The sequence below is a fragment of the Mytilus galloprovincialis genome, chromosome 3 (assembly GCF_965363235.1).
Source record: "Mytilus galloprovincialis chromosome 3, xbMytGall1.hap1.1, whole genome shotgun sequence".
NCBI lineage: Eukaryota > Metazoa > Mollusca > Bivalvia > Mytilida > Mytilidae > Mytilus > Mytilus galloprovincialis.
In genome coordinates, this window is record NC_134840.1 from 4,217,187 (window position 1) to 4,286,572 (window position 69,386).

General features: G+C 32.4%; 3 protein-coding genes and 1 long non-coding RNA gene across 5 annotated transcripts; all 4 read left to right on the plus strand.

Moving 5' to 3' along the window:
- The first annotated feature begins 4,261 nt into the window (after nt 1-4,261).
- On the plus strand, nt 4,262-12,179 carry LOC143066976 (uncharacterized). The gene is made up of 7 exons (XM_076239867.1): nt 4,262-5,247; nt 5,721-5,792; nt 6,942-7,116; nt 8,226-8,246; nt 9,026-9,111; nt 10,875-10,933; nt 11,497-12,179. The coding sequence occupies exons 1-7, from the start codon at nt 4,405-4,407 to the stop codon at nt 12,095-12,097; spliced, it is 1,857 nt and encodes a 618-aa protein (XP_076095982.1). The 5' UTR covers nt 4,262-4,404; the 3' UTR covers nt 12,098-12,179.
- A 4,256-nt stretch (nt 12,180-16,435) lies between these two features.
- LOC143066977 (uncharacterized) lies at nt 16,436-18,104 on the plus strand. The gene is made up of 2 exons (XR_012975821.1): nt 16,436-16,574; nt 17,792-18,104. It is a non-coding gene; the product is annotated as an uncharacterized LOC143066977 (long non-coding RNA).
- A 7,375-nt stretch (nt 18,105-25,479) lies between these two features.
- Nucleotides 25,480-51,241, plus strand: LOC143066978 (uncharacterized). 2 transcript variants are annotated; one of them, XM_076239870.1, is made up of 16 exons: nt 25,480-25,568; nt 28,524-28,840; nt 30,095-30,363; nt 31,193-32,314; nt 32,977-33,070; nt 35,040-35,203; nt 37,840-38,197; nt 38,869-39,179; nt 39,956-39,997; nt 40,308-40,381; nt 40,742-40,916; nt 43,009-43,238; nt 44,627-44,743; nt 44,956-45,101; nt 47,596-47,739; nt 48,613-51,241. In XM_076239870.1, the coding sequence occupies exons 2-16, from the start codon at nt 28,531-28,533 to the stop codon at nt 48,666-48,668; spliced, it is 3,612 nt and encodes a 1,203-aa protein (XP_076095985.1). In that variant the 5' UTR covers nt 25,480-25,568; nt 28,524-28,530; the 3' UTR covers nt 48,669-51,241. The 2 variants fall into 2 exon arrangements, with proteins under 2 accessions (XP_076095985.1, XP_076095984.1); XM_076239869.1 differs by having other exon boundaries at nt 25,519-25,629.
- Nucleotides 51,242-58,228: 6,987 nt separating this feature from the next.
- On the plus strand, nt 58,229-59,553 carry LOC143066295 (glucose-dependent insulinotropic receptor-like). The gene has a single exon (XM_076239281.1). The coding sequence runs from the start codon at nt 58,282-58,284 to the stop codon at nt 59,410-59,412; it is 1,131 nt and encodes a 376-aa protein (XP_076095396.1). The 5' UTR covers nt 58,229-58,281; the 3' UTR covers nt 59,413-59,553.
- The last annotated feature ends 9,833 nt before the right edge of the window (nt 59,554-69,386 follow it).

Here is a 69,386-nt window from a genome sequence, read left to right on the forward strand (position 1 = left end):
AAAATTTTAGAGGATTGCAACGCAATTTCATATTACAGTCCTAAGTATGAAATCGTTTAAATTATAATGGCATTTTGTTATTCTAAACTGTTTCCAAAAATTGATCGCCCTGAAGATCATAAAAAATCATTTTATTAAAACAAAATATGTCAATAAAGGTTTTGATTTTGTAAATATTGCCGGTATTTTTAACGACCGTTCTGTTCAAGACCAAATTCTTGGATATTTTGATAATACTGAACTCACTCTTGTTTGTTATATTTACAAGAAATCTACCCAGAAATATGTGTTTAATTATAGCCAATTGTGTAAAGATGTAAATATCATTGAAAATACACCTATGTCATGTAATTGCAGTAATTCCGAATACACTTATGGCCCCATTTCCCATGTCATAACAGGAGACCTTAACATCGTTCGCGTTAAAATCATTCCTCAGTGAAGGACCTAAATATCGTCCCCCGTCAACTATTAATTGGAATGAGTGTCGTAATATCATCCACGACTCACTCCGTACCTTCTGTTTGAAATGGGTAAAACGGGAAAAAGCTGACAAAAAATCTTTGGACTCCTTTTTTAATTCCGTTATGCAGACAGTTGATATTCGTATACAACATTTTAAAGAATATTTTACTGTTAACAACAACCATAAAAACCCTATTTTGCGTTTCAAACATCAAACAAAAAAACTAAAAGAACTAGCAAAGGAATTTGTTTTTGTCCCGGCTGATAAAGCTGCTTATAATATCATTATTGTTTGACATAAATTTTATATTGGGGTTCTGCAAAAGGAAATCACGAATTCACCAACATTCCAACTGACTTCATTTTCAGAAAAAGACATCTGTAACAAACACAAACTTTTAGCTACTTCTTTACAAGCAGAACCAAATACAATGAAAGTCCCAACTATGTACAGGCTTGCCATTGTTCCACTACTAAATTGTCTATTTTACTTACTAGTATACTTGGTACAATAAAAAAAACTCGATAATAAATTGTTCAAATAAGGCCTTTGGAAATAGTGGAATTAATTACTTTTGTAGTGTCAAAAACACGTTGGAAGTACTTGATAAATTGCATGCATATATTGGTTATTTTGAATCTGCTCAAAGTTTTGATTTTTCTACCCTATATTCAACTTTGTCTCATATTCTTATTAAGAAAAAAATCACATCCTTAATTAACTGGGCATTTAAAAAGTCAGAATGCGAGTACATATGTTCAAACTCTTTTAGGTCATTTTTTAGTAGCAATAAACAAATGAACTATTTGGAGATTCCGTATATCGTCAAGTTATTGGAATTCCAATGGGGACTAACTGTGCACCACTTATTGCGGACCTGTTTTTGTATTTTTATGAGTTACAATTTATGACTAAAATTAGCAAAGACCCATCGAAACAACATTTGATACAAAAATTTAACAATACGTTTAGATATTTGGATGATATATTGGCTCTCAATAATGACGACTTCAGTATGTATACTAAAGAAATTTATCCTGTTGAACTTACTTGAAATAAAGCTTATACTAACAATGACCACTGCCCTTTCCTCGATCTTGATATCTATATAAAGGCAACAGTAGTATACCGCTGTTCAAAACTCATAAATCTATGGACAAAAAACAAAATCGGGGTAACAAACTAAAACTGAGGGAAATGCATTAAATACTAGAGGCGAACAACGACACAACATAAAAATGTAACACACACAGCAACGGACTAAATCATTATACAAAATCCGATGAGAATAACCAATATAACATCAAAACCAAATACATGAATTTGGGATAGAAAAGTACCGTGACACGTCTTATGGTAATGTGAATTCACACTCAAAAATAGGAGAAAACAAACGACACAACGGAAACACAACGTAAAAATGTTACACACACAGAAACAAACTATGATATAACAATGGCCATTTTCCTGACTTGGTACAGGACATTTTTAAAGAAAACATGGTGGGTTGAACCTGGTTTTGTGGCATGCAAATAAATAGCAGAACGTATTATATCATAAACGGGAAGTTTAATACAAAAATTTATGATAAAAGAGATGATTTTTCATTTCTTATCGTTAATTATCCATTTTTAGATGGTGACGTTCCCTTGTCACCATCTTATGGTGTTTATATATCTCAACTTGTACGATTCGCTCGTGTATGTAACAACGTATTAGATTTTAGCGAGAAAATTTATGTATTACTGAAAAATTATTACACCAGGGTTTTCGATATCACAAACTAGTCAAAACATCTACTAAATTTAATAATCGGTATAAGGAAATAATTCGTAAATATAGCTCAACATGCAGACATCTTATACGTTCGGGTATTTCACATCCAATCTTTTATGGTAATATTCTTTGCAAAGCACAAAAATGTCAGTTTTCACCTCAAAAGCTTACAAACCCTTAAACAGACTTATTAAGAAGGGATATAGTTACGATACAGTTGTCAGGTCATTAACGATTGGATATTTTGGCTTTAATGTTGATTCACTTATAGGGTCTTTGCATCGGAACTAAACACATTTATTTAAAAAAAAAACAGTTGTTGGCATGACACGGGTTATGTTATTCTCATATATTTTATGATAGTATGATACTAAACCTCTAACGGGAGGGATTGTGCCTGATATTTATATGATGAAGACATAATCTTTCAATCAGTTTAATTGAAGTCTGGAGCTGGCATGTCAGTGAACTGCTAGTAGTCTGTTGTTATTTATGTATTATTGTCATTTTATTTATTTTCTTTTGTTACATCTTCTGACATCGGACTCGGACTTCTCTTGAACTGAATTTTAATGTGCGTATTGTTTTGCGTTTACTTTTCTACATTGGCTAGAGGTATAGGGGAGGGTTGAGATCTCATAAACATGTTTAACCCCGCCGCAATTTTGCGCCTGTCCCAAGTCAGGAGTCTCTGGCCTTTGTTTGTCTTGTATGATTTTTAATTTTAGTTTCTTGTGTATATTTCGGAGTTTAGTATGACGTCCATTATCACTGTACTAGTATACATATTTTTAAGGGGCAAGCTGAAGAACACCTACGGGTGCGGGAGTTTCTCGCTACATTGAAGACCCATCGGTGGCCTTCGGCTGTTGGCAGCTCTTTGGTCGGGCTGTAGTCGCTTTGTCACATTCCCCATATCCTTTCTCAATTTTATTTCCTATATCTTTTTACCGGTATGGTTTTAGATATAGCAGCAACATAAGACTAAATTATAGGAAGAATGTTGACGGTGCATTATAGACTTCGTCGGTGATTCAAAGCAAAAAGAACATCTGCATTTATTATAAGCAATTAAGTTTATTTTAGATGAGTTTTAGGAAATAATCTTAAGTAGGTTTGAGTCAATAATTCAGATTCGTGACAATGATTTGAAACAAATCTGAAATGCAGAACACATAAGGGCCTATAGGAATTTCAACAAGCAAATAGAACTGTAAGAAAAAATGAAAATAAAGGACACATATACTATATTTTGAAAAAATGTGCCTTTTTCTATAATAAAGGAATGGTTGAAAAATAATTTTGATATTGAGGAAGTACAAAAAAGTAAACTGTTGTTTTTCTCATTATTTATAGATAAGATCCTAATTTCCTGTATTTGTCTTATTATTTAGTTTCATACTCAATAGGCTGCATCAACAGTTCACGATACAGTAGTTCTTATCTACTAAACTCAATAGGCTGAGTCAACAGTTCACGATACAGTAGTTCTTATCTACTAAACTCAATAGGCTGCATCAACAGTTCACGATACAATAGTTCTTATCTACTAAACTTAGTCAAAATGAAAGCTCCACAATATGAATTTAAATGCACACCATTAGAAATATCGGACAATATTGTTTTCAAATACTTATATTGACGATAAATGACGACAATGACCTGGGTTTTGTAAACTTTAAATGGTAGTTTGAAAATGTTCATAATAATAGGATTATTGATCTGTGATCAGTGATCAGTTTTCAAAATATTATTGATTTTAGTAGGTATAATACGAGGTATTCTGGAGGAAACTTATAACATTTGTTAGTTAAATTTTAATTAGAAAGGTAATTACACAAAACCGTGTAAACAAATAAGTACCCCAAACAAAATAGGATCGATTGTATTACAAAAATCTAATGCATAACAAACATTGTAAGGTTAAAATAAAGACATCCAGAATATTTAGATGTATCAGATTACTGAAGTTAATAAAATAGAATTTATATATTTATATAGCATTGGACATGGCTTGTTTTTAAACGGATAAAACAATAGACCGTATTATATGTATATGTTTACACGGTTTATAATTTTGATCAAGAGATACCCAGTTATTATTTGTAAGGTCAAAACATTTTAATGGCTTTACATGTAATCGTTTAAAACTGGATTATAAAATGTATGGAAAAAGTAGTAAAAATTTACCTTTGGGTGCTTCAGGATTTTATGATTATCCGAAAGAAAATTCAATACCTTATAATAATGACAGGCTTGATGATGCAGTTAGTTTGGATTATTCCCAAGCCCTTAGTGGATTTCAAAGATCAGATTTTGTAGCAAGTGGTGACTACGCTAGCAGAATTGAACGAACCTCTGATAGGCGACGTGATATCGACTGTCGTGAAACAAGCGGTGACTATGCTACAAGAATCAGAAGTTTTACTCAAAACCTTACAAGTACACCAGATCTTCCCGTTCGCAGAAATAGTGGAGCATATGCTCAACGGATTGGAAATTCATCTCGTAATGAAAAGGAAATATCTCATAAGGATCAGAGATTTCATGGGATGGACAAACTTGGACGAACTATGCACATTGAAATATCTCCTAAGGATCAGAGATTTCATAACACAGGGATGGACAAACTTGGACGAACTATGCACGGTGAGCGTGTCTATGAAAACCAACTCTTTAAAGATAAATATGGAAATTACTATCCACCACCTATTTCGGAAGACGATGTCGGACTGCAAGGTCTAGAAAGTCCGCGATCAATACTGGAAACAGCAAGATCATTTCCGGTAGGATTTGAAGCATCAGATATGTCAAGAAGTGGTCCATTTATTTCTCCGCCTGGTGAATCAACAGATCAAGGATCTTTTGAAAGACATAAAAAATCATCCCAAAGACAACAAATGAGGAGGAACTCTACTCCAGATGAACATTTGGAAAGTGAAACCCCCGCATGGGCAAATCGTCTTCTTACGAAGGAATCTTCCTTATTGTCAAAATTCAGAAATGTAAGGAAAAAAATTCTTTCAGTTAATCTTTATTTGTAATCATTTAAAAACGTCTATTCTTATAAACTTTATTACTACTTAATATTTCTTTACGTGTATCTTTCACTTGTGTAAAGAGCTGTGTTTGTTTTGATACCTTTGTATTTTAACTTGACATTATCAGTAGGTAATGGGTATACAGGATATGTGTTAATTAGACAGCAACCTCTAGACAAAGATTATCAAAACACACATAGAGCAAGTTAAGTCATTTGGTTTACTTTTAGAATATTATTCACTAAACAGTTATTGAATGTTATAGATGTTGAGATAAAGTTTGTTTTGCTGTGTTAAAACAATGCTCATACAAGATACAAGATAAAACATATACATATGTTACAATCGTTAAATTATTTTGCATTAATACAGTGTTTAATTGTTTAACTATATGCTTTGAACCGATTGAGTAAATAGATAAAATTGTTTGATTTCAGATGAAATCAGCAATAAATAAATGGACTCTCAGACGTATTTCTAAACCAAAAACATCGTTCATTAAAGGACAGGTGTGTATCTTTTATGTAGTTTGATTGCTCAGTATAAACACTCGTGCAAGTTAATGATTAATAAAGAGTCTGAGGATTTTTTTCCGGATTGATCATTTATGTTCATCTGTTGCTATGAATGGTCATGTTCTGATCTTGCGAAAATGTGCACTTTTTATACATTTTCAACCTTTTATACATTTCCATCCTGTCTTTTGCAAAGCTATCTATTTTAAGTTCTTTCCACGGCCGAGTTATTTATTTCTAATTTTACTGCACATTATGGATGTGCAATCTACGTAAATGTTGACAGCATTTGATTCCCAAAAAGGTTTAAATCACTGCATTCTTGAATATATGCATATATAATATGAGTGATAATATGACATACGTTTGTCAATACGTTCAAACTGGTATTTGTTGGGCGTTTGATACCTCGGTGTCCTGCTGATGATTAATTGCAGTTTCATTGACAATAAACGGTAACGTCTTATCTTTGGGAGTTTTCACTGTTTTCATAACGTTATGCTGTAATCATTTCATCAAAATAATATTCCTGGTATGATTGTGTTGCATAATATCTGTTGAATATATCAGAAACAATATTTCACAGCTGTAGTGTCAAGGCTATCCGTATTATGTAAAACGGTTGATCTGTATGGAATGGCATTAAATATAGAAAGAAGAAAATAGCTTTAAAGATTATGTAATCTGATGTATATTTATGGAAAAACCGTTTCACAAATGATATCGGATATGTTCCTTACGTTGTAACTACAATCCCCTTCTCTTTCATGAATGTGGCCTACCGAATTAGACTTATTTACCGGATTTGTTATCACATAAGCAACACATGTGGAGCAGGATCTGCTTACCCTTCCGGAGCACCTGAAATCACCCGTAGTGTTTGGTGGGGTTCGTGTTGTTTATTTTTTTAGTTTTCTAAGTTGTGTCATCTGTACTATTATTTGTCTGTTTGTCTTTTTCATTTTTAGCCATGACGTTGTCAGTTTGTTTTCGATTTATGTTTAGTATCTTTCGTCCCTCTTTTTTAGTTATCATTGCTTTTTATAGTATGCATCTTTTGGGAAACATTATATCTTTTTTATATACAATATACGTGTTACAGTTTTTTAATGTAATTTCTTTCTTTCTTTTTTCTTGCTACAGGGCCCAAAAGTATTAAATCTATTTGAAAGCATTGATGTGTTGAGCTCTTCAAGTACCCAAGATCTACTTCCTCAAAACCAGAGTAAAGAAAAAACAAATAACATCGCTTCATGTTTTTGTGGATTATTTTTAATGATAATATTTGTGTTTCCTGTTATTCCTGTGATTGTGATATGTAAGTAATTCGCCCTGTTTATGTGGCCATCGTTATCTCTTTTTTTGTTTGTTTTATTAATACCAACTATTTGTAAATAGTATATCAAAAAGTTGCTACCTGCATATGACTTTTTAGAATATAATTAAATATGATAAAAGTAATTAGTAGTATCTTCGTCACTCTACTTTCTTGTGCAATTTGTTTCATACAATTACTAATTACTATGCTATAATATATCCATGAATAATTCATAAGTGACATGCAACACAAACCAATAAAAAAGGCTGAGTTAACCACAAAACAGAAGAAGAGCAGGTTCGCCAACATAATAAGAATTTCTGCTATCCAGAATCAGTAAATCATCCAAAAAGAAGAATCACAAAATTAATATCGAACTCAGAAACATCAAACGAATGGACAACAACTGTCATATTCCTGACTTGGTACAGGCATTTTCTTCTATAATCAATGACGGATTTAACCTCGTTTACTAGCTAGCTAAACCTCTCACTTGTATGACAGTTGTAATAAATTCCATAATAATACAACGATGTGTGAACAAAATAAACAGACATAATAGGCAAGCATGTTAAAGTAGGAGGGTTCAACAGCCAACATTGTGTTTTAATCGTAATCACAAACAACAAACAAGAAGGTAACAAAGAACACAAAAAAGGCATATAGACAAAGCAAAAATGAAAGACGAGAATGCAAAAATCTACCATAAAACAATTTCACATGACGGGATGTGTAAGACCAGAGCAACGTCTTTGGAAATTGATACAGAATATTTATCAGAAATATAGAGGGAAAATGATACTCAGTAGTTTACAGATCCAAAGATAGTCGAGTGTCTCAGTATGTCATGACATTAATTGGTTCTATTGAGAGACAGTTATTGAAGATAGACTTCGGCAAATAGGGCCTATTTGTTTTCTTTTCGCTTTTCCCTTCGATCTTTGTAAAACCTTTTCAATATGAAGCAAGTTAGTGTTGTATATTATCCTCCTTTACCATAAGTATAGGAATATATTAAAATAAAACCATTTCATAATATCCACTCCTTCATAATTTAGTTTATCCTTTTCAATATCGTCTGAATTAACCATTTTTTTTATACTTTTCAGTCACAGATCCTTCCGATTTCGGTAAGTATTTCAGAATTGCAACTTACCAGACAAATAAAACACAACGTCGTAATCACTTGAATATTCCGATGGTTTGTGTCATCTAACTATCCATTAGTTATTATAATTAAAAAATATAATAACAAAAATACCGTAAATATTTTTTTCTTTGTTGTCATTGTAAAATCTTTAGACATATGAAGTTCATTTTCGAGTTCATAAATTTTCTTTACTTTTCCACAACTGTTTCTATTTCATATAATTCAGACAAAAAGATAAATATATCTGTATTTTATTTATCAAAAATCCTTGAATCTAAGACTTCAAAGTCAGAAATATTCAAGTTCTACATTTTCAATCAAGAGAGGACAGCATAAATAAATTGACAAATAATTCCCTTGAAATGCACACCAATTTGAATATCAAAATTGACAAAACACAGTTTTTGAAAGTAAACGAGATATACCGGTTTGTAATCTTATGGATAGAAGACCAAAGCACTCGGTACCCGATAACCGGAATCATGTGTTAGATATTTTGAATTCTACGTGATTAACAAATATTTTACGTAGATCTAAAACATATGAAGCAAAGACTACAACAAACAATCTTATAATTTAACGATACTGATTCATCATTGATAACATTCACATATAATAGTTACCAGGATTATAATTTAGTAAGTCACATAACTTACTTTTTATTATTATCTTTTTAATGTCATATAAAGCAGTCTTTTCTTTGTTACATATTTGTTTGTTTTAATAGTACAGCTAATGATTTTTTCTAATAAATTTTAGCTCAAATTGAAATAACTATAAAATTCAGTGGATATTTGGATGCTAATTTCGATATTAGAATCATGGAACAGGATATATGTCGTCAGGTATGTGAATTATATTTGACATTGTTATTGCTTTAAAGTTGGAAGTTAATTCACTTCACAACGATTCAAAAACAAGATATATTTAATGTTTCCAAAGGTTGGAATTGTTGCGGTGCTGGTCCCATTCCGAAAGTAATTTAATTCTGTAGTATTTTTATTTAAGGAATGACTGTAATATTTTTTCTGTCTATGAAGAAATAACATAAAAAAATTGGTGCACACTGAATAACGCGCGTAGCGGGTTATTTAACAGTGTGCACCACATTTTTGATGTTATTTCGAATAGACAGAAAAAATATAAGTCATTTTTTATAATTTAATTCTAAATTCCTTTTTAAACCGTAGAAAACCATGAAAAAACGTTGATGACGTCACGGTCACATGACTAAATTATGTCTATGGGCTCATAACAAAATAACGTCAGCCAATCAGAAGACGCGTTACATCCAAAATTAAATTATAATATAAATTATTAGAGTATAACAACTATGCCATGGAACATATTTACCTGAGGTTTATATCAATGGACTAGTAAATCTAGGCTGCAAATGTCAGACTATAAATATTTACCTCAGGTTTATATCAATGGACTAGTAAATCTGGGCTACAAATGTCAGACTATAAATATTTACCCGAGGTTTATATCAATGGACTAGTAAATCTGGGCTACAAATGTCAGACTATAAATATTTACCTGAGGTTTGTAGTTTATATCAATGGACTAGTAAACCTGGGCTACAAATGTCAGACTATAATACTCATTATGGACTCAAATGTTATTCAAACTACATTGCATTTAGCAAGAGTTTTACTTATGCAAATTTAAATAATAACATTAACGATACCAATTTTTTTTGTACCAGATGCGCATTACGACAACCAATGTCAAAAATTTCGAGTCCAGATTATTTGCATATGTTCCCGATCCTAATTTGTGATATAACACTTCAAGGGCTTCAAAATATGTCTAAGACTTTTCTTATATCAAACCTGAACTACATACATACAATATTTAGAGGAAAGGTAAAATGGAAAAGTACAAAAATAGGATACAGAAGTCTGAAGATCTCAAATAACATGTAAATATGATAGTAAAAATACTGCAAATAACTCCGATGCAAATTCAAAAAGGGGAAGTCCGTAAAAAGCGTCAAAAGTCAAACGCTAAAAATCGACGAGCCACACCCCATATTAAAAAAAGACAAAGACAAACAAAGGACTAACAAAAAACAACAACACAGTGTTAAGAACAATACATTATAAAATGACAAAAACTTCGACCAATGCAAAAACCTCCTTCCGATATAAATACTATTAATGAAATATTCCATCTATAAAGTTGACAAAATACATGTGATTTTTTTCTCTGCAAAAAGTTGTTCACTTAGTACAATTATTATACGCACATTATATGTACGTATAAATAGTACATCTTCTATTTATGAAAATGTAGATAGAATCTTAAAGTTATGGTCAATTAGCAATGATTATCAATTTCGTTCAACACAAGAAACGCTTTTTCATTCGACACAACATGGTTCATTCCATTTTCTTTCAATTTAATGGGTTGAAAATAGTTATCCCATACTTGAACTTTAATATTAAATAGCAAATGTCATATACATGTACCATCAATTCAATATTTTTTTATAGAACATATACTGGAAGGAGGGGGTAAATGTTGTTTTGTACTATGCACTTTACATGAGAAGGAATGTATATAATTGAAAAAGAATACCCATATTTTTTCTTTTATATTCCAGATTGATACAGCTTTTTCGTCATACAGCAGTTTTTATTCCTGTGGCCTTATTAATATCAAGTTAGTACAAAAATAAGTAAATAGCAAATAAAGACAATTAACAAATGTTCAGAACTCAAAAGAAATGTCAAATGTCAAATGTAATTTCATTTTTCAATCCCTTCTTAACTATTTTTTAAACAGTTAAAATTCATTATTTATTATTTCTTTTATCATAGCCGGTAAAGAATATTATTAAATAAAGCTGAATTCATAAAATCAGATCATAATATATTTTTCAATATAAGACGTAAAAATAAAAAGAGGTAAAATTAAGAGCAAATACAATTATCTAAAATGATAAACTTTTTAAAAACTTTGGATATGATATTTCAAATTTCAAAATGTTTAATTATGACACATGTGTCAAACAAAAATATTAATGTTTACAGCCACCATGCATTTTTGAATAATTTTATTTTTTGGGTGGTATTACAATCTAAAAATCTAAAGTTTCTGTGACTTGTGTCGATTGAGACTACTTTTATCCTCATGATTGTCAAGCAAAATCCGATAACACGACACACAAGAATCATGAGTGTGTAAATTGCTGTATGAAATAATAAGATTTTATTTTATTGCAGGAATGGATCTATTACGGCAAATGTTTCCCTTCTTTTTCGTGTCTCAAATATACCAAACGAACATGTCATTGAAGAAAATATTAACAACCATTTGACAACTGTTCGAACAATAAGCACATATGCATACGAAAAAAACTCTACAAAAACAATAAAATATACATTTGTTAAACAGAGGCTTGTGGGTGAAATGCCTTATACAAGAGGTAAAACAACAATAGAACAAACTACTACTCCAATATTATCGACATCTGCGACAAAAACAACTACTACAATACCATCGACAACTGCAAAAGAAACTACTACTACATCACAAGTACAAACAACAGAAGTAGATACAAGTACACCTGTTACAACTAGTTTAACAACGGAAGTAATGACAGCAATAGAGACAACGAGGTCAGATACCACATCTTCAAATGTCCAAAAAACAACCGAACAGCCGACAACCACTGAAGGACTTACAACATTAACGACACCAAGTACTATAACACCACAAGCTACCAATCCTGATAATGTAACTTCAAGTGAACAAACAGCTACATCTACTAATAAACATTCAACAACAAAAATTCCAGAAACTACAAGTAGTACAACTTCCTAGCAGGCTTTAAATAAGAATTTTCAGTGAATGAGTATTGTGTAGAAGAAATGCGTTTCTGGCGTATTAAATTATAATCATGTTACCATTGATAACTATTTAGAAATACCAATAAGCGGGAGGTTTGTCTAGCCATAAAACCGGGTTGTTTTTGTTAAAATGTCATGTACCGAATATGGTTAGGATTATGGCAGTTCTTCAAATAGTCCGTTTCTATGAATGTTTCCGTTTGTTTAAGTTGCAGTCAATTATTTCTGTTATTTCTGTTTTTTTCTCTTATAGTTGATGTGTTTCCCTCGGTTTTAGTTTGTTACCGGATTTGTTTTCGCTTAATCGATTAATGACTATTGATCAGCGTTATACTACTGTTGCCTTTATATTATATATCACAATGAACCTGAGATTATGAACACCGGTATTTCCAAAAAGAAAATGTTTCAGATCTTGATTATTTAATTGGTTTTGATGGACGATTGAAACAAGAATTTATGACAACAGTAATGCATTCAACTTTTAAATTGTCAACTTCCGATTTCTCAGCAGTAACATATCGTCTGCTCTGTGGTATGGCATTTAAATGTCTCAATTGATACAAAAACTGCTTTAACAGAGTTATGAGGAAGAACAATTGAAATCGACACTTATGTGCGTAACAGTCACTATCACGAATTAGTTGTTCGGTACGATGAATAGGTGTCTCAAAACGGCATAGTTTTTGCAGTTTAAGATCTTTTAAGATAAGATTGATCGTTTAATCTTTAATTTTATCGATGGTGAATTTTTGACTGAGTGTTTATTAATATAAGGGAGCAACCATTTAACTTCAAAGGGGTTGTGTTTAGTCAGAAATTAAATTTTCGTCGATAGCGCGATCATTTTTATTTAGTTTTTCGACGTTATCAATCAAATTGGTTTTTTTTTCAAAATTAAACCTATAAGGCTTGGTGAAAATTTCGATTCAGAATATATATATATTTTTAAACATGCCATTCCTCGCGCCCTCCCCTTTGAAGTTAAATTGTCGTTCCCTACGGCAGCTGATGCGCTCCTTTCGAATTTCATGCGAAAATGTTTAGATATCTGCTTGTATTGTCATAGTTCTTTAAGTGCTTATAAAGTTTAACCATTCATAAGTGATTCATAACATTAAAAAACAGATCTTCAAGAAGAGAGGCAAAGTGAATCCCAAATCATGTTACCAATCACTTAAATGGTACACTTTTTTTTCTCGAAAACAAATAGAAATGTTAACACGCAAATAAACTTTTAAATGTTTAATGTAGATTTGCTCAACACTTTTCTAGACTCAAAACGCCTTCAACTTGGCATATACGCACATTAATTGTCGCACTAGACGTTACTGCTAAGAAGCCTTTCTATATTTTTATTAATTTTGGATTTGTTGACTAAATGACTATCATAAAAACCCCGAATTTGGCATAAGAGGTCATCTAAGTACTAAAATCTATGACAAACGATACTTAATTTTGAAATAATCAATTTCCCCCCACCTTAGTAGCAATATACTAACTTCATTTACTTGTGGGATATACATTTCCAACATCATTCGATATTCTAGAGCTTACAGCTACTACTGAGATTGTATTAAACGTCGCAATTGTCTGAGAAAAAAGTTGTTGAACCAGGTTTATGTCAAAAAACTTCTTGTCCCTTTTCTAAAAAATCAGAAGACATAAAGACCTTGTTGATAAATATTTCATATCAACTTCACAAATAGAACACGATTATCTTGGAGCATAGATTCTAGGTACTGACGTTGTTTGTCATCTTTGTGAGTAATATGAACTCCAGGAAAATTAGGGATGATCTCAGGTTTACTGGAAGGGAACGCAGATCGTGATGCATTACTGGCTCCAGTCGTGTCGCTCATGTGGGTACAAATTCGGTTATAAGTTTCATTCGGTAATGATGTCGAATGAAAAGAGAACGGGTATATCGAACATATTCTTTGACTTCTGTTACATAGATACAACCAACTCGTGATGGAGTCCGTAAAAATTTCGAAGGATTTTACTTCTTTCCCTTGTAAGATTATAAAGAGTTATGCTTGCTAGGCATTGTTTACAAAGAATGATAATAACAGAAATATTAACAACTGTAATGATGTCAACAAGAAATGAGAATAAGATTAGATTTAGACATTTTATAGTTATTAAGATTATAACACAATGTTCATTGCTGTATCCCTATTTTTGAGATTTTTATGCCCCACCTACGATAGTAGAGGGGCATTATGTTTTCTGGTCTGTGCCTCCGTTCGTCTGTCCGCTTCAGGTTAAAGTTTTTGGTCAAGGTAGTTTTTGAAGAAGTTGAAGTCCAATCAACTTGAAACTTAGTACACTTGTTCCCCATGATAAGATCTTTCTAATTTTAATGCCAAATTATAGTTTTGACCCCAATTTCATGGTCCACTGAACATAGAAAATGATAGTGCGAAGTTCAGGTTAAAGTTTTTGGTCAAGGTAGTTTTTGATGAAGTTAAAGTTACATCAACTTGAAACTTAGTACACTTGTTCCCCATGATAAGGACGCAACGTTAGATATTGCTACTACCACGAAAAATAGCGTTAAGTACATATTTGACGGGAAAATTTTTATAGACATGCTGAAATAAATATTTCAAATTATACATGGAAATAAAGATTGATTCTTAAATTTTCACATTATGATAGAGAGAGAATAAAAATATAATAGTCATAGGCTTAGGAAGACACAGATTATCCGAAAACGTTTACTTAGCGTTGTCCCATGTAACAAACTCGAAAGATAAAACTCGAAAAATTCGCGAAATGTTCACTCAACTATTCGAAATTTCGCATGAACATTCTATGACGTGATATATTTCAGTATTGGTTAACATGGCTGTCTCCATTTAAAATTTTCATACATATTTTCAAAAGAATATGATGTACGGAAATGTCCCTTTAGAAATTTAATTCGAAAACTTGAAACATTTCAGTTCAAAAATAAAATTTTGACAGATAATTCATTAAATTGTAAGGACAATCGTTTTGTACTTAGTGTTAGCTCCCAAAATTCGAATTGAAAAATAAATTAAGCTACATATTCAATTCAAAACAATAGATTTGCAATGTCTTGCAGAAATGTCCGAGTTAAACTTTCATGCCTTCACAAAACTTTTACGTCCAAAAAAACAGAGATTTGATTTCGTGAAGATTATTTTTCGGCTTTGATAACTATACCAATAAAAAGTACTTTTAATGTTGAAGTTGGTACACCAAATAGCATTAAGATTACAGGGTTATCTATAAAAAATACGGATTAATTAAAATGTTTTGCAAGTTTGTCCGTTATCATAATTTGACGTCGCAACAAGCGTAAAATGCTAGGGACGGCATGAACTGCATTCGCATGTTCCTTCCTCCACTAAATATAAATGTCCTGCTTTCAACAAAACGAAATGATGCACACATTACAAAAATTCACATCTATAAGACGGTCAAAAAGTAAGAAAACTTCAGTATCATAAGTATAAGCTATTGTATGTCACTGCTTGAATAAAATCATACTCGGGTTGAGAATATATGATGCAGCAATATTCCTCCAAAAACACATAATTACTAGCAGTAAAACTGAATATCCCATGTTTATTATAAAATCATATTGGATTATATTCTCACGGCATTTATACTTGTGTGTTATACTTTGCATTTACCCAAAAAGGAAAGCAGGAAGAATTAGATAAAGCGCGTTTCCAATTTAACGTTATTTTTCTGTTACACTGAATGGTAGCAATATCTGACGTTGCGTCATGATCTTTCTAATTTTAATGCCAAATTATAGTTTTGACCCCAATTTCACGGTCCACTGAACATAGAAAATGATAGTGCGAGTGGGGCATTCGTGTACTATGGACACATTCTTGTTACCTTATATGTCTCACAGTTTGTTTCATTCACACATCGATGTCAATATATTGGAATTTGATGCGAATGTCACACAAGTGAGAGGTTTAGTTTGCTTTAAAACCAGGTTTAATCAACCATTTTGTACATAAGAAATTGCCTGTTCCAGGTCAAGAATGTTACAGTTGTTGTCCATTCGTTTGGTGTGTTTGGGCTTTTTATTTTGCCTTTTGACACGGATTTGTATGGTAAAAAGGACTGGAATTGCTACTATAAGAATCTTTGCTTTTGATAAGGGACTTTCCGTTTCGATTTTCCTCGGAGTTTTATTTTTGTGAATTAACTATTTAAATAACAACGCAATTTCTTTGTTAGCAATGAGTTAACAAGTTTACGCTTTATCAACTTTATATCAGTGAATGTGAATAAGGTGATAAATGTTTTCAAATAACATCCGAGTTCATATTTAGTAATATATTTATATTATATAATGTTATCAACAACTGACATTTTTATTTGACTTAATTGAAGTGAAGGCTGTGCAAGGTACACTCGGGATAAAATATATTCAAAACATTTGATCGTAGAAAAAGGTATTTATAAATGCATATTTATTTTAACAGTAAATTGTAAGTTATGTTCAGTATTTTGGTCATGTATTATCCACTGCTGTAGATTCATTACTTCTACTCAGACTTTTCATTTGCAGTCAATTAATCGTCTGTTTAAAGAACAATACATGCACCGAATTCTCTGAAAAAAACTGTACTGAATCTATTGAACAAGACTGGTTAATTTAGTTACTAAAAAATCAAACGCTTTAGGATCAAAGTAATACGAAACAAGAAGACATTCTTATGTATTATACCTCATTGAAGAGAGGGAAAAGGATTGAACAATAGTAACAACAAATTATCATTTTGCTAAACATATTTTCTTTTTCTTTTTATGCCCCACCTACGATAGTAGAGGGGCATTATGTTTTCTGGTCTGTGCGTAGTCGTCCGTCCGTCTGTCTGTCTGTTCGTCCGTTCGTCCGTTCGTTCGTCCGTCTGTCCCGCTTCAGGTTAAAGTTTTTGGTCAAGGTAGTTTTTGATGAAGTTGAAGTCCAATCAACTTGAAACTTAGTATACATGTGCCCTATGATATGATCTTTCTAATTTAAATGCCAAATTATAGTTTTGACCCCAATTTTACGGTTCACTGAACATAGAAAATGATAGTGCAAATTTCAGGTTAAAGTTTTTGGTCAAGGTAGTTTTTGATAAAGTAGAAGTCCAATCAACTTGAAACTTAGTATACATGTTCCCTTTGATAAGATCATTCTAATTTTAATGCCAAATTAGAGAATTTATTCCAATTTCACGGTCCACTAAACATAGAAAATGATAGTGCGAGTGGGGCATCCGTGTACTGTGGACACATTCTTGTTTATTATGTATTAAATATACACGTTTCTTTAATTCGAAATGACTACACTTGCAAGTATATATATATATATATATATATATATATATATATATATATATATATATATATAAAAAGAATCCCGTTACACCAAAAGATAACAAGACATATTTATGGAAGCATAAAATTAAAATTTGCCTATCACTGACACTATGGAAGAAAATTTACAGAAAAATCAAATATTCACTAAAAGTAACGTTAAGCATATAAAACTTATTAAAAAACAAGAAGTCACCAATTCATCGAAGGGAAGGATCTTTATTACCATTGTTCTTTATTTATAGTCCCCAAGGTCAATATAGACATGCAGTTTGAATACCATTCTTTGCTCTTATCTTTCTAGTTTTATAATACAAATGGAAAAAGAGAAGATTTACTGTGTGTCGTGTCGGAAGAAAACAAACACAACGAATTTAGTACCTTACACAGATCCAAAGTCTAAGAAAAGGATGCTCAAAGGCACTTGTACTGTATGCAAGAAAGGAAAATCAATGTTTGTTTGACATTGACACAGTTTACTTTCAGTACACAATTATTTTTATAGGAGATTGTTCAGTATGATTTGTTTTTATTGTACATTATAACTATACATCTTATATACAACTAAATGTCGATATCACTAATAATAAACTAAAAATCTTATTATTACCTTAGAACTCCTGAATATGTTATATTAGCAGACTCGTTTTCTTAAATGTTAAAAGAACAAAAGCATAAAGCATAATAAAAAAAGTTTGGGTATGGAATAAGAATAAGAATAAGAATATTTTATTTCCAATTAAAGGGCCCTATAAAGAGCTTACTTCAGTATGTATGTAGGACATTAGCGTATGGAACCACGTACTTTAGCGTAGACCATCGCACTTTAGCGTGACCATCGTACTTTAGCGTCCCCATCGCACTTTAGAGTCCTACATGTATACTAAAGAAATTTATCCTGTTGAACTTACTTTAAATAAAACTAATACTAACAATGACCACTGCCCTTTCCTCGACCTTGATATATATATATATCATTAACGGAAAGCTAATACTAAAATTTATGATAAAAGAGATGATTTCTCATTTCCTATCGTTAATTATCCATTTTTAGATGGTGACGTTCCCTTGTCACCATCTTACGGTGTTTATATATCTCAACTTGTACGATTCGCTCGTGTATGTAACAATGTTTTAGATTTTAACGAGAGAAATTTATGTATTACTGAAAAATTATTACACCGGGGTTTTCGATATCGCAAACTAGTCAAAACATTTACTAAATTTTATCATCGGTATAAGGACACATTCGTAAATATAGCTCAACATGCAGACTTCTTATACGTTCAGGTATTTCACATCCATTATTTTATGGAAATATTCTTTGTAAACCACAAAAATGTCAGTATTAACCTCAGAAGCTTACAAAACCGTTAAATAGACTTATTTAGATGGGATATAGTTACGATACTGTTGTCAGGTCATTAAAGATTGCATATTTTGGCTTTAATATTGATTCACTTGTAGGGTCTTTGCATCGGAACTAAACACATTTATTATTTATAAACCAGTTGTTGGCATGACAAGGGTTATGTTCTTCTCATATATGTTATGATGGTATGATACTAAACCCCTCACGGGGAGGATTGTGCCTGATATTCATATGATGAAGACATAATTTTTCAATCAGTTTAATTGAAGTCTGGAGCTGACATGTCAGTTAACTGCTAGTAGTCTGATGTTATTTATGTATTATTGTCATTTTGTTATTTTCTTTGGTTACATCTTCTGACATCAGACTCGGACTTCTCTTGAACTGAATTTTAATGTGCGTATTGTTATGCGTTTACTTTTCTGCCTTGGCTAGAGGTATAGGGGCAGGGTTGAGATCTCACAAACATGTTTAACCCCGCCGCATTTTGGCGCCTGTCCCAAGTCAAGAGCCTCTGGCCTTTGTTAGTCTTGTATTATTTTAACTTTTAGTTTCTTGTGTACAATTTGGAGTTTAGTATGGTGTTCATTATCACTGAGCTGGTATATGTGTGTTTAGGGGCCAGCTGAAGGACGCCTCCGGGTGCGAGAATTTCTCGTTGCATTGAAGACCTGTTGGTGACCTTCTGCTGTTGTCTGCTCTATGGTCGGGTTGTTGTCTCTTTGGCACATTCCCCATTTCCATTCTCAATTTTATTTTAAACAACATTGTTTAATACTATTAAAAATCCTATAAAAGGCCAGGACATAATCAGATAATACAATTTACATCTTTAAAATATACCATTTAAAATCATATACCAAAATATGTATATGTGTGGCTAATTTGCATTTATTATTTTTGAACTTCTCCTTATCTCTAGATTTTTAGATAAATACTTTCCTAAACATTTATACACATTTAAATTTTCTTGTGTAAATAGCCATAGAAACTTTGAAAAATTGTCTAAAGATTGAAAATTATTACAATTTAGAGAAATTTCAGTAAAAAACTCATTTCTGTTATCAATAATATAGTAGACATTCAGTTACAAAGTGTATCTCATCTTCAACTTTATTTAAAGTACAGTATAAACATTTTCTCAGTGTCCTATTCACATAAAGTTTGGCATATCTATCAGTCTCAATCCTTAATGGATGAGCGCTTATTCTAATTTTACAGATTGATTGTCTTAATCTAAAATCTTTTAGATCCAAATATTTTTCAAAACAAAATAGAGTTTTAAAGGAAAAATAGGTAGTAAGTTTACCTTGATCTGATTGTAAAACTTTATTTCTATTTTCCTTCCAGAAATGGAGATAGTTTTTATATAGCTTATCTTTGATAAATTTTGTGAAAGAGTAGATACTGGTTTTTAAATTACATGTTTGTATGCCCAGCTTTTTTAAAATACAGTCTATACTTGAAACCATGTATTCACTTTATTATTGTGAAGTTCTTTACTACATAAATATGCATCATATAATAACATGTTCTTAGAATTATCGAGTCGATGATAATGTTTCAACATTGCTAATCTATACTATTAAACGAGAAGACCTCATTTTGGGTGTCGCTTCTCCTCCTTCCACAATAAATTAATCATCATGCCTCTGTGTCCTATAGGTAACATGTATAGTCGCATTTGTCATCCATTCTTATGATCATTCAGTTGGGGTTATTTTGGGATAAAAACGAAAAAGAATGCGTCCGGATATTTTCCCGTCATTGGACAAAACTTTAAGTCAGATTAGACTTCCGGTTTGTGTTTTTCTGTACTCTGAACATAAAAAGACTATGAATAAAGTATATAAATTTGCTTTCTGCTGTCATTTTGAGTTCTAGCATGTATCATCCTTGCTTAACGTGTTTCAGTTTGGGTTAATTTGGGAGGAAAATATGGTACCGAAAATATATATGCATGTTCATAGAGTACAGAAAAACAGAAGGTATAAAAATCGGTATTTGGAAAATAGGGGGAGGGCAAAAAAAGTGCCCAGTCCCTAAGTACCTTTGACTTTTGATATCTCTCCTGAAATTCTCCAGTCAGTATAATTTTTTTTACAATTTGCATACGCTCTATTTCCCCGCGATTTTGCGGGTGTGTTCTATTATAATATAAAAATACATTGGGTATCTCCCTAGTTCAGAAGTCACAGCAAGATTACTGGATTTCTTATTTACACCTAGAACATATTTCATAAATTTGATATGTGATTTTTCAGATGTATCATTTGAAAACAAATTTTCTAAAATATATTGATCATTTTTCTTACATGCAGCTGAGTTTACAGTAAACCTATCCCAGACTTCACATCCATAGGTTAAAATTGGTTTTACAGTATGGTCATATAAATGAAGTAAAGTTGATACACTAGGGTTTGACGATGACATACATTGTTGTAATTTAAAACATGATTTCATAGACTTTTTATACAGTTCATCTTTACATTGAAAAAAATTTCCACTGGGTATAAAAGTGGTGCCCAAATATTTATAATTATCTGTATATAAATCAATAAATGTCAAGAATTGAAAAAAATAAAAATACTGGGCAAAATAATCTACCATATTCACAATTTTTCTTTCATTTGTTTTAAAGAGAACGTTTGTTATCCTGCAATTAAGCTTTCGTTATGTTTAAGTAGGTGTGCATAAACTATTTGATTTTGTGCTTGTTCTGTGCTCATAGGAAATTTAGTTTTGGAAGAAGTTATCAATATTAAAAGAGAAGATGTGGTGTGATTGTCAATGAGACAACTCCACAACAGACCAAAATGACACATAAATAGTAACTATAGGTCACTGTACGGCCTTCAATAGAGAGCAAAGCTCATACCGCATAGTCAGCTTTAAAAGTCTCCGAAATAACAAATGTCAAACAATTCAAATGAGAAAACTAACGCCCTAATGCATGTATGTACACAAAAAAATTATATTCAAGTTGATATTCAAACTTACAATTCGAAGTCAAACTGACAATACCATGGAAAAATACGATATTGCAACCAAAAGACAAACCCTACCGCAAAAGGAAAAAACGGGAGGATTCCAGGTGCTCTGAAAGGGTAAGCAGATCCTGCTTCATATGTTGCACCAGTCGTGTTGCTCACGTAGGTACAAATTTGGTAGTAGGATTGATTCGGAGATGTCAATTTTGAGATAAAGATCGAGGGCTGGATTGTAGTTACGACAATTGGAACATAACCGAAGTCATCTGTAAAACAAATATTACATAAAGGTCCAGTAACTAGTGATGGATTCGGTATCATTTTGGGAGGATATTACTTCAACTTTACTTCTTGGGACCCTTAATTTGTTGCTTCATTGTAGGCAGCAACCCTCTCACAGAGTAGAATTCTTGAATTTATCACACTCTTTAAAATTTGCAGTTTGAGATCTCTTTAGTGATTATAATTTGGTCATCTGTTCAGAAATAGCCATGATCTTATTTTGCCCGTATCTAAGAGTACAAAATTAATTATAGGAAATCATAAGCTATTAAAGTATGAAAGACATAGCCTAGTTTGGTACAACTCTTTCCAAATTGTTCAGGATCAGATGCCACGGTTTTAAATGATTTAATAAAAGTGGGTTGACATATTGGTTAGGTTAGTTAAACGATCTTATGTTCGGGATCCGATGCATTGTTGCTTTATATATATATATATATATGTATATATATATATATATATATATATATATATATCTGTGTGTGTCTCAAAATAGGATATCTAGATTTCCGTTGAAAAAAGATAGTTTGTTTGTTAGGGCTATATTTTTTCAATGAAACCTACCACTTGAAGAAATTTAAATGTGTAGCCAAAACGTACGCCCACCATCAGCATGCAGCTCTGATTAGCATGGGTGTTTGAGATGTCCATATCTCTTGACAACCTTTTGGACATGATTATCTCTAGTAATAATAAACATCATTTTTGTTTTTCGTTTATTTATTATACATAAGTCAGGTCGTTAATTTTCTAGTTTGAATTGTTTAACATTTGTCATTACGGGGCATTTTAAAGCCGACTATACCGTATGGGTTTTGTTGGAGAATGTACTGATGACCTATATATATTTGTTAACTTCTATGTCATTGTGTATCTTGTTAATTGTTTTCTCATTGACAATCATACAACATCTTTATTTCAATATAAACCACCATATTAAAGAAACACGGCAAACAGAAAAATAAGTACCATATATGTAGCAAATAGCTCCGTGAAATAGATAATTAGCAAACGGCCAAAAAAAAAAAGAAGAAGCAAATTGAACACACCGAAAGTTTTGATAGTAATGCTGTAATCTAATTCATGGTTATATTATCCCTAGTAAAAATACATGGAATCTCTCCGAATTGGGTTGCATTTTATTATATGAGATTCAAATTGAAGATTTACCCATTTTTCACAAAATGGTATGATCAACTGCATGATCATATGGAGAGAGCAATTATTTACCAATTAAAATATTTATGTTCCCAGTGTTAAACGACATAGTAAAAATTAACTTAGTTTTTAAATTGAAATTTTTATCAAGTCAATTTTGATATTAAAATTTGAAAAATTTTACTGAAACTCGAAATTGAAATTTTCCAAACGGAAAAAAAAATCTACAATGAAATTTTTACTTTAATCTTCTTCCAAGTAAGGAACCGAATTCATATTGAAATGTTATATAGTGTGGCCGAAACGAGCTGGGGAGGTAGTGTGGCCTATATGGCAAGCCAAAGTGAACAAAAAGAGCTATTTTTTATATTAAGAAATAAATTTCTAATATAAAAAAGGAATTGTTTTTCTCCTTTAAAAATTCATTTTCTAATATTAAAAATTTATTTTTTAATATTAAAAAATATATTTTCTGATATCCAATAATCATGATTTTCTAATATTAAAAAAAAATGATTTTCTAATCTTATGAAAATGATTTTCTAATATTAAAAAATGATTTTTTTAATATTAATAAAAACTATTTTCAATATAAAAAAATACCATAATTTTTATATTGTTAATATTGGAAACTGATTTTTGGTGGAAGAAGACTTCAAGTCTTCTGAAGGCCAATGGTGCCGACTTTAAAATCTTTGAATTCTCCGTATGCCGCATTCGTTTCTGTGTATTACAATTTCATAACAACTTCTGATTCCTGACACCGATTTTTACACATGATTAAGCATCTGAATCATCTAATTTGTAAATTAGGATTGAAAAACAATCACTATCGTATTAAGGGACAACTCGCCCTGTTTACATGTTCGCCCCTTGAAGTTACGAATTTGCAGACAAGAAGATTTTGTTTTTAATAAATAGAAAGGATCTATTTCTCATTAAATTGTTGTCTTTATTCATTGTTTTCCTTTGTCATGTGAATTAGATGCCTTTCTACTTCAAATGGTTTGAATCTATTTATAAAATTATTCAAGACTCAGTTGACAAGAGCAGTACGTTGCTGTTGGGAGAATTTTGATTAAACTCTAAATGCTCATAGAAGAAGAAATATAATCTAAACTGAATGTACCTCCTTCTGAATAATTTATTGCAATATAATTTAAATTGCTTTTGACAAGAGAAATCTGACTTTTGTCAGAAATATTTGTTTCACATGTGCAAAGGTAATCACGTGTGGCGGCCATATTGGTTTGTTTACAAATATGTGAAGAAGCCTCTAGAACCATGACCTAAACATAAATAGTCTTCCGAAAACGTTGATGCAATACTATTTTATCAATCATGATTATTTTCATAAATTTAAATTTGATTATTTAAAAAAATAAAATTATAACAATTACGATTTTAGATTAGAGATTGTACACAGACATGCTTTGATCTATTTATAGCCAAATTAGGTTACCTGTGTGAAAATGTAAATAATGCTTTGAATGGATATTAATTTGTTTACTAAACAAGTAAAGACAAACTATGGATGGAAGATAATAATTCACATAAATATTTCAGGACATTTGATTTTGATTTAGTTTAATAAATATAGGATTTAAAAACTGCAAGTGCAAACAAACTCTTCTCCTTCTTCTTCTTTTTTTGGCTTAAAACTTTACACACTTCTTTGTTATATTAATCTAAACATCTGTATACTTTTTGGTGATGATTAAAAAAAAAATGTTCAGTTATTTAGTATTTTGTTAAAAAGGGGGGGGGTTTACATGTCGCGCCGTATCTCAAAAACAATTTATGATTATTGCTTAAAACTTTACTCACTTCTTTGTTATATTAATCTAAAGATCTGTATACTTTTTGGTTTTGATTCAAAATTTTATTTTAGTAATATTTAGTTTTTTTGAAGGAAAAAAGAGGGGTTTCATATGTCCCTCCGTATCTCAAAAAACAATAAATGGAACAAAGCAGACTGGGTTAGTGGGGCTGCTTTTATGGTAATTCAAATTACTTTTTATTCACCTTCTTCCACCTCAGAGCTATCAGCTCTTTGATTTTTTATATTAGAAAATTCTTAATATTAACTGGGAACAGTATATAGAATTCAAAAAGATTATATCTTCATTAAAAAAAAAAAAAAATCTATTAAAAAATCGACAACACCGCCAGTCAAAACCAGAGTCACTTGCACGATTTATGAAAGGCAAATATGCGATGATAAAATTGTTCACCAATGACACGGATTTTCAAGTCATAGTTGTTCCCCTTTGTTCAAGGTATGCTGAAAACGAAAGAAGATATTTATCTAGGGTTTAAGCGTATTATCATAAAAACCATGTAAGATAATTAATAGATTCTAAAAACGACTAAAAAAACTACCTTATCGTTAATTTTTCAGCTGATAAAAACGAAGAGCATACACGTCCGCATATGTCTTGGACAGTCAAGACAGTTTTGAAATATTTGATAGAAGCAACAACTGATATGACCCTTATATGTGCACTGAAATCCATCACCAAAGATAAAAAATAAAGCTCAGCATGAATTTCATTACAAAATTGCTAGTCCGAGATTACTCTGACGTCTAACGGCTGTGTTACCAGACAAGCTGGGGCCGTGGGACGTCAGAGCTCGTCCCAAATAAAAAAGTGGATATTTGCCCACCCAAAATAGATGCCCTGCTTCGTCGCTTCTGGTGCCGATTGAGGGCCTTTGAATTATATGAATCGGGCATCAATCTGTTCATTTTTCATTTATCTCTTCATTTATGTAAGTTTCACCTACCTGCCAACCTTTATTTTTCCATATTTTAACAGTTTTCATAGAGACCCATCGATTTCTGCATATTAATATGAATTGTTTCAAAATATTGATTTAACTCTGAGACTATTATATATACTAATGCAATTTATTATGGCCCAGCTTTACTTTGCATATATTTTTTGATGAGAAACACTGAATTTCATACATAAGATAGTTTTTAATTAAATTGTAATTAATATATATCATAATTTCTTCATCTTTTTCAAATTTTGACATAAAAAAATAATCTTTTTAGTGCTAGATATTTAGTTGGTAGTTTCTCACAAGAACCTTAACTTCACCAACTTTGGATTTGAACTGTTACTTTAATTGTATACTCAGATATGAATTGAACGATATAAAAAGAACATTATTTACATATGCCCTTATATACTATAGTAAAATCCAAGCATTGTAGCGCAGTGCGCGTAGGAGCACTTCTCTTTCAAATCTCACCACTTCTCCCTATCAGTTTCAAAAAGAGAAGTCACTTCTCCCTATGATTCTGAAGTAGTGTGAGCCCTGAATATATTGATAATAATCAGTGCAATTTAGGGGGAAAGCTTACTGTTTTCCGATGATTTTGTCAAGTGTAGAACCAGTGATTTTCCTGGTGTTTAGGGGAAGGGTCCTGGGGCCCATGCAATTGGGAAAAAAATTATGGTTTGGGAAAAATATGATTGGTCTTTACGACGGCGGGCACACGGCATAAGCCGTGTGCGCCTCGCTAGGGGGGTTTGGGGGCATGCCCCCCCAAGAAAATTTTGAAAATTAGGTGCAAAATCCTGCATTCTGAGAAGGATTAACTGCATGAATTGCCTACAAAATAAGCTATCTTTTTAAGGAAAAGGATTAAAAATAAAAGTTGAATGTGTCTGAGGACACATTTGCATGCACTCAAGCTTTGTAACTTTACTCTTGAAAGGTAAAATATTCAACCTATCCCTTCTGATTCTATTTATAATGATGAGAATCTATAGAAATTCTAAAAAGACACATTTGAAATCTGAAGCATTTATTTTTTAGTTTTATTTATAATTCCAAGTTTTCCTTCATGTTTATTTTTAAACATGTCAACTAGTTGTTCCAGTTCTGTATCTGAGAGTCGGTCTTTTCCTTCTTTCACTTGTTTCATCAGAAGGAAGTAGAAACGACTTTTTGAATCTAAAAGCTTCCAGCTTCCGGCATTTACTACCGTCCGCCGCCTTTAGCTTCTTTGTGTAATATTTGGAATTATGAGACATGATCTACGTTCATTTTGTTTACATTATGTCTCATTTTTTTGCTTTGTCATTGAATTATTCATTCGGATGTTTCAAGCGCAAACGTGACCAGAATATCGTAGATTGCAATGCAATCCAAAAAAGATTGCAAACCAATCATCGTCTTAAGTGAACGATAATGATAACTCCCGAAATACCCCGAACGCTCAGAGATTTGTCAACAAAATAATACACGATACGGAGATACGACAATAACAAAATCTCGCAACGATGTCCATATACGATTGGGAATTTTAGAGCTGAAAATTGGGAAAAAAAGAGCATATTTCTCTTTGGGAATGGGGCCGAAATTCGGCCCCAAAATGAGGGTTGGAAAATCACTGAGAACACATTAAACAGTTAACTTTCCTTAAAATTTTAAATGACTTATTTGAATTGCTCTTCCTTGACCGAGTACCAGGATGTCCTGCCACAGAGAAGGTAACCTGTCGAAAAAATATAAAGTCTGGAGTCAATAGTTGGTAATTTGAAAATGGACTATTGTACTTACAAAATGTATACATACTGTGAATTATAGTATATGCATTTTGGACACTGAATCTGCTACACCAATGAACAGGAATTCCACAGTTGGCTTCCCTTTGATATCCATGACAGTTCTGTCAGTACCATTGATGAATTTAACAGCTTAAATAATAAATATATTTAGAGGACAATTACTATTAAAGTTGTAAAAATTGTATCTCGTCTGTTTGTTTGGTTTACAAACAACATATTACATTTTAACTTATGGATTTGTCACATTTAGACCAGTCACCTAAATGAGATATAATACACATACAAATATTTTATTGGCACAAACTCACTATATTTTTAAAAATAAATGGTTCAGACCTATTGTAGATATATTAATATTAACAGACGTGATAGAATTAAAAGTTTCATATAAATATATATATTATTATTAAACAATTCCTTACATGTACAAAAAAACTTGTGTATTTAGACAATCAAATATAAAAGAGGAAGACAGTGATAATGCTGAGCTATAGTTTACCAAAAGAGATTTTTTTGAACTGTAAACACTGCATTATTAATAAATGAATTGAATTTAATACAAATATGTTTCCAGTGCAATATGCTTTTCAATTACAGCAGATTTTTTTTTTTTACAAAGTCAGTGATTATATTACTTGTTCATTTCAGGTCCTAAATGGCTATGCCACCAGATCATACTAACATCAGCATGTCTGCTTCTCTTCCTTCTACTGAGGAGAAGACAGAGGAAGTAAGACCTGTTCAAATGTCAATTGATTCCACAGAGAAAATGTCTACGGAGGATAATAATGAAAGTTCTAGTAACACATTCAAGTCATTCTTGGAAATGGAAGAAGGCCCTGATATCATGTATGGCCCTAAAGAAAATCCTGAAAGAACAAATAGTCCAATTGTTATGTATGGTCCAATGAACAATGCAAGTGGTGAAGACTATACCAGTGAACGTTTTAGTAAAGATCTCAAAGGTATAAAAGAATATAAGTACTCTCTTTTCTATTTCCATGGGATTTAGAGCTTCTCATTTTGTATAGATATTTTCATTGATTTTAGTTTAAATGACCTGGCTATAGTATAGGCATGAAGTGTACCCTAAACCATTATTTCCGTCCGTCCATCTTTCTGTTTCTCTGTCTCATTTTTGTTTCTGCTCTATAAATTAAGTTTGCGTCATGCAAGTTTTATTACCTCATGGACATTGCTTTAGAACCATAACTTGCTGAAAGAGTTTGAATTTGGTCAATTACATGTACTTATCAAATTCCTTTTTCGATGTACCATAGTCAAGTTTATTGTCAAGGTCATTTATTTTTGTTCTTTCAAAGTGAACAGTGAGTTGGAGAGGCATGTTTTGTTTCATCCAAATGTTTGTTAGTTTGTCCCTATGTCAAGGTTCTGATGAACAAATGAATGGAACTACAAATGACAGAGGTATGATCTGTTTTCAGTTGATGCATTACAAAAAATGTATGTGAATCAATGAAAGTCATCACTGAAATTAGATGAACCTGACCTACTTGTACATTTTACATTGAATGACTTTGGTGAGGTTTGCATAACGGTCCAGATCTAAGCAATATTTTTTCCATTTAGTCCTATTATATATGAAAAATTCTTGATAAATATATATGTCAAGCTACATCTACATGTCATGACATGTAGGTACATGTATTATAAAACAATTTAACTGTACGCAGGTGTCTTTGAAAGGATACTGTAGTTCCCCACAGTATAAAGTATAAAGGGTTTAATATGACTTTTTTTGTCTTTTCCATTTTGGTTATGCGTTAATATCACACTTAGCAACTACAAATAAATTAAAAAATTATATAATCTGAAGTCATTAGATGCATCATGTTTAATTAGTGGCAACAGTGCACTCTAAAATTAGGTGATTTATCTTTTTATGTAGAATGACTGGATTATAGTTTCTATGTGAAGATCCAGATTCAATCAACAAAAAATCACAGAGGAATGATCATTTGGAAGTCACAAATAAAAAAAAAATATTATGTAGGTGTTGATATTGTAATTTGTATGTGAAAATGAATATGAATTTCATTCTCTTGATTTCATTCAGAAATAGAATATGAATTGAGTGATTGATTTAAGCCTTTTGTTATAAAATGAAAATGATCATTTTCATTACAAATTAAGCAGATGTAACACACTTTTGTGAAGTTTCAGACTTGTCAGTTAATGATGTTTTTCTTTCATTCCAGATTCAACAGCATCTGCAGGTCAATGTGGGCTGTACAATCTTGGCAATACCTGTTTTATGAATGCTGGACTCCAGAGTTTAATGGCTACTCCACCTGTTATCAGGTACTTTCTACAACACCATTTAGAAGCTGTCGGGAGTCACAACTTGGCAGAACAGTTCTCTTTATTTGTAACCAAGTTTTGGAGTGGAAACTTTTCTATTCTTTATCCGAAAGATCTGAAAACAGCTTTAGGACATATACATGGACAGTTTAAAGACTACAGACAGGTAACCTTTAATTTTAAAATTGTTTAAGATTTTATGCATTTTACAAAAAAAAATAGTTCAAGAACATCAAAAGTATGCAATAAAAAAAAAATACTGTGAAGAAATTGTTTACAATCCTTTTTGTAGCTTGCAGACTGTGATATGATATGTTTTGCATAGCTGGTCACTCAAGAATAATAGACAAGTAACACTTGTCTGATAAAATTTCTTCATAAGTGTTTATTTCTGTATATTAATCAACTTTGTGGTTACTTTTTCCCTGAACTTCATTTGTTAACCATTGAACTCAAATATAAATGCATTCTGAAGAGCCTGAGAAATGTTGCCAATACACATAAAAAGAATATACAGACACATATTTTATTTTGGCTTTTTAAAAATAATATCAACGAGAAACCAAATGATGAAGATGTAAACAACTCAAGGGCACTGGTAGGGCTTCAACAATGAACAAAATCCATATGTTATAGTAAATTATACATGGACCAGGCAGTACAAACAGATTGAAGTTAGAAAATCAATGGTCTGATATGTGCAAGAAAGAATACAAAAATCTTATATGGCAGACAGCAACCATTAACCATTACAATAAGCTCCTGACTTAGATCAGACATATTCATATAAATAATATAATAGGGTTTAACCATGTTTGTGAGTGCTCAACTATTTCTTAGCAAAACATAAGAGCAATCTCTAAAAATCAGTTGGAAAATTTGACTCATCAGATCGGCACCAAGCATGCCGAAACACTAACAAAAAGACAAGAGACAGTAGGTACAGAGTTAAGTTGTATAAATTTGATATCAACTGACTGTAAATTTCTTTTCAGCATGATTGTCAGGAATTTCTAGCTTTGCTTCTCGATACCCTCAATGAACAAACAAAAGTTGGACCAAATACTTCTTTCTTTATCACTCACAATGATCTCAATAACTCTCAAGCAGCATTGGCTTGTGAGCACCATACAACAGAACATCGACAAGTTTCTGTATCCATGGAAACTACTTCAAACAATGCTCAGACTCAAAGTGAAGAGGATGAGATGTTTCCAATGCCGCTGACTCAATTGAAGGTTTCAACAGATGGAGAACTTTTGGAAGATTTACATTTGAATAATACATCCATTTTTAAGAAGAAAATGCCTTCAATTGAAAAGTTTTATGCCAAAGAGACTAAAACTTTAAACACAAATGTTCTTATATCAGAGTCCCCAGAGGATTCATTGAATTTTGACTCTTCTAAGTATGCGAAAGCTGACAATTGTCCTGTGGTTCACAATGACATTAGTGTAAGTCATGTAGTCAATGAACCAATGGTAGTAATGGATTTAAAAAGGTGTCGAGTAAGTCCAAAGGGGGTCAAAGATATCAATATCTATGCTGACATGTGCAATAAGAATGTTAATATGTACTGTGATGCATATGAAGAAAATGAAAAAGTGAAAAGATCCAAATTTGATACTTTTGAAAAGAATTTTCAGCATCAAGCTTTCAGTAAGCTGAACTGCTTACCGGAAAGTCCTGATGAAACAGATTGTCTTTCAGGAAAAGGGACAAAAAATAAAAAAATGAATGAAAAACATCAGATGGTTACTATGGATTCCAGCAATCAGTCAATGGCAAATCAGGATGTCATTTCAGAAAAGGTGAACCTTCACCTACAGTTCAAGGACAGCAATGAACAAAGACAGGATATGTGTTTAGGAGGGGCAGCCTATGATGCAGAGATTGATCAGGATACGGATTCAGTTGATGCTATTGAACAAGATGAAGAGGAGGATGCTGATACAGAACAAGATCCCTCAGAAAAACTAAACATAGAGGAAGATTTTGAGGATGGGGAATGGGACAATGATAAACTAATCCGATTGGCTGACAAACGTTGGCTTGACCATATCATGGATAATCAGAGTGTAATAGTCAAAACATTCCATGGACAGTATCAGTCATCTGTAAGTCTTTCTTTTCTAAACCATCAGAAATGTATATTTGTAATTCTAAGAATATATGTTCACATTTTCTCTGTGATTCAGTTGACTCTTCCTTTATGGTCATGTAAGTGCAGGTTGTTTGATTTCTCTTTTTAAAAGCTTAATAATTGTTCCAGTCTTCCCAAACTTTTTAAGTTTCAATTGTAACTTGCTCTCTAAATAAAACAAAAAAAGTTAAATGATATAATTACAGTAAGGCCTCAAATAAAATATTGTTTGTTTCCCCAATCCCGACCTACCCTGCATAAATGGTCCAAACCATAAAATTTTATTGTCAAAACTAAGTCAAATATTATTTTATACATTTCTCATTTTCAATTGTTTTCAGGCTTTCAGGATCGACCGATATTGATTCAGCTTTTCGAAAAAAAAGTAATATTATCTCCCTACCTACAAGGTACCTACCCACACCTGGCTTGACAGGGTCGGGATTGGGGAAACAAACAATATATTAATTTTGGCCTGAAGTCAATTGATTTAGTTAATTCATAAAAAATAACCATTGTATTTGTCGATAAATCAATAATAATTTTAACTGAAAAGACTGAACTTAATATTTTTTATGAACCATGTGCAATTGCATTACATGTGTAAAATAATCATATATGCAAATGGTCTCACAGGTGACATGTGGTGAATGCAGTCATGTATCGGTGACCTTTGAACCCTTTATGTACCTGTCTGTTCCTCTTCCAAGAGCAAATGAAAGACAACTTTGTAAGTAACTTATAAAATAGATTAAGATAGATGTAAATATGGTTTATACATTAATGAGACAGCAAATCATAAAATTAAATAAAACAAAACAAAATTTCAAAAAGATTAACATCCATTATTTAATAGTGACTATACTCTAATTGAACCTCTTAATAACAGAGAGACTAGACAAGATATGAGTTAAATTATCAGAGACTGCCAAAGACCTTATGTTGGCACAAATCAAAAACACTACAGATGAGTGTCTAGATTTAACAATTTCTAGTTCAATGGAAAAACAGAGAATAAGAAGAACAAACAACAAAAATCTATTTAGAAAAATTTGTAAGGGTTCCAAGGAACCCCGTGTCTCGCCTACTGTTTGCTGTTAGTTGCAGACTCAACAAAAATGAGGGAAAAAAAACATTAAAATTTTCCTCTCGATACTATCTTTTGATTGTAAGAATTTTCCAAGTTTGGTAAAAATCCAGGATAGTTTATGAATCTAATAAATGTTTTAAAAACTTTAACTGCAGACTGTATGTAATGTTAACCATGTTAACTGTCCAGAAGAAGTCCATCTACAAGTAAAATACGATAAAATTTTTTTTTTTTTTACAAAATTTACTTCTGGATACTATCTTATGATCTGAAACAAGCTTCTGTCCAAGTATGGATAGTTTAAGAAAGTTATAACAATTTTAAAAACTTTAACAACAGAGTGAATGTAATGTTTCCTGGCAGAAAAACTAAGTCCATATGAGTTCGTGGTCTAGTGGTTAAGACCGATGGCTACAGTGCTGAAGGTCCCGAGTTCGATTCTCACTCGGGGTGCTAAAAATATCAGTACATCAGAAGGGTAATTTTCACCCTCTCACACACATCTCTGGTACCCAGACCGGAGTTTAAACTAGAATGGGTACTTAAGGGGCCTCGGTTGGTCAAAGTTGTCCCCTACTTTGACCTAGAGATCAATCTTCTGATATCTCTCTGGTTTGTCTGTTTCCACCGAGTGGCCCGAAGGTTCTCTCCGAATACTTCGGCTTCCTCCACCATAATAACTTCCCGGTGTCCTACACGCTCCCTTGGGCGGTGTTGGGTGGGGATTGTTCTGGTGGTGGGATAATATTGTAAAGGACACATCTCCATTAATCCTTAGGGAGTGTACATGGATCCGCTGTACCCTTGCAATCAATCAAGGGGTGCGTCTATATTGGCGGAATCTCGAGTACATACATATATAAGTAAAAAAATAAATCGAATTTTATTTTTACAAACTTTACTTCTTGTTACTATCTTATGATCATAAACAAGCTTCTGTCCAAGTTTAGTACAAATCTAGGATAGTTTAAGAAAGTTATTAAAATTTTAAAAACTTTAACCACAGAGTGAATGTATTGTTTCCTGGTAGAAAAACTAAGTCCATTTATAAGTAAAACACAGAAAAAATGTTCAGGAAATCAGTGAACCATAGCTAAATGTCAAAACAATGACAGCATGAATGGTGCAGAAAATCAGTGAACCATAACTGAATGTCAAAACAATGACAGCATGAATGGTGCAGGAAATCAGTGAACCATAACTGAATGTCAAAACAATGACAGCATGAATGGTGCAGGAAATCAGTGAACCATAACTGAATGTCAAAACAATGACAGCAGGAATGGTGCAGGAAATCAGTGAACCATAACTGAATGTCAAAACAATGACAGCATTAATGGTGCAGGAAATCAGTGAACCAAACAGATTCTAATGAAACATGCATGTAATGAATGTTATTATAGATTTTTAAATAACATTGCACTAAAAACAATATTCATTCTAAACAAAAACCTTTAGTTCAATAGATATATAAGAAGATGTGATATGATTGCCAATGAGACAACTCTCCATCCAAGTCACAATTTGTAAAAGTAAACTGTTATATAACCATTTACAAGTCTGTTCTAGCCTCCTTCAACATTGTTAAATATTTGTTTTACATTTTCAGGTGTAATGTATTTATCAGTAGACAATACTCCCACACAATATCTCATGACAATGGATAAGAGGGATTGCATCAGTAAAGTTAAAGACATTCTCCGTCATATGACTAAAACAGACAACAATGTTATAATGGCGGAAGTTTTAGACCATCATGTAGCTAGAATAGTTGTAAGTTGATTGATTATTCATATTCTGTCATGACGAACAAAGGAGGCAGTAAGATTTAAACCATCTTTTGGTACCTGAAATGGAAAAGCTAAAATTCCTCAATTTTGTCAAAGGCAAATTTATATAATATAGAATGATGTACATGAAGTCAAGTTAATTATGTGTCAAAATTTCATTAATATTTTTATTATGCCCCATTGATGGACATTATTATCCTCTGTCCGTTTGTCATGCTTCAGGTTAAAGTTTTTGGTCGAGGTAGTTTTTGATGTAGTTGAAGTCCAATCAACTTAAAACTTAGTACACATGTTCCTTATGATATGGTCTTTCTAATTTTAATGCCAAATTACAGAATTTCCACTGTTTTCAAGGTCCATTGAACATAGAAAATGATAGTGCTGATGGGGCATCTGTGTACTAGGGACATATTCTTGTGTTAAGCTAATTTGTTTCACAAAATATATCTAGTCATGTACATGTTGAAGATTTCTCTGTAGAAAAATACAGGTACATTAGTTCCAATCTTCTTTAGATTTCTCTGTAAAAATATACAGGTACATTAGTTCCAATGTTGAAGATTTCTCTGTAGAAATATACAGGTACATTAGTTCCAATGTTGAAGATTTCTCTGTAGAAATATACAGGTACATTAGTTCCAATGTTGAAGATTTCTCTGTAGAAATATACAGGTACATTAGTTCCAATGTTGAAGATTTCTCTGTAGAAATATACAGGTACATTAGTTCCAATCTTCTTTAGATTTCTCTGTAAAAATATACAGGTACATTAGTTCCAATGTTGAAGATTTCTCTGTAGAAATATACAGGTACATTAGTTCCAATGTTGAAGATTTCTCTGTAGAAATATACAGGTACATTAGTTCCAATGTGGAAGATTTCTCTGTAGAAATATACAGGTACATTAGTTCCAATGTTGAAGATTTCTCTGTAGAAATATACAGGTACATTAGTTCCAATCTTCTTTAGATTTCTCTGTAGAAATATACAGGTACATTAGTTCCAATGTTGAAGATTTCTCTGTAGAAATATACAGGTACATTAGTTCCAATGTTGAAGATTTCTCTGTAGAAATATACAGGTACATTAGTTCCAATCTTCTTTAGATTTCTCTGTAAAAATATACAGGTACATTAGTTCCAATGTTGAAGATTTCTCTGTAGAAATATACAGGTACATTAGTTCCAATCTTCTTTAGATTTCTCTGTAAAAATATACAGGTACATTAGTTCCAATGTTGAAGATTTCTCTGTAAAAATATACAGGTACATTAGTTCCAATGTTGAAGATTTCTCTGTAAAAATATACAGGTACATTAGTTCCAATCTTCTTTAGATTTCTCTGTAAAAATATACAGGTACATTAGTTCCAATCTTCTTTAGATTTCTCTGTAAAAATATACAGGTACATTAGTTCCAATCTTCTTTAGATTTCTCTGTAAAAATATACAGGTACATTAGTTCCAATGTTGAAGATTTCTCTGTAGAAATATACAGGTACATTAGTTCCAATGTTGAAGATTTCTCTGTAGAAATATACAGGTACATTAGTTCCAATCTTCTTTAGATTTCTCTGTAGAAATATACAGGTACATTAGTTCCAATGTTGAAGATTTCTCTGTAGAAATATACAGGTACATTAGTTCCAATGTTGAAGATTTCTCTGTAGAAATATACAGGTACATTAGTTCCAATGTTGAAGATTTCTCTGTAGAAATATACAGGTACATTAGTTCCAATGTTGAAGATTTCTCTGTAGAAATATACAGGTACATTAGTTCCAATGTTGAAGATTTCTCTGTAAAAATATACAGGTACATTAGTTCCAATGTTGAAGATTTCTCTGTAGAAATATACAGGTACATTAGTTCCAATGTTGAAGATTTCTCTGTAGAAATATACAGGTACATTAGTTCCAATGTGGAAGATTTCTCTGTAGAAATATACAGGTACATTAGTTCCAATGTTGAAGATTTCTCTGTAGAAATATACAGGTACATTAGTTCCAATCTTCTTTAGATTTCTCTGTAGAAATATACAGGTACATTAGTTCCAATGTTGAAGATTTCTCTGTAGAAATATACAGGTACATTAGTTCCAATGTTGAAGATTTCTCTGTAGAAATATACAGGTACATTAGTTCCAATCTTCTTTAGATTTCTCTGTAAAAATATACAGGTACATTAGTTCCAATGTTGAAGATTTCTCTGTAGAAATATACAGGTACATTAGTTCCAATCTTCTTTAGATTTCTCTGTAAAAATATACAGGTACATTAGTTCCAATGTTGAAGATTTCTCTGTAAAAATATACAGGTACATTAGTTCCAATGTTGAAGATTTCTCTGTAAAAATATACAGGTACATTAGTTCCAATGTTGAAGATTTCTCTGTAAAAATATACAGGTACATTAGTTCCAATCTTCTTTAGATTTCTCTGTAAAAATATACAGGTACATTAGTTCCAATCTTCTTTAGATTTCTCTGTAAAAATATACAGGTACATTAGTTCCAATGTGGAAGATTTCTCTGTAGAAATATACAGGTACATTAGTTCCAATCTTCTTAGATTTCTCTGTAGAAATATACAGGTACATTAGTTCCAATCTCCTTTTTTTCAGGATGATACAACTATGTTAAGATACATTAACAGCTCATCAAGGAAGTTATATGCTTTTGAGATTACCCCTTTTACAGCGATGTCAGGTGTTAGTGGAATAGAAACACAAGTCTCTTCTGTAACCTCTGTGACCTCTGCAGCAAATAAGTCAGATGACATTTTCAGTCAAGTTGGAACTTTTACTGCATCAAGTTTGTACAGAAATTTTGGAAACAGTTCATTTGCTACGGGAACAGCTAGTACAGAGAATGATAACTTTGTGGAATCTGACGTTAGTCCTGATGTTGTTATAGAGAATGATTGGGGAACTGAATCAACACTTCAATATTCATGGCCAGAAAATACAAAAATATCTATGGGTATGTTGTATATAAACATTAAACTGAGAGAAAGGCTGATTAGATATGACAACACAATTTTTGACCAGTTTAAACAATCTCCAATAATTTATAAATCGATGTATCACGAAAGTATGATGCACCTATTTCTCTTGTACTGACCATTTTACATGTAAGTCAGAAGCAAAACATATCTAAAATCCCTTAATTTGACATGGTGAAAGACAATTAAGACATATCAGGTTAAACCATTCAATTTTTCAATAAAGGTAGTTTTGGTCATATCTCAGTGAAGACATATCAGGTTAAACCATTCAATTTTTCAATAAAGGTAGTTTTGGTCATATCTCTGTGAAGACATATCAGGTTAAACCATTCAATTTTTCAATAAAGGTAGTTTTGGTCATATCTCAGTGATGGTTAGTATGCATGTTCATTATAATGTGAACTTTTTATGATACCTGGTATATGATTTTGATCAATGCTGGGCATGTTAAATTTTGATACCTCTGTCACAGATGTCAATAAGTTGTAAATATGCCCACACCATAATTTTGTAAGTAAACTCAGTAAAGGTAGTGTTTCAACATGCACATTCTTAATCATCTTAATTATCAAAGAAAGAGGTTACTATATTTTTTGAAATTTCTTGAATGCTGCTTGTTATAAAACTTTTTTCCAAATCTTTTCAGACTCTAAAGAATCTGAAGTGATTAATGGCACAAATGACATTACTATTGGACAGTGGTCACTTCAAGAGGGTAGCACACCATTAATAGTGGATGAGGTATCGGATGTCCAGTGGTCTTCGGTCACTACCTTAGAAGATGATGACAAGCAGTTGACCACAGATCAAAATAAAGTCAGTCCAGATCTGTCTAAAGACCGAGTTGTAACTGTAGACCAGTGGAAATCATGCTCAATATGTCTAGAAGAATTGGCTGATTCTGAGTTACTAGTTCATAAAACATGTGGAGCTACTTTCTGTCACAGCTGTCTTGAGGTAGATAATTTGTAGAAATTACTTGATTAAACCTTTTAAGTATACATGTATCTTTTTTATAACTAAATGGATAATTTTCATTATAAAACTTATGTACATATATATTTTTCTGAAGAAAATTCTTTAATTTGTCCACATTTAGAAGAAGTTTACTTTTTTTTATTTGCTTGCCAGGAAGCAATTTGCCAAAATATTTTCCGTATGCAAGTGACCTTGGCATGACCCTTCCTGTAAAAATCTGTTGATTGTAATACACATAGATCTGTCATTGAAATAAACTATTATCTGATTGTACATGTTATACACATGCTCAATATCCATGCTTCTTTGTTGGTTGATTACTATAAGGTGACAATTGGTAAACTACGGCTTCAAAACAGGACAAATAATTAGCGGCCATATTTTCACTTCATAACAGACAGAGGAAAATAATTGACAATTATACGATATATTTGCGTAAAAAATGATAAAATCTTGCACAGAAGACTAGGTTTATGATATATACTACATTGGTTCAAGAATTGGAAAAGCATTATTTTTCACCAGTCACTCATTTCATATGACTTAATTTACAAATGCATAGTATTGAAAAGATTGAAAGACGAACATAATTAAAAAATAATAATAAGGAGGAAAATAGAGATTGAATGTATTAATACCATCATGATGCTAATTTAAACTGATAAGATTTAAAGTTTTATTAAAAAGCTTTTTTGAAGACTATTAGATTTACAAGATTTTTTTGCATACTATATTTCAATTTGTTTTCTTTTCAGATGTCTTTGCTGCATTATGGTCAAGAGAACTTTCTTTGTCCTGTGAGTACTATTTAAAAAAAAATAAAGTAATGTTGTGGAGATCAAATCTATACATGGGTGCTTTTATGCACCACACAAAAGATAAACACAAATCTTCAAATTCACAAAAGTAAAATTTAGTAAATGCAAGCTAACAGTTTCTAAATGGGGAACTTTATTCTTTTATAGTATTTTTATATCAGACTGGAAATCCATATTGTTAGAATCAAACTGTTTTTAAAATGGAAAAAAATTTAAACTTTATTACATCCTTTTTTTTCTGTTAGACATAGTTTTTATTCTTATGATTGTAGTCTCTTTATTTTAATAGGTGTGTTCCTGTGCTGCAGTGATGACAGAAGACTTTACTCAGTTGGCTGATTCAGATAAAAACAATGAGGAAAGGTATAAAACATATAGGAAAAATTTTGTTCATGCTCATATTCATGTAGAATACAACATTAAATTAGTTTAGGGTGTTGGTAATTTTCATCTCTGAACCGTCAAGATTTACTGATTTTTGGTTGCTTTACATCCAGTGGCAAATATATTTCATGCACTAATAGGATTATTTTCAAAATTGCATTTGTCTATTTCAAAATACAAAAAAAGTACTAAATAAAGAAAGATACTTAACCTAGAACTATTTTATTTATGTTTGTATAATATTACTCTGTGTCAATACTTTTGTATAATATTACTCTGTGTCAATACTTTTGTATAATATTACTCTGTGTCAATGCCTTTTTTATGTATATATTTTAGGATGTTACTGGTGGATGTAACTTTCTGTCAGACAGTAGGAGAACAAAGGAATTTACTGGGTCACCCACGTGTACTATATCTATCTAGTCAGATGTTTGGATCTCACCTGTACGAGTGTATTGAACAGATTGTCCCTGATGCTTGTCAGTTCAGTTTGTTGACAACAGATGCACAGGTAAGTGTTTACCTGAATTGTCTTCCCCTTGTCACCCACATGTAGTATATCTATCTAGTCAGATGTTTGGATCTCACTTGTATGAGTGTATGGAACAGATTGTTCCTGATGCTTGTCAGTTCAGTTTGATGACAACAGATGCACAGGTAAGTGTTCACCTGAATTGTCTCCCCCTTGTCACCCTCATGTTCTATATCTATGTAGTCAGATTTTTGGAGCTCACTTGTATGAGTGTATTGAACAGATTGTTACTGATGCTTGTCAGTTCAGTTTGTTGACAACAGATGCACAAGTAAGTGTTTACCTGAATTATCTCCCCCTTGTCACCCACCTGTACTATATCTATCTAGTCAGATGTTTGGATCTCACTTGTATGAGTGTATAGAACAGATTGTTCCTGATGCTTGTCAGTTCAGTTTGTTGACAACAGATGCACAGGTAAGTGTTCACCTGAATTGTCTCCCCCTTGTCACCCACATGTATTATATCTATCTAGTTAGATGTTTGGATCTCACTTGTATGAGTGTATAGAACAGATTGTTCCTGATGCTTGTCAGTTCAGTTTGTTGACAACAGATGCACAGGTAAGTGTTGACCTGAATTGTCTCCCCCTTGTCACCCACATGTACTATATCTATCTAGTCAGATGTTTGGATCTCACTTGTATGAGTGTATGGAACAGATTGTTCCTGATGCTTGTCAGTTCAGTTTGTTGACAACAGATGCACAGGTAAGTGTTGACCTGAATTGTCTCCCCCTTGTCACCCACATGTATTATATCTATCTAGTCAGATGTTTGGATCTCACTTGTATGAGTGTATGGAACAGATTGTTCCTGATGCTTGTCAGTTCAGTTTGTTGACAACAGATGCACAGGTAAGTGTTGACCTGAATTGTCTCCCCCTTGTCACCCACATGTACTATATCTATCTAGTCAGATGTTTGGATCTCACTTGTATGAGTGTATGGAACAGATTGTTCCTGATGCTTGTCAGTTCAGTTTGTTGACAACAGATGCACAGGTAAGTGTTGACCTGAATTGTCTCCCCCTTGTCACCCACATGTATTATATCTATCTAGTCAGATGTTTGGATCTCACTTGTATGAGTGTATTGAACAGATTGTTACTGATGCTTGTCAGTTCAGTTTGTTGACAACAGATGCACAGGTAAGTGTTGACCTGAATTGTCTCCCCTTGTCACCAATGTGTACTATATCTATTTAGTCAAATGTTTGGATCTCACCTGTATGAGTGTATTGAACAGATTGTTCCTGATGCTTGTCAGTTCAGTGTGTTGACAACAGATGCACAGGTAAGTGTTCACCTGAATTATCTCCCCTAGTCAGATGTTTGGAGCTCACTGGTATGAGTATTGAACAGATTGTTCCTGATGCTTGTCAGTTCAGTGTGTTGACAACAGATGCACAAGTAAGTGTTCACCTGAATTATCTCCCCTAGTCAGATGTTTGGAGCTCACTGGTATGAGTATTGAACAGATTGTTCCTGATGCTTGTCAGTTCAGTTTGTTGACAACAGATGCACAGGTAAGTGTTCACCTGAATTGTCTCCCCTTTTTTTAGCTTACATGTGGAATAAAGGCAAGTGTTTGAAATATCTATTTGACATCATATGAACCTGAACTATTAAATCTTGTATATTTATGGTTTGAACTTTAATTTTACATTATTCTAATGTTACCTTTTAATTTATGTAAATGTTTATTGTGATAGTTGTCATTTATGAATATAAAACCTGATATCTTCCACTTTTATGTATGGTTTTCTTGACACTAAATACTTAGATTTTAGTCTTTTATACACCAGCTTATTTCAGGGCTTTTTATAGCTGACTATGCGGTATGGGCTTTGCTCATTGTTGAAGGCCATACAGTGACCTATAATTGTTTATTTCTGTGTCATTTTGGTCTCTTTTGAAGAGTTGTCTCATTGGCAATCATACCACATCTTTTTTATATTCATATTATCATGAGTTCATTCATTTTTCCATTCATTTTAATTTCTTTCAGTAAACTTTAGAAAAATAAACATCTATTTCTAAATTCAGAATGTATTATTGTTTATTTGTTTCTAGGGGAGTAGATGTTCTAGATGTGTATACACAGCCAAGTGTACAGGATGTATTTTACCACGTGATGGACAAGTATCATTACGCCCTGGTGATACACTTTGTGTTTGTCTCGATGATGTTCGGTTATCTGTGATAGAGAGAATGGAATCGTCTGCCGATCATCCATCCATGATGGATCTTAGACCCACTCTACCATTGTCCATATATGATTGTATTCAAGCTTTCACTGAAAGGTTTGACTTTATTACTTTATTTTCTTTAAACAGCCAACATTTTGTATTTCAATAAATAGTAGATTTAGTTTAATAGTTAATATCACTAATGAGGGTTTGTTTCTTTGTTGAAAAATCAATACAAAACAAATGTCAAGTATTATATTTTATTTATATATGAGAAATAATTTTAAATCATGAAGGTTGATTTTCAATATTCTTGTATCATTTCAAGTAGATGCACATTAAGTAATTGATTTGTTTAAGAATAGGTTGTCTACTAAGTACACATATCCAGAACAGCTATTATTATGAGACACCAACTGACTAAGTTACATATCATTCAACAGAAACGTGCAGAACATGACATTTTTCAATAGGAAGACACCCAATATTGAAAATCTATAATTACACATGGAAATAGAATATTTGAAACAAAAGCAAAAAAGACCAAACAATCTGAAAATAAATACAACAGGTTGCAAATGCACACTGAATTGAAGGACTGATGATAGCTGTAGATAAGGTGGGAAGATAAGGACATGATAGCTGTAGATAAGGTGGGAAGATAAGGACTGATGATAGCTGTAGATAAGGTGGGAAGATAAGGACTCATAATAGCTGTAGATAAGGTGGGAAGATATTGAAGGACTCATGATAGCTGTAGATAAGGTGGGAAGATATTGAAGGACTCGTGATAGCTGTAGATAAGGTGGGAAGATATTGAAGGACTGATGATAGCTGTAGATAAGGTGGGAAGATAAGGACTGATGATAGCTGTAGATAAGGTGGGAAGATAAGGACTGATGATAGCTGTAGATAAGGTGGGAAGATAAGGACTGATGATAGCTGTAGATAAGGTGGGAAGATAAGGACTGATGATAGCTGTAGATAAGGTGGGAAGATATTGAAGGACTAATGATAGCTGTAGATAAGGTGGGAAGATATTGAAGGACTCATGATAGCTGTAGATAAGGTGGGAAGATATTGAAGGACTCGTGATAGCTGTAGATAAGGTGGGAAGATAAGGACTGATGATAGCTGTAGATAAGGTGGGAAGATAAGGACTGATGATAGCTGTAGATAAGGTGGGAAGATATTGAAGGACTCATGATAGCTGTAGATAAGGTGGGAAGATACTGAAGGACTGATGATAGCTGTAGATAAGGTGGGAAGATATTGAAGGACTCGTGATAGCTGTAGATAAGGTGGGAAGATATTGAAGGACGGATGATAGCTGTAGATAAGGTGGGAAGATATTGAAGGACTCGTGATAGCTGAAGATAAGGTGGGAAGATATTGAAGGACTCATGATAGCTGTAGATAAGGTGGGAAGATACTTAATGTAACTATCATAGATAAAAGATTCTTATATGTACTGCTCTCATGACTTCTATTTTGCATTTTAGTGAGACGTTAGATAAGCATAATCCTTGGTTTTGTCCACGCTGTCAACAGAATCAGTGTGCTAGTAAAAGTATGACAGTATGGAGATATCCTGATGTACTGATTATACATTTAAAAAGGTAGGTAGACCTGTGTATTACCATAAACTTCATAAAATGATCTTGTAATTATTTTAAAATTTTCCATATCTTATTGACCATTGGACTTATTTTTTGGCAGTTTACGTTACACTTTTAACCTGACTTCTGCTACAGCAGGCCAGGGATAGGTTTGCTATGAACCCTAAACAAACTATTAATGTTTTAATGAATAATACATTATTTATCTTCAGATTTGTGTACCATGAGATGGTTAGCGTTAAAGTAGACAGTGAAGTAGACTTTCCATTGGAAGGTCTTTGTCTTCCTCGACATATATCAGGACCAGTCACTTGTGATCTCACTTATGATCTAAACAGTATTGTCTGTCATTTTGGAGGTAGGTTTAAATTATATTGGTTTATAATATAGCAAAAAGAATATGAAAACCTGAAAAAAACAGCAGTTATTTGTGTACATATTTATTATACTTGATAGAAATAAAGATAGTTATAATGAATAGCCTAATTAAGAATACTCCCCTTTGATATGTTGTTGTTGCTCAGTTTATCTTTGGAATCTTGTCTCATGTTTCTCTGTTGATGTTCATTTAACAGTTAAGGTACCACAAACAAAAAACAAGCAAAACTCATAAGCAAAGGCAATTTGGTAGGGATTTCATGGCAAAAGACAATATTAAAGGAACAAATTTACATAGCCTATATCATTAGCTGTTTAAAAACATATGATCTTGTTAAATACTATTTGTATGTAATTGAATATTTACTGAATATGCATTACAAGAAGTAATTTAAGGTATTGCACATTTTATGGGTAAGATAATTTAACAGATTTATTTCATTAATGTTATATAATGTATTGCTTTATGAAAAACAAGGAAGTTTTGTCTTAGGAATAATTAATTTTATTGGTTTTTTAGCTCACCTGGCCCAAAGGGCCAAGTGAGCTTTTCCCATCACTTTGCGTCCGTCGTCGTCCGTCGTCGTTAACTTTTACAAAAATCTTCTCCTCTGAAACTACTGGGCCAAATTAAACCAAATTTAGCCACAATCATCATTGGGGTATCTAGTTTAAATAATGTGTCCTGTGACCCGGCCAACCAACCAAGATGGCCGCCATGGCTAAAAATAGAACATAGGGGTAAAATGCAGTTTTTGGCTTATAACTCAAAAACCAAAGCATTTAGAGCAAATCCGACATGGGTAAAATTGTTTATCAGGTCAAAATCTATATGCCCTGCAATTTTCAGATGAATCGGACAACCCGTTGTTGGGTTGCTGCCCCTAAAATGGTAATTTTAAGGAAATTTTACTGTTTTTGGTTATTATCTTGAATATTATTATAGATAGAGATAAACTGTAAACAGCAGTAATGTTCAGCAAAGTAAGATTTACAAATAAGTCAACATGACCGAAATGGTCAATTGACCCCTATAGGAGTTATTGCCCTTTATAGTCAATTTTTAACCATTTTTCGTAAATCTTAGTAATTTTTTACAAAAATCTTCTCCTCTGAAACTACTGGGCCAAATTAATCCAAACTTGGCCACAATCATCTTTGGGGTATTTAGTTTAAAAAATGTGTGGCGTGACCTGGCCAACCAACCAAGATGGCCCCCATGGCTAAAAATAGAACATAGGGGTAAAATGCAGTTTTTGGCTTATAACTCAAAAACCAAAGCATTTAGAGCAAATCTGACAAGGAGTAAAAGTGTTTATCAGGTCAAGACGTTTCTGCCCTGAAATTTTCAGATGAATCAGACAACTGGTTGTTGGGTTGCTGCCCCTGAATTGGTAATTTTAAGGAAATTTTGCTGTTTTTGGTTATTATCTTGAATATTATTATAGATAGAGATAAACTGTTAACAGTAATAATGTTCAGCAAAGTTAGATCTACAAATAAGTCAACATGACCGAAATGGTCAGTTGACCCCTTTAGGAGTTATTGCCCTTTATAGTCAATTTTTAACCATTTTTCGTAAATCTTAGTAATCTTTTACAAAAATCTTCTCCTCTGAAACTACTGGGCCAAATTAATCCAAACTTAGCCCCAATCATCTTTGGGGTATTTAGTTTTAAAAATGTGTGGCCTGACCTGGCCAACCAACCAAGATGGCCGCCATGGCTAAAAATAGAACATAGGGGTAAAATGCAGTTTTTGACTTATAACTCAAAAACCAAAGCATTTAGAGCAAATCTGACATGAGTAAAATTGTTTATCAAGTCAAAATCTATCTGCCCTGAAATTTTCAGATGAATCGGACAACCCGTTGTTGGGTTGCTGCCCTTAAATTGGTAATTTTAAGGAAATTTTACTGTTTTCGGTTATTATCTTGAATAATATTATAGATAGAGATAAACTTTAAACAGCAATAATGTACAACAAAGTAAGATTTACAAATAAGTCAACATGACTGAAATGGTCAATTGACCCCCTAAGGAGTTATTGTCCTTTATAGTCAATTTTTAACAATTTTTATAAAATTTGTAAATTTTTACTAACATTTTCCACTGAAACTACTGGGCCAAGTTCATTATAGATAGAGATAACTGTAAGCAGCAAGAATGTTCAGTAAAGTAAGACGTACAAACACATCATCACCAAAACACAATTTTGTCATGAATCCATCTGCTTCCTTTGTTTTATATTCACATAGACCAAGGTGAGCGACACAGGCTCTTTAGAGCCTCTAGTTTTGGTTTTTTTTTTTTATACAAAATTTTTATATAAGATGTTCATTAAGTTTCATCAAGTTTAGTTATACATAGACATTATGTTTTAAAGAAATAAGTACATATAACAGGCTCTATGTTTGTCACTCTAATCATAACAAGTTTTTAAGTCAAACTAAGGTTTTATTTCATTTATTTCAGATTTAAACTCCGGCCACTATACTTGTTTTACCAAACATTCACTAGATAATACATGGTATTATTATAATGATGAGAATGTCACTCAGCAATCTCCAAAAAAAGAAGATTTCAAAAATGCTTATATCTTAATGTACCATAGACGAGGTAAGCACTATATTATTAATTTGTTCATCCCCACCCTTTATTACTGGATAAGTGTTGGATGAATGAGGTAGCACTATATTATTGAGTTTATTATCCCCATCAATTATTACTTGATTATTTGTGCATGACAGTCATAGTCAAGATTAAGTATAGGTACTTGTAAATGTGCACACATGACAATCACCATATTTATAGTTTCATGTAGTCTGTACTTTAATGAGCAAGTGTCTCCTGGTTGAGCGTGCTACCAATTAAGGTGGTTTTAGATCTATTCCTCCTGGTTGAGCGTGCTACCAATTAAGGTGATTTATTCCTCCTACATTCAGCACCATAGACATCAAAATTGGTATTTGCTGTTTCTCTTCAAAAATGTCAAGCTAGTGAAAGGTAAAACAGATCAATGTGCTAATGTAGAACATCAGAAGTTCACATTTATATGTCAGTCACATGTTCTTCTGAATATGCATGTTTTTTAGTTGCTGTTGAATGTTAAAGCATCCATAAAGTTATCAATCTTTACTCTTCTCACAAATACACAAAACTCAAGTTTCAGAGCAAAAAAATGCAATGCACAAAATAAGGTGCAAGTTCACAAGAGGGTTAAAATTCTAATTACAAATCATTGTTCTATTTTAAAAAGCACAATACACTTCATACTATTTGTTTCTCAATATAGAGATGCAGTTATTATTTGCATGTACTTTAAAGTGAGGATTTGACTTCTACCATCATGAAGATGTTCTGTGATATTTTAACCACTGACTCATTGATGACTAATAACTAACATTTCACTGTTCAATTTCAAGTTGTAAATCTTAATATACAGTATTAAATAGAAATATAGCATTAACATTATTTGGTTTAATGTTTCAGGGGCAAATTTTTCTATGCCAGATCTACCTCCTTACAACAAAACAGAACAAGATTAAAGAGCTGTGATACTAACTGATAGTTAACTAAAATTGGGTTTTCCTTCGTCCCTTTTTGGCCAGTCCAGTTTTACAGTTACTGCCCTTGCCAAACTGAGATTATTTTTATAATAAATGTATCATGTACTTTGTAATTATCTGAGATATTAGGCAGCAACCATTTGATTTTCTGGGGGGGGGCTATGGTTTTTTTTTTCTGTGCAAACTTTTTTTTTCGCCTGCGGCGAAAAACAATCTATTTTTTTCGCGACAAGTCGAAAACAATTTTTTTCTTTCAATTTTAGCATTACATATAGTGGCAGCTGAGGGTGACACAAACAATTTTTTTTTCTCAGAATCAAAAACAAATTATTTTTTTCTCCAAAAACTGGAAACAAACTTTTTTTTCCAAAAAAAACCATAGCCCCCCCAGAAAATCAAATGGTTGCTGCCTTATTGCTTTTCTGTTGTCCTTGTGGTCATTTATTTATGTAGATAACTTCATACCAATGATTTAATTTATTCTAATGCAATATGAAATGCAAGGCTACTTTTGATTAGATGATGTTTCGTCAACAATTCCAATGCCTATTTTGATTGGATGATGACTGGCCATCAATTCCTCAGTTGAAGTTTAGAGTTTTTGGCAACAATGTTGCTCATTTAAGTCCACATTTTCAAAATAATTCAAATGTTTAACTAGGAATAACAGCCCCGTGTTGGAAGAGTTAGCAAAGGGAATTTATGAAACACAGAACCGTCGTCAATCATTTATTTTAAAAAAAAAATGCTTTTCTAAAAGGATTTGTTACTAATATTTCTATGAATTTGGTTTTCCAAACATTTCAAACACTTCAATCAAACTTTTAGGAAGTTCCAACAACACATTCAAGTTTCCATGAAAATCTTTTCACATACTATTATTGATTTACCTGTTATTTTGTTTTTGCCAATAAGACCTCAGGTAGAAGAGAATTGTTTCTGTTGTCATTTTTGCCTTATGAACAATGTCAGTTTTGTGATCCTATTTTATTGAGATTGTACTTAAATATGTGTTGTTTACAACGACAGAGATCACAAATCTTTTTATATAGTTTTCTATTATGCTTTGTCAGAAGCTTTAGTTTGAAAAGAGAATCATTTAAGATAATGTCAACTGTAAAGTTTGTCTCCAATGTTTGAACGATAACAGTATTGTATACCATTGATTTTTGTAGTCTTTCAACTTGTTTACCCTTTATTTCTGTGATGCTTTCAACTCGTACAACAACTAATTAACTGGTATGCTCCTGTTAAAAAAAGTGTTACTTGTTACTTTGAAGTGATATAAAGTTGAGATATAGAAAAGGAATAAGGTCTTCAACATAAATAATGATTTTCATTTATTGATTTGTCAGCTTTGAATATTTTGTCAAAAAGTATATCCTCAAAATATCTGAAAGTACAAACTAAAAAGAATGCATATTGAAAAATCTTTTAAATTTCATGATAATCTATGTTTACTCACATAGAAAAGCATGTTTTAGGAAAAAGAAATACTCATTCAAAATTTCAAAACTGTAACATTCAATCCTTATATTATACACAAAGGTATATTTCCAGTGTGAAACATGACTTCTGTCAAATTTTAAAGACTTTTAAATGATTGCAGTACTTTTTGTATATCTTCAATAACAGAAAATAAAGGGAGACCATTTAAAACCATTCTTGGCCATGTAGAAGAAGAATTTAACTCGCAATTATTTATATGCAAGTTTTTTTATTTATTGCTTTGTTCAAACTGCTTCAATTTTTGGTATTGATAAAAACAATGTAATAATATCTTAATTAACAGTCAATGTTTTATTTATTCTATGTTAAAGTTATGTACAAAACTTATTGTGAATATTACACAAAATCATGTTTTTTCTCCTATGTTCATGATGCTGTTTAGAATTATTACTAGAGGTACAGTGGCTGATATTACAGTCAGAAGGCATGCTGATTTCTGTATCAGCAGATTAGGTACTGTTAGCCTGCTGTCCTTTATCCTTTGTACCTCTTGTTACTAGAGGTACAGTGGCTGATATTAGAGAGTAAAAATGCATGCTGATTTCTGAAATGTTCAATATGATGTAAACTTTAACAAAGAATTTTGCCAAATTAAGGTTTTAAAGCAGTTTACTGAATAAGGAATTGTGGAAATGATACTTAGGCCTTTTCTGTTGACACATATTCTTGGTTTAGGCTTGTTGTCCTATGGACACATTCTTGTTTGAGGGATGATGTCCTATGGACACATTCTTGTTCAAGACATGATGTCTTATGGACACATTCTTGTGTTAGGCATGTTGTCCTATGGACACATATTCTTGTTTGAGGGATGGTGTCCCATGGACACATATTTCTTTTGGATGCTGTAATAGTATGGAAATCTGAAAAGTCCTTGTTTGAATATGTAATCATGGATTTGGGAGAATCAGTTTCATGTTTTCATAATACAATCATTTTTGTACTAAACTAACATTATAATGGTGATGAATTTACTTATGAGCTTCAAATCATAGTTTTATTGTCTAAATATAGTCTTTCAGAATTAAACATTATGTAAATTATTTTGTTTGTTACTTTATAAAAGACAATATTATCACCAATATATATGGGAACCAACTAATAAGACCTTTCCGTGGTAAATAAATATAAAGGTCAAATGCCAAAAGAATATGCACAAACATAGCTGTATGTAATATGGAATTCATGAAAGCATTTGTGTGTTTTTACAGGTGTAATACCACCATTCATTTCCCCAGTTAGTCTTCGTTTCATTTACACTTTTCAAAAAATTGTGCAGAATTGTCTTTGTTTCAAATAAAGAAATACTTGGCCTGAGAAAAGTTTTATCCTGTTCAGTACTATAGAAAACATTTTCCATTACATTCATTGCATATGAGAAAATAAAAAGAACACATAATATTTCAAATGGCTAAAATCGTCTATTAAATCTATATATGAGTTTTTCTCTCAGATGATGATTTTCATCCTTGTTTTTTAATTACCCTTGTTTGAATGTTTTGTGAAAATTATAGTTAATAGTGAGATACAAATAACTAAAAATATCAGTTGATTCCTTATAGGATTTATTGCTCTTCAGAAATGATTTTTACTAGGGATGTCAACTCGGTGAAGATTTTCTAATTGATTATTCTTTAGATTTAATAAGTGATACTCGTCGGTAAAACATTTACAAAATGGACACACAAAATAATAGGTAGTTGTCTTATGAACATAAAATCCTCATTATTATTACCTAGGACTAGATAATAGTCCAAAGAATTTTATACCATAATTAATAGCTCATTTACTACATGTAGTAATTATGTAATCTGGCAATCTTCTTCTTCTTTCGTAATTCCCTCCTGTTTTGGAGCACTCGGATGAGACCGATAAATTATAACAGTATCTGTACATTAAAACACAATACATGTAAAATATGAATGAACGGTATCCTCCACCATAATAACCACTGTATGTACAACAAGTCATGAATTTATATATAAGCATTAATATAGGGACTTTAAAAGTAATGTAATGTTAAAATGGCAAGAGACATAAATAAATTACATGTTCGTAAGGCTTGGGAATCATAATTTTAAGTAAGTGTTTTTAATGCAATATTAAATCATAAGCATGACTAATTTGGATGTTGAGTAATATTATTTAAGTAGGCTTAACGTTAGTTTAAAATGCTAAGAGATAATATAATTAGCATCTTCCTTTAGCGTGAGAATCATAATTACCAAGGTAGCTAAATGTTCTTATAAGATGAAATTTATAAAATCTGAAATCATGACTTTGATGTTTTAGTAGTATTATTTTGATTGGTTTAAATAATCTAATCAAGTAAGTAATTAATATCTATAGAAAAATTATTACTCAAACAACAGTATTTGGGAAACTGTAAAAAAAAAACCCAACATTTTATGATCAACAAAAAGGGTGCATGATGATTAGAACTTATTGATGCCTTTAATCATTTTCTGAGAGGAGACACAGAGTAAAACAAATTTGTTCTTATTTAAAAATATTATCTTGTCATCTTTTCTAAGACAAGGCAATTTCTCAACTTTGTTAGGTAACTAACAGTCCTACCGATGAAAATATATACTCTGAAGGTACAGAGGCAGGGGAATGACAATAGTGTAAGCCTAGAAAATGTGCTCATATGAGTGGCGGATCCAAAGGGGCGTAGAGGGCGTACTTGGTCTTTTTGATTTTTTTGTAACGTAAAAATGATTTATCCCACTAGACTTCATGAACTTTGCCATTTCCTGTGTATTTAATTTTTATGCAACAATTCTTTACTTAATTTAAAGATATTTTTCGCTGGTATTTACTGATTATGTGAAAGTCATGTGATTCGCTATGGTGGAGTTGACCAGTGTGTCAAAAAAACATCACTCAGTCATTTTGACATTCAAATTACAGTAACACATTGCTTAGGCTGAGGGTGACAACCATGATACCTTCAAAGCGACACAGGATTGAGCAAGAACGTAGTGACTTCTATTTCACAACTCAACCAAACAGAAAGTAATACACTATTACACTCTCAAGAAAAAAAAAAATCCACAGCAATATTATTTACCTACGAAAACATGTTCAACCTCAAACGCCCCAGACTATTTTAAAATGACATGATAGTTGAATAATGATCCCCAGTCAGTATAAGCTCTAGATAAATTTAAAGTCTAAGGTAAGAACCATTTGATTTCAGGAGGCAGTCTAAGGTATTTGAGAGAAAAAAAATCTGACTCTGATTTTTGCATTAAATAAAAATTCTCGCCGTATCTTGATTGAAAACAATAATCTTGTCCACTTTTTTGCTATTTGCGAAAATTTCCAACAGAATTATTTAGCATTAAATGAATATGATGAATAATTCACGGGCATATTTTTTTGAGGCCGGGGTTTGCATGTCTGACCGGAATGACAAATTCCACCTCAATTATATCAGTACATAGCTTTGGATCAATACTATCATTTAATGATAGACAATCAATAGGGAGATTACAGCATAAAAAATGTCCAACCCTTACACTTTACAGCAACTATAGAATATACATGCCCCACGCCAGGAACCATTTAAAAAGTGCATTTTACACTAATTTTATGTTTTTGAGCTCAAAAAAGGTTCCAAATTTTTTTTTGACTCGCTCCGCTCAGCAATCTTTAAAAACTCCGCCCCTGCTTATTCATATACCCATTATCTGTTTGGATGAATTCTAAATGACCGTTAAATGCAAACATTCGTATGGTACATTACTAATATTAATTTTTATCAATTTTATTTCCTGGGAGATGCTCTCAATAAAAATATCTTTTGTTTAAGCTTAAGAAAGCAACACTCAAGTACATCCCTTATTTTTATACGATCCCAAACATTTTTTGGGGATCGTGTAATGGTATGTTGTCCTTGTCGTCGTTTGAAGACACATTGGTTTCTGGACAATAACTTTAGTTTATGTCAATGGATCTCTATGAAATTTTTTAATTAGGTTCAATACCACAAAAGGAAGGTTGGGATCGATTTTGGGGATAATGGTCCCAATGGTTTAGGAATTAGGGGCCCAAAACAAGCATTTTTCTAGTTTCAGGATAATAACTTGTGAATAAGTATTTTGATTACTTTGTACCACAATGTTTAATACCACAAGTAGAAGGTTGGTATTCACATTAGGGGTTATGGGGCCAACAGTTTAGGAATTAAGGGCCAAAAAGGAGCCAAAAACAATAATGTTTGTAGTTTCTGGACAATATCTTGTGTGTAAGTGTATGGATCTCTCTGACATTGTACAATAAGGTTCCATACTAAGGAAAGGATGGGGTTTAGTCTTGGGGTAATTGTTCCAAGGGGGGTCTCCAAAAGATGGGTTAGGGGTTTGGGGGGGGGGGATTTTTCCAATATTTTGAAGGTCTTCATATTTTTTTTCAAAATATTTAAATTTGGAATTTTTGAAAAGTTTCAAGAAAAAATCTTCAGTTGCACAGTATTGCACAATAGATTTGTAAGATCTTTGACCACATTTATTTTGTGTCGGAAACCTATTTTATGTCAAAAATTTGATTACATTCAAAATTTAGAACGTATAAAGCTTGAATACTGTATCCAAATTTGACCCATCTGGTCAGAGTTCAACCTCTGTGGTCCTATCAGGCTGCGCTCAGTGAAGCATATTATTGCATATATTATTTTCTTTTATTAGGAAACAAAATATCAGAAAAAGTGTATCTTTGAATAGTAATACTGATCCCGCAAACAAGTCAACACAGCCTTTATCATCAATTTACCTCTACATGAGTAATATGTTTTAACCCATTTGTAGCTCACCTTTCACAAAACGTGAGCTATTGCCATTGCTTGGCATCTGTTGTCATTGTTTGTTATCATAAACTTTTAAACCAAATATTCAACAACTGGGCCAATTGGTACCCTTTAACTGAATGTTTGTTTTAGTGAATCTAGTGTACCCACAGATTTCATCCACAAACACAAATGTTTTTTTGTTGCTAAAATTAAAATAGGGCTTCAATGTCATTTGGCCTCTTGTGAAGATTTGTCTCATTGGCAATCATACCACATCCTATTTTTATATCTAGGGGGTAAAACTAAATTTTTGGGCTTTTATCTCAAAAACTAAAGCAGTTAATAGAGCAATACTGACATTGGGTAAACATTATGTATTGCCTTTGAAGTTGACAGCCTATTTTTAGCTCTCCTGTCCATAGCTTTTCTCATTACTTGGAATCTGACATCCATATTTATTTTTTGTTTTCTTTTACAAAAATCTCTACCTCTGCAATTATTGGGTCAATTAAACTCAAATTGAACCAAACTTTGCCACAATAATCATAAGGGTATTTTATTTAAAATGTGTCCAATGATCATGATCCTGCCAACCAATCTGGCTAAAATAGAACATAAGGGTAAAACGTACAATTATTAGCAAGGATTTGATTATTTCTTGTAATAAGAAATCATACAACTCATTATTGGAGTTATTGCTCTTAGGTGATGATATATATATCATTTAAAGTGTATGTTTTATATCTTGCATACTATAATAGATAGATAGAAACTTTAAAGCCAGAAGTGTCAGCAAGACAAGATCTACAAATAAGGCAACATGACTGAAATCGTTGGTAGACTCTTTATTGAAGTTGTTGTCCTTTAATGATGATTTTCACCATTTTTTGCACCTTTGTCTATCATCTTGAAAACTAAAATTAGATAGATAAAAACTGTAAATAGCACAAAAGTAATACAAAAAAAAATATTTCCAGTTTTGACCATAATCTCGAAAACATTGATATATAGAGAGACAAAATTTGACTGGCGAAGAAGTAGGTCTCTTGTTTTACGACTGTACCAGTCTGGATTCGACCAAGGAACCCCTTGGACAGAAAGATACTGCTCGAGATAATGGGGTGATCCGCAAGCTCAACTAATGGAGTGCCATAAAACATATATTTGTAAAGAGAAGCACCACTTCACTGGAACGTCATTTTTAAAACGTTAATTTCTCAGTTATTTTTGTTATAGGATAAGTATATTATGAATATGGGATATCTCTAGTAAAGATGGCATGTCCGTCAGATAGAGTACGCCTGACCTTGACCTCAGAGATCAAGGTTAGATTGAATTAGTTTTGTGTTCAATTCCGTATTTTTAAAGATATTTCAGCAACAGACACTGTCACGGGTCAGCCAAGGATAACGCTTCGGTTGCCTACTCTTCACTGAGTAAATTTTAAATAATTTTAACTTAATCTGCCAATGGTTCAAGAAAATATCTTGGGATAATTATAAGGTACACATGTCTTTGTAAAAGGTTTCTTCTGATCTTGACATCGTTTAAACATTTTTTATGGTTCATTGTTTAAATATTAAGTCAATGTTAAAAGTGTTCATATAGAACACAGAGGCATGATGATTAATTAATCGTGGAAGGAAGGGAAGCGACACACAAAATGAGGTCTTCTCGTTTAATAGTATAGAATATAGATATATTTTTACATTTAATGCAATGTTGTATTATATATTATTGAGAGATAAGAGTTAAATAAAATATTAAATTGAATTGTTGAACTGAAGTTTGATTTCCAATTAGAATAGAGAATGGAAGCGTAAAATGTTTCAGACAAGATCAGACAACAATCCCACCCAAGAGCAGGAAACAGCCTTGGGTCACTAATGGGTCTTCAAAGCAGCGAGAAAATTCCACACCCACAGGCGGGCTTCAACTGACCCCAAAACAACAATGTACATGAGTTTAGCGAAAAAGACGTCACAATATACTCCCAACCATATATATAATTCTTATGTATAGGACTCGTCAATGGATTTTTTGACTAGACAATAGCTCACAACGTATTTTAAAAACTGAATGAAGTGTATTGGTCATTATCACATTATTTCTCGTTGATTCTTAAAAAACAAGAATGTGTCTAAAGTACACGGATGCCCCACTCGCACTATCCTTTTCCATGGACTGTGAAATTGGGTAATTATCTAATTTGGCATTAAAATTAGAAAGATCATATCATAAGCAACAAGTGTACTAAGTTTCAAGTTGATTGGACTTCAACTTCATCAAAAACTACCTTGACCAAAAACTTTAACCTGAAACTCCCACTTTCATTTTCTATGTTCAGTGGACCGTGAAATTGGGGTCAAAAGTCTAATTTGGCTTAAAAATTAGAAAGATCATCTCATAAGCAACAAGTGTACTAAGTTTCAAGTTGATTGGACTTCAGCTTCATCAAAAACTACCTTGACCAAAAACTTTAACCTGGACGGACGGACGGACGAACGGAGCCACAGACCAGAAAACATAATGCCCCTCTACTATCGTAGGTGGGGCATAAAAATAGTAGAAAACATCAAAGGTACAATTCAGTATAAGTCGTAGAACAACGACACCTTTGCAATGTGTAATATGCCTTTTCTTATAATTCATATTTTACTTTTTTTTCTTTATAGAATAGAATAGAATAGAGTATTTTTATTTCCCAAATTACAGGGCCCATAAAGGGCATAAAATCAGATACAATTGATTTACATAATTGGTATCAACAACAATGCGGCATATAAATATATATTTAGTATATAAGCATTGGTCAGAATCCGAGCCAAAAACCACATATATATTGTGAATAAAAGAATAGAATTACAGATTTGACATGTATTTGACCTCTTTTACCGCTATTTCAATAACATTTCTAAACATCTTCATCATGCCGGCCGCCGTGTCATTATTTTAGAGTCCATTATACTCAATATTCAACATTTTTCATATTATCTTGTCATTATATATCCGTTCCTGAACAAGCAATTGTGATGATTTCATCTTACTTGAAGAGGGAAGGCGCAGATGTACATACAGATTTTGTAATCGCCACACGTCATTCGTAGATAAGGTTTCTTACAGGAATAAAAAGATTATCGGTTAAATACTTCTTAAAAAGTAGTTAATAATTCTTTTATCTAATTCATAAATTTGGAGTTATCAGATTGTTTTCTTAACTAATTGTGATAAGTGATAAAAAGTCTATTTTTATCCCCAAGTAAAATTTGGGATTAATTTTAACACATTCAAATGAATTGGACGGCTTTAGCTCCTGCAAGACGTAATTTTATTAAATGGATTGATATACTGCAACCAACATTTAACAATAGAAATATACAATGCTCTATCTGGAACTCGTGTGAAAATTCAGAAGTTGTCGACTCGAATAACTTTTCAAATTCTCTGAAATGCATTTCCACTACAGACAGTATTCATGAAAACATTAAGCAGATTTGTCTTATACCACTGACTATTCTGATTATTGCCATCAATGTCTGTGTTTTGTTGGTGATTGCTGTAAACAAAAAATTTCACAACACGACATACATGCTTATTGCGGCTCTGGGGTTTGCAGACCTTTGCGTTGGCTTTGTCTCAATTGGAACTCTTGTAACAAGAGCTTCAGAGAAAACTCTAGACTTATGCTTGGTTCGTATTGGTTTTACTATAGCTGCTTGTATTGATTCTTTGTTAGTTCTAATGCTTATTGCGATAGACAGATACATCGCTGTTTTTAAAGGACTAAGATATATTCAAATAGTGAAACGGGAAAGAGTGATATTTGGAATTTTTTTGGTATCAATTATTTCTATTGCTGTTGGATTCTTGCCATTAATGGGATGGCGTGTGTCAACGTACAATAAATATTGCTCCTTTTTGTATGTTGTACCGGCTAACTACATAATTGTATTATTTTCCAGCTGCGTTTTTATTCCAATTACAGCCATGTTTGTGATCTATGGGAGATTGTACAAAAATGCGCAAATTCACATAAAAAGAATTGAATCTATTGAAAACATTACTCAGCCTAGATTAAGTAACGGACAATTACGAATTTCTGCAAGGACAGCAAAATCTTTGAAAACTCTCACCGTTGTGTTTGGATGTGTTCTATTGACGTGGATGCCTTTTTTGATCACATCTATCGCACAGATCATCTGTGGAGACAAGACTTGTTTTCTTAAGGACATTGTCGGGACACATTTGCTGATATTAGGATTTTCAAATTCATTTTTGAATCCAGTAATATATGCTCTTGGGACAAAGGATTTTAGAGAAACATTTGTCCATACTTGTTTTGGAAGATTTCCCTGTTTTAATCAAAGACCGTCGCGGTCGCGGTCCAATATCTACCCTGTATTATCTAGAACACGACTTTAGTGCATTGAATTTTAGCATTGGCGAAGTTACGATTTACTTTAACGTAATGATTACAAATCCTTTTACTAGAATATTTATTACCAGTATACATATGTTACAATTCCCGCCTGTTAACAAGGAATAAAATTTTGAAAATTTCGACTTAATTGCTTTCTTTGTAAATATCTTGTCTTTAGTAATGATAATATCTCTATGTTTTGTTGAATATCTTCATATTAATCGAAGTATATGTTGATGTTTGTTTACTTTCCTACCTACAAAACATAAGCAATGAGACGGGTCCCTTATATACCTAAATTTTGAAAGGATGGATGGGTTTTCTAATTTTAGGTCAGCGTGACAGTTATCTTAAAAAGTGTCGTCTTACAAATTTCATTGAAATTGTTATCCAGTGTTTGAAACTTGAATTACAACTAGGATATGCTTGATTTGCATGGTGGGTATTATTACTATTATTTTCATTTTTTACACACAATTTGGCTCAGACGGGGATTGATGATTGATATTCTCTTTGTTAAACAGTTTGAAAGTTTATTAAAAAGTGCTTTTTACTTCTCTTTGTCAACTGTAACCAAATTGGATGCCACCTGACGATATTCCCCAAACGCGTCAAATTAATATTTTTGTCCATCTGATGAGTTTAATAAGCCTTTTCCAACTGATTTTTATAGTTCGTTCTTATGTTGTACTGTTATACCACTGTCCCAGGTTAGGGGAGGGTTGGGATCCCGCTAACATGTTTAACCCCGCCACATTATTTAAGTATGTGCCTGTCCCAAGTCAGGAGCCTGTAATTCAGTGGTTGTCGTTTGTTTATGTGTTACATATTTGTTTTTCGTTCATTTTTTTATATAAATAAGGCCGTTAGTTTTCTCGTTTGAATTGTTTTACATTGTCTTATCGCTAAGTGGAGGGTAGCGTATCAGAACAGAGATTGTCTTATCGCGGCCATTTATAGCTCACTATACGGTATGGGCTTTGCTCATTGTTGAAGGCCGTACGGTGACCTATAATTGTTAATGTCTGTGTCATTTTGGTCTTTTGTGGATAGTTGTCTCATTGGCAATCATACCACATCTTCTTTTTTATAAATGAAAAAAACTGACTACATTCCCAAAACACGTCAAATTAAATTAAACAACAGACTGTATTCCAAAAAAACACGGCATATCGAAACACATACCTGAATGTATTCCAAAAACACGTCAAATTGAATGACACACCTGACTGCATTCCAAAAACACGTCAAATTGATTGTCACACCGGACTGTATTCCAAAAACGCGTCAAATTGAATGGCACAACTGACTGTATTCCAAAAACACATCAAATTGATTGTCACAACTGACTGCATTCCAAAAACACGTCAAATTGAATAACACAACTGACTGTATTCCAAAAACACGTCAAATTGAATAACACAACTGACTGTATTCCAAAAACACGTCAAATCGAATGACATAACTGACTGTATGAGACTTCAGAATACCTTTATATAGATTATTTTGTGGTGCTATATGTTTCAGTTGGATTTGTTATTTGGTTGGAAGCCTTCTGTAGGCACGGGATGATGGGAGAGTTCAGCATGCAAGTTGTTATTTGCGGATTATTCTATGAAGTTGGCCGCTGAGCCGGACTCAATCTTTTCCAGACAAAGAGTAAAACAACATAATAGTAAACGAAAATGGCACAAGACAATGATATTCAAAACGCAAAATCACATATAAGAAATATCAACAAACTGTTGTCTAACGGCACAGGTTCACGAAGAAGTCGGCCACATGAGAGGATCTGAAAACCTATTTGACCTAGCTATTTTCAACACCGAAACGGTCGGTGGTAATGACATAAATGTCATCTAACTTTAAACCATGCTGTCTTTTCTTACAAATTGTGAAAAAGTTAAAGACGACCTTAAAGCCGGCTATGATTAGTGATCATTAATAAAGTTCAAAGATAAAAGAGAGGTACAACAAAAAACGGAGTCCATATTCCTGGGAGAACATCGCATGATTTGAACACCACTGATTAGAAACATATTCTTCAGAAGCATAGACAAAAACAAATACTATGTAGAACGATCTTAAAGTTAACAAATATAAAGGTACCTTTGAAATGATCACAAAATACCGTTAAAAGATCTTAAAATGTTAGACTACAGGGGCGGAACTTTTTATGAGAGGGGGACTCGCTGACTGAGCTAAAAGAAGGGATGGGTGGGGGCTCCAGTCATGCTTCAGTGATTCCCTATATAATCAACCATTTTTTTCCCACAAAAGGGGGACCTGGGCCCAACAGGCCCCACATGGCTCCGCCTATGAACTATTAAAGACAAGCCTATGAACAGTCACTCAGTATAAAAGACAAGCCTATGAACTACAAAAGACAAAATTTCGTAGATCTACGGGAAATTTCAGAATCTAAAATATAAAAAAAAGGATCTCATTTAGGCAGCAACCATTTGATTTTCTGGGGGGGGGGGCTATGGTTTTTTTTTCTGTGCAAACTTTTTTTTTCGCCTGCGGCGAAAAACAATCTATTTTTTTCGCGACAAGTCGAAAACAATTTTTTTCTTTCAATTTTAGCATTACATATAGTGGCAGCTGAGGGTGAAACAAACAATTTTTTTTTCTCAGAATCAAAAACAAATTATTTTTTTCTCCAAAAACTGGAAACAAACTTTTTTTTCCAAAAAAAACCATAGCCCCCCCCCCCAGAAAATCAAATGGTTGCTGCCTTAGAAAATGTTGATAGTACCCAGTTCTAAGCTAGTTTTCATGATTATTAATCTTGACACACGTGTGATGTTGTGTGTCAAAATCAAGACTTTACAGCTTGACCGTAAATTTTACATAGTTCGTCCGTCTATTACCTGGGCAATTTACTATTTTTTGGCGGGAAAAGATCCTGATGCTGGAACTGATTACATGAATGATGAAGGGTAAACAACCAAATGAATTTCAACCTGTTCTCGTGCATTCCAATGATGTATTTGGTCTCAACTACAACAAATAACATAAATTTTAAAATTAAAAATACACAAAACCCCTTACAAATATAGATTTATTTCGTCTTCAAGCCATTGTTCAACTACTAAATTGTCTATTCTTCCTACCAGCACCTGATAATAAATTGTTCAAATAAGGCCTTCGAAAATAGTGGAATAAATTACTTTTGGAGTGTCAATAACTCGTTGGAAGTACTTGATAAATTGCATGCTTATATTGGTGATTTTGAATCTGTTCAGTTTTGATTTTTCTACCCTGTATACCACATTGCCTCACATTCTCATTAAGAAAAAATTCACACACCTAATCAAATGGGCATTCAAAAAATCAGAATGTGAATATATATATGTTCAAACTCTTTTAGGTCATTTTTTAGTAGCAATAAACAAAAAAACTATGTTAATTGGACATGCTTTGATACTATATATCCCCGAGGAACCAGTAATGACGCACCTAACGTTGTGTTTGTCTCTGCATTTAATCTACCATTTAAAAGAAAAAGAAATACGGAATAGAATGAAAGGTTGATCACTTGTTAATGTATTTCAATCATTAAACAGTTGATTTTTGAAACAGTAAAAGCAATAAAAATCATGTTTGCTAACATTACAAACGGACTGTCAACTTATGATGGGTACCAGTAATGACGCACTATAAACAAACCAGTAAAAACCACTTGCAGTGTACCTGGTGTTCGATAAATTGCTTCAATCCGGATAATTTAAAGTTAACACTATTCAACAAATTTAATTTTAATAACAAATGTTGACATTTACAGTCACTTTTATGATCATGTTGATAGCAACACAATTTTTTTCATTAATTTAATTGTAACCTATATTTTATTTCAAATTTTATATAAAATTGTTCAAAATTTATCAAAGTGACATATATATTCCATATACTTGAAAATAAGAAGTAATTGCATTCATAAAACAACATTGACATTAAAACATTTATCAATGTATACTTCGTACAATGAATGAAAAAAATCGATAAACAATAGAAAATTATATAAGCGACGATCATTTGTTCTACAGTGATTCCCGCTTAAATGTAAAACTATGTCACATGACAGTCATATGATTTGAAAAACACAAACTGGGGCAGCATGTGCTTACATACTTTTGCCGGCCAAAGTGGATTTAGGACTGATAATCATTCTGGGAAGGGTCGACTGTTTTTTACCTCAATAAAATGGCGGAAATTGCATTATCTTTACTAATTCAAGCAATAATAACATTTCTGGACAGAGTTTGAGGCATCTATGTTGTAGTCATATGACCTTCACCATCATGTTATGAATAGTAATTATCGATGACGTCACAGCTTTTGTTTAGAAATATAAAACCCAAAACTAAATTGGTGCGTCATTTCTGGTCCGCGTCAAAACAGGTACCAAGACGATATGCCCTTGAATTTTTACTAGATAACATTTTTGTTCGCTTTGGGGATTCCGTATATCATCAGATTATCGGAATTCCAATGGGGACTAACTGTGCACCACTTATTGCGGACCTGTTTTTGTATTGTTATGAGTTACAATTTATGACAAAAATAAGCAAAGACCCATCGAAACAACATCTGATAAACAAATTTAATAATACTTTTAGATATTTGGATGATATTTTGGCTCTCAATAATGACGACTTCAGTATGTATATTAATGAAATTTATCCTGTTGAACTTACTTTAAATAAAGCTAATACTAACAATGACCACTGCCCTTTTCTCGATCTTGATATCTATATCACTAATGGAAAGCTGAATACTAAAATTTATGATAAAAGGGATGATTTTTCATTTCCTATCGTTAATTATCCGTTTTTAGATGGTGACGTTCCCTTGTCACCATCTTACGGTGTTTATATATCTCAACTTGTACGATTCGCTCGTGTATGTAACAATGTTTTAGATTTTAACGAGAGAAATTTATGTATTACTGAAAAATTATTACACCAGGGTTTTCGATATCACAAACTAGTCAAAACATTTACTAAATTTTATCATCGGTATAAAGACATCATTCGTAAATATAGCTCAACATGCAGACTTCTAATACGTTCAGGTATTTCACATCCAATTTTTTATGGAAATATTCTTTATAAAGCACAAAGGTGTCAGTATTCACCTCAGAAACTTACAAAACCTTTGAATAGACTTATTAAGAAGGGATATAATTACGATACTGTTGTCAAGTCATTAAAGATTGCATATTTTGGCGTTAATATTGAGTCACTGATAAGGTCTTTGCATCGGAACTAAACACATTTATTCTAAAAACAGTTGTTGGCATGACACGGGTTATGTTCTTCTCATATATGTTATTATGGTATGATACTAAACCCCTAACGGGAAGGATTGTGCCTGATGTTCATATGATGAAATCATAATCTTTCAGTCAGTTTTATTGAAGTCTGGAGCTGGCATGTCAGTTAACTGCTAGTAGTCTGTTGTTATTTATGTATTATTGTCATTTTGTTTATTTTCTTTGGTTACATCTTCTGACATCAGACTCGGACTTCTCTTGAACTGAATTTTAATGTGCGTATTGTTATGCGTTTACTTTTCTACATTGGTTAGAGGTATAGGGGGAGGGTTGAGATCTCACAAACATGTTTAACCCCGCCGCATTTTTGCGCCTGTCCCAAGTCAAGAGCCTCTGGCCTTTGTTAGTCTTGTATTATTTTAATTTTAGTTTCTTGTGTACAATTTGGAAATTAGTATGGCGTTCATTATCACTGGACTAGTATATATTTGTTTAGGGGCCAGCTGAAGGACGCCTCCGGGTGCGGGAATTTCTCGCTACATTGAAGACCTGTTGGTGACCCTCTGCTGTTGTTTTTTATTTAGTCGGGTTGTTGTCTCTTTGACACATTCCCCATTTCCATTCTCAATTTTATTAACTATTTCGTAAAAGCATATAAATGAGTACCATAAGGTTTATGACCCCTTCTGTGGCCATTTTTTAACGAACTTTTCAAACTTTAATTGTATCAAAACTACAGATATAATGTATAATATAGATAGGCCATGTTGTACATATACCTAGGGGAAACTTGATGCAAAGCATTATTATTTACTATGTCATTGCATTTAATAGAAAAAAAAATTTTCATATGTTTAGCATTGAATCAACACAAGGGTACATAATCCTTAATTTCATAATTTCATAATTTGGCTAAAGGATTCATAAATCATGATAACAAAACCTGGAACAGTGTTAACAAAACAGACTATAATTCTTGCCATACAAAAAAAAAGCTCAGACATATATACTAAACTACTATGTCTCTGAAAATCTCCCTCTCAGGATTTTTGAGGGTGGTAATAGGGGGGGGGGGGGGGGGATGACATTGCTGGGAAAATAAATATTGGGGAAAAACGAAGCATGAGAAATGAAATCATAAACATTAAGGAAAAAGTTACTAAAAATTATTACTTAGTCATTCTTGGAGACCGTGCAGTCATTATCAATGGACATGAAGACCCTGCAGTCACATTTTAGCGTCCCCTCTAGTAGCATCTGATTTGAAAAAAAATATTATTCATAGTAATTTGAGGGACTATATTACATACCATACATATACAATACAATTGAAAAAGTTGAAATCAAAATTCTATTAGATTTATCATAACACAGGTTTCAGAAGGTACAAATGCAGCATCCATGGTGACTTTGAGTTAGTCCATATTTCCAGTTTTATCACATGTAGGACAAGCACGAGAAATTAAAAAGAGTACCAACACAGATCAGATAATTTTTTTTTAGAAAAAAAGACAACCCCCACCCTGAAAGTAGATAGTTGTTCTTTAAACTGTTTAGGGATTCAAATTAATATTTTTCACTGAAAGTCATGGAGAACAAGAAAGTGGAAGGTCCACACCTAAGGACAAAAGACCTAATGATATAAATCAAACTATTCTGATAATTCACAGTACAACATATTTTTTGTTGTTCCTAATGCTTAAAGTGCTTAGAAAAAAATATCTCAAAATTGGTAGCAATCTCACTGTGAGAAGCAAGTCAGCCATGGGTACAGCTTAAATACTCAAATATGTCCATTGCATAATCTGAACTAATGAAATACATTTTCACACCTCCAAATGCATTATTTTTTTATTTTAATGCTAAATGTTGATTTGATAAATATTCAAAATACACACTACTCAAAAACAAATATATATGGGTCAAGTGAATTACCTTTGTGAACATAGGCGGATCCAGGGTGGCGGCCTGGAAAAATTATGGTATATTATATTGGGACTCACTGAAGCATGACTAGAGCCCCCCCTTTTTAGGTCGGTCAACTGCCCCCTCTCATTATTAAAGTTCTTGATCCGCCTCTGGTAAGAGAATCTTAACAGAGTAGGTTTGTTTGAATAACAAAATATTATTAAACTAAAAGTCCACTTCATATTCATCAATTATTTGGAGTTTCTTAGTTATTTAATTACAATTTATTTTTACTTCTAATCTTAAAATATTGAATTTCAGTACAAGAATAAAAAGATGAAGTATGATTGCCAAAGAGAAAGCTATAGTCCAAATATAATTGATGTAAGCAACTCCAGGCTATTACAAAGATGAAAACCCATACAATCATGACAATCACATAGTCAGGCTCTTAGATGACAAAATGTGAAACAATACAAACAAGAAAAAAAAAAAACAATCAGCCTGATTGATGACAATTTTTTTTCTTCCAGTTTTTGAAAAGGAAAACCCCATGATGTTGTCAGACATGCGAGCATTTCTTAAAAAAAGTAAACTAAAGTTCTGTTTCTTTTAAGATAATTTTGTCGGGTCTAGAGGGTGGACTTTTCTTACAGGTATCCTCATTTGACTGTACTTCTTTTCCCAGTATTTTAAAATAGTTTTAATATTGTAGGGTTATAAATAAACACGTACATATTGGACTGACAAATAACTCCAGTAGAAGAATGTTTTTGAAGTGTAATAGAAAAATAAGGTTACTTGTCTATGGTCCGACCATATAAGTATAATACTCGTTTGATTATTAACGGGCTGGACCATATGAGTATTTGAACCATATAGGTATATTTTTTTTCAAATTACATTATAAACTTTTCAATAATACAAAAACTTTATCTAAAAAAACAGTGATGGTTACATGACAATTTATTAATTTTATAATCGAAAAACTACGTAAAAATTAAGCATTGATGCCATAGTTGGTTTCAATCGCTAGTTACATTCTTGCATGTAAGCTTGGTGTGCCATTCACTTCCAAACGGTATCATAGCTTTTTATCTCACCTGACCTGAAAGGTCAAGTAAGCTTTTCTCAACACTTGGCGTCCGTCGTCTGTCGTCCGTAAACTTTTACAAAATTCTTCTCCTCTGCAACTACTGTGCCAAATTTAACCAAACTTGGCCACAATCATCCTTGGGTATCTAGTTTAAAAATTGTGTCCGGTGACTCGGCCATCCAACCAAGATGGCCGCTATGGCTAAAAATAGAACATAGGGGAAAAATGCAGTTTTTGGCTTATAACTCAAAAACCAAAGCATTTAGAGCAAATCTGACAGGAGGTAAAATTGTTGATCAGGTCAAGATCTTTCCGCCCTGAAATTTTCAGACAAATCGGACAACCTGTTGTTGGGTTGCTGCCCCTGAATTTGTAATTTTAAGGAAATTTTGCAGTTTTTGGTTATTATCTTGAATACTATTATAGATAGAGATAAACTGTAAACAGCAACAATGTTCAGCAAAATAAGACCTACAAATAAGTCAACATGACCAAAATTGTCAGTCAACCCCTTAAGGAGTTATTGCCCTTTATAGTCAATTTTAACAACTTTTACGTCATTTTTTGTAACTTGTACAAAAATCTTTTTCTCTGAAACTACTGGGCCAAATTTAAACTAACTTTGCCACAATCATGGTTTAAAAAATGTGTCCGATGACCCCACTTGCCAAACAAAATGGCCGACATGGCTAAAATTAGAACATAGTGGTAAAATGCAGTTTTTGCTTTATATCTTTGAAACTACATGTAAGACATTTAGTGCAAATCTTTCAAGATTTAAATGTCTATCAGAATAAGATCTATCCCCTCACAAAATTTCAGATGTATCCTACAACCCGTTGTTGGGTTGCTGCACTAAAGTTGGTAATTTTAAAGAAATTTTGCAGTTTTTGGTTATTATCTTGAATACTATTATAGATAGAGATAAACTGTAAACAGCAATAATGTTCAGCAAAGTAAGATCTACAAATAAGTCAAATGACCAAAATTGTCAGAGAACCCCTTAAGGAGTTATTGTCCTTTATAGTCAATATTGAACAACTTTTCGTCATTTTTGTAACTTGTACAAAAATCTTCTTTTCTAAAACTATGGGCCAAATTTAACCAAACTTGGCCACAATCATTACTAGGGTATCTATTTTTAAAAAGTGTCTAATGACCCCGCCTACCAACCAGGATGGCCGACATCAGTGAATACAGTAACAGGTGAGCGACACAGGCTCTTGAGAGCCTCTAGTTTGCATTTGCAAGAAATTTGTGCACAATCCTTTTCATTTACACCTTTTGTTTGCGAGTGAAAATGTAGCCTTTTTGCAGCTGCGTACAGTGATACTGATGTCTTTTGCCATTCTGATGTCTACGGTGTTTTTAAGAAGCTCTAGATCTCAAATATCGTAAAATGACTGCAATACACCATATTCACAAGACAACTTAAATAAACTATGTTACTTTCCAGGGAGTTCATTAAGAAATTGGTAATGACTACTAATGACTATCGGTATAAAATGCTTTAACTATAAATTTGACAATTAAGTAAAATTAACCATGTGAAACTTCTTATTTTTAATTAGCTTGTTTTTTTTATTATAATGTAATAATAAAATTAACTATATGAAAGCGTCTTTTTAATGAACGGTTATACCATATGAAATGTTTAGAAGTATTAAAAGTAAACTGTAACAGAGTGTTAATTA

Excerpts from the sequence above, each read along its gene's own strand:
- LOC143066976 (XM_076239867.1), top strand. The coding sequence starts at position 4,405 with ATGTATGGAAAAAGTAGTAAAAATTTACCTTTGGGTGCTTCAGGATTT. Across the intron at positions 5,248-5,720 it reads TATTGTCAAAATTCAGAAAT|ATGAAATCAGCAATAAATAA; the intron begins GTAAGGAAAAAA and ends GTTTGATTTCAG. Across the intron at positions 9,112-10,874 it reads AACAGGATATATGTCGTCAG|ATTGATACAGCTTTTTCGTC; the intron begins GTATGTGAATTA and ends TTTATATTCCAG.
- LOC143066978 (XM_076239870.1), top strand. The coding sequence starts at position 28,531 with ATGGCTATGCCACCAGATCATACTAACATCAGCATGTCTGCTTCTCTT. Across the intron at positions 38,198-38,868 it reads AAATACAAAAATATCTATGG|ACTCTAAAGAATCTGAAGTG; the intron begins GTATGTTGTATA and ends AAATCTTTTCAG. Across the intron at positions 40,382-40,741 it reads GATAAAAACAATGAGGAAAG|GATGTTACTGGTGGATGTAA; the intron begins GTATAAAACATA and ends TATATATTTTAG.
- LOC143066295 (XM_076239281.1), top strand. The coding sequence starts at position 58,282 with ATGAATTGGACGGCTTTAGCTCCTGCAAGACGTAATTTTATTAAATGG.